We start from the raw sequence: 59,517 nt of genomic DNA on the forward strand, positions 1-59,517 counted from the left end.
CTTATATGATACTGTACATATTGTCATGGAAATTGTCCTCATTTCCCCCGAGCACACTTTAAATAACTCGAACAGCAGTGCTAATGAGCAGAAAGATATCTGCAATCCCCACCGTGCAACTTGACATACTTTATCCCACTCTGAATTCCCTTTGCTCATCTCTGAGCATTTCAAAGATCTGGTATAATAATTTGCTTTCTCTCTTTGGTCCGTTCATTTTGCTCTTAGCACTTGATAATAAAAGGTCAGCTTTGGCTGAAACCTCAGTGTTGCAGGCATGCCGTTTTTTACTGCCAAATATCTTAAGAAAAGCAAGTGTCTCCGAAAGGGTAAGTCATTATATTTTTGATGTGTTTAGTGTTGTCTGTTTTGCTTTAAATCACAGTAAAGGATTTATTTTGAATTAACAAGCAGTGGGAATGGATCTATTCATGCTGCCTGTCGTTTAGCACTGGGGGTTTTGTTAGGCTGTGTGCAGTTGTGGTTCAAGATACAGTGTATGTTATTATCTTGCATTTTACATTCAGAAAAGCCGACTAAGCGAGAGGATGTTTAACTCTTTAAACATGGAGCATGTGTTTTGCATGGGGTTGGAATCCCTGATGCAGAAGAAAACAGCAACAAAGAATATGTGTGTTTGTTTTTACAGATAAGTTTGGGTAGGCAGCTGAGTAATGGTCCACTATTTTTTGTCTCTTTTGTGCAGAAGGAACATTTTATTTTCAATCTACACTGAAATAATAAAATAAATGATACTTAGTGAAGGAACAGCACATTTTGTCTTAGCATTTCTCCTCTGTAGGGGTACCTGAGTGCATGACTCCACTGAGATTTTTCAGCTTGCTGTTATGAGATTCACTTTGTGAATTGCTGTGTGGGCTTATTCAGGAAATACTGATTTTTCTCCAGGTGCATACAAAACTCTTCATGAGAGCAATCTGTCTCTAGCATTGTAGAAATTGACAGTGTAGTAAAGTCCCAATACACACATTGATTGTAAATTATTTTCTTCTCTTTGCATGTGTCTTCATTGTGACATTTGTTGTTTAGCCAGCAGTCCAGAAGCAGGGTTTGCATAAAAACAAATGGCAGTGATTTCGTGTGTCTGGGACATGCATTAGTTCCACAGGATCTGAGGAATCTGACTTACTCACCTGGATAATTTTATATATATTACATGGCATTTATGAATGTTGGTGTTTACTTAATAAGTGCATTTCTCAAATTCCTTGTTTGCATATTAATTTTTTCTAAGGGATACATGCAAATGGGAATTGTATAGGTTTTCATCACTGGTGTACAGATGAGGAAAATGTTTTGGAAAAAAGTTAAAGAAAACAAATTTGCATTAGTTTTTTGTTTTCTTCTGGGTTGCTATTTTAAAATAGGATTGTACAAGAATGTAGCAGTTGAGATGTGATAATTTAGTTAAGCTGACCTGTAGATGGTGGTTCCAACTATTTGGTATTTTGTTGAGTGAAATGTGTACACATGTACACAAATTTACAGAATAATTCAGAAATTCCTAAGGACAGAATCATCTCAGTAAAACTTCTTTTAAAAAGTGTTATAACTGGATTATTAATTTGATTGTGACAAATTAGTTTTTGGAGTTTTGTCATACATGTGTACATATAAATGCCACTTTGCAAGGTGGCATAGGATGATTTTTGTTCATGTCCTGGGGGCACCCAGCTGTCCAGGGCTTCGTTCCCTTCTGGTATGGGCCACAGTAGCAATGTGTTTCTAGGCAGGGGCTGGGGAAAGGTGCCTGCTCTACCTGTGTGTGCATTGCAGGGAGGGGCTGGCGGTGCAGCCAGGACAGGTAAGGCTTTGAGAGAGGACTGAGGGATGCTCAGGGAGCAGCTGCCAGTTGTACTCTCAGTGAGTCACTACCAACAGGAAAACTGTCAGCCAACTGAACTGAGGGTGTTCCCTTTTGGAGCCTGTTTCTGCCAAAAGCTATGTGATCTGCAAAATCCACCAAACTGTCCAGAACATCTCCTGAATCAGGCTCGCTGGCAGGGCAGGGACTCCTGATTCCTTCTGGTGCCCTCTCTGCTCTGTGCTACCTTTTCTCTTCTTGCTTCCAGGACAGTGTGGGAAGGGCAGTGCTAAATCAGTGTGTGTCTGAGTGGGAAATGCTGAGGTAGCTGAGCTTCTCCATGAGCTGTTCAGTGTCAGTGTGTCACTGATCTTGCTTTGAAGAAGCTGGACTCCTGACAGCTTTTGAGCCACTTTCCATCCAGTTACTTAAGGCAATCCCCTTTAACTCCCTTTCAGAAAGCACTTCATTTGCAGAGGGTTTTACTGTCATCTGAGTAAGGACATCCTTCCCAGTAAGTAAATGTGGTTGTTCAAAGGCGCTAAATGATTAGAGTGCCCTAGGCATAGCATCAAAATGTGGTTGCATAAAAACTGTAGCAGCCACAGGCTCCAGTGGTTCTGACCTTGCTGTTCTCTCTGTCTCTGAACAGGGAAGGAGCAAACCATCAGGAGGAGTGAGATTAGTGTATGATCTGTGGTATTTTTGCCAAAGGTTCAGATGGTCTAGGGACAGAAGCTGGGCTATGGACAAGTTCATGGCCAAATGGGAAACAAAACTCCCAGGTAAATGCTCCTGGTTCAGCCTTGAGAGGGAACTGGCCTAGATTAATACAAGAAGTGGTCAGCAGAGATGGGAACTGGAAGCTGATTCTCCAAAGCCTGAAATTCCAGGAAGTGCAGGATTTTGTGGCTTAGCTCTTTTATACCAGTTTGTAGCTGAAGCCTGTTTCTTTCCAAGTGAGATGTATTCTCACAATGCACCATTTTATCTCCTCACTAGTATTCCAGGCCAGGCCACACTGTGTTTTGAATTAATTCTCTACTTGTTTTTGTGGAAGCTGCAAGAGTTTCCAGACATGCCTGAAAGGAAACACCCAAGGCAGAGTAATGTTCTCTCTTGCTGTATATCCCTTGCTATGCAGGCTGTTGGGCCTGTGGAGAATTCCTGTAGGTCTCATTTGGTCACACAGCCTTATCCTACTCATGCCCTCTGTTACACATGCAGCAATGACAGATTCTGGACTCTAAAATTCCTTTATTTTTCCCTATTATCACTTTAACCTCAATCAAACTCCTATCAGTTACATCCACACACACACCTTATTTAAGGCATCAAAACAATGAAACTATTTATTAACCTCTGCAGCCTGTTGTCAAAACCTTCCATTTTCTCGTGTCTTTTTCCAATATTTTTTTTTGTTTTCTTTGGCCATTTCCTGAGCACTGGCTCAATACTATTCAAAACTGAGCTATAAAATGTCATATAGTCATATTGGCCTCTGATCTGGCAAGTCATTGTCAATTTTGCACTTATGTCTTCATTTCTAGTGGGCAAAAAAGAAAGTTTCAGCTTCAGGAAAGCCTTTTCCACTTTAATTCAAAAGAATTTAATAATGAATGTTTTATTGCCAAGTGGTCCCTACTTTTCTGCAGCTGTAGATTTACAGGACTTCAAAGCTGGATGATTAAGGTGCAGTTTTAGTTTGTAGCCAGGCAAGCCAAACAACCTAAACTTCAAAGGAGGGGAGTGTGCTTTAATGTTGTGGGCTCACCCTTTGTGCTCAGCAAATGGAACTGCTGGGGAAAATGCCATGTGCATCAGACAAGTGATGTGGCTGCCACTCCTGGGAGCGAGGGGGGCAGCTGGCTGCTGCCTGGGAAGAGCAGCCCGTGCCCAGAAACCTCAGGATATTTGATGGCTGACAGTTAGGGAATTTTTGCATGATGTCGGCCTACAAGACTTTCAGCTTTGCTTTCAGTATTCTTAAAGGTTCTGTCTCTGGGGACCTCCAAGGCTGGTGGGGCTAATGGCAGGATTAGAGCCTGAGCTCTGTTACCTCTTCTGTTTCAGTTTGTCTGTGCCTGATTCTTTCCTCTGCTGGTGTGCTCACAGGGTGGATGGTTTTATACTCATTATGAAAGTTGAGAAATGCTGTCCTGGCAAAAGGAAGCATTCACTCCATACAACACTATGATTTGAGGGGAATAAGGTAGAGGATTGGAAATAAGGATGTTCTGCATCTATGGCAGTCATGTTGAAAAGGGGCCACTGTGATTTTGCCTTTTTTTTTTTTAATACCCTATGCAGTTAGCCCAATCATATATCTCCAGTTTGATATAGCAGGGTTAGCAGAGAGAAAAAAGGAGCTTAGATAGATCCATCATTAGATGGACCTGGAAATTGTGGTGGTATGTGACTTTCCTTTCAACTCTGAAGCCCAAGCAATGTGACCCTAACCCTTTGTATTTTATCAAACTCTTTATTGCACTTACCTGGTAGATGCTCCAGTTCAGCAAGTAGAACAAAAGCCTCATGATGAGGCAGAAAAAGGCCTGGATAATTCTTACTTCTTGAACTGATGTGTTATTTACTAGGACTGTTTCCTTGACCAGAAATCAGTCTTAAAAATCCCTACAAATGAATTCATTCCATAGGCTTGGGATGCAGCAAGGTGCAAGCATGCGATGGTGATACCCTGAGGTGGTATCTGAGATCAAAGCAAGGTGCTTGGGTGTAGAGGATGAGTCCACAAACAGTCTGGATCCTGACTGTACACTTGACTGTTTTGAGTTGTTGGAGCCCTCAGGAAATGGTGTGCTGGACTCCATGGGCTGGGAGATAGGAAAGGAGCTGGCAGGACACCGCAGAGTCATGTCTGTCGCTCAGTAAATGACTCGCAAAGCCATGTGGCTCTGGTGCCAATCTCCCTCATCAGAACTGAAATCTGAGTGGAACTGGGGCTTTATCCCATCAGTATCTAGGCTTCTGTGGGATCTGGGCCACTGTCTCCACAGGGCTCTGGCATTCAGCAGCCAGAGGGGCCAGTGCTGCCAGGGATGGTAGTGCTCTAGAGGCAGAGCTGGCCAGCGCTGTGCTGCTCTCAGTGACCCACGTGCACTCTGTGGCAGAGCAGTGACTCCAGCTCACCAGTTAAAGCTCTCCAGAGAGAGGAGGTGCCAGGCAACCTCTGGAGCTGCTGAGCGAAGGAGCAGCTTTCTGAGACACAGTACACTCCTAATTTCCTATGTGGCTTTCCCTTTTTGAGAGCGCTGCTTTGGTGAGAGAATGGCCTCCTTTCCTCTCCTGTCCTGTGCTGGGAGAACAAGCTTCATGCTGTTCAGCTCTTTTCCTTTCATTCTTTGCTCTCTGCTTTCTAGGGCTGGCCTTGACTTTGCAGTTCCACACAACCAACCCTCTAAACAGTATTCCTTGCTTTGTGAGAATCCATGTCTGATTAATCTGGGTGCCTGGATGTGGTGGCTGTGTTTTTCATTCTGACTCTGCTAGCTGATTGCCAGTGTCATACTGGAAATCATTGATTGTCTCTCTATCTCAGTTCTGCACTGGTATGTAGGATTTTGTCATTGTGGCATTCTAAGCATTTTTTTTGTTTTTTGTTAAATACAGACAAGGCATCTTTCTCACAGATGCACAATATAACCTGGGAAAGTAGTTTCAGTCTCTGTGGCTGTTCTCCCAGAACACTTATATTTAATTCTATGTGAAAAGCATATTCCAACAATGGAGAATATTTTTTTAGCTACTTGAATTTATTTGTTAATAGCTAAAGCATACACTGAAAACATCACTTTTGCTTTCATATACTTATGATTGGTTTGCAGTTACTGTTGTGTGACTATTCTATATTTGAAAAAGGCCATCCAAGATGTGCTGGATGTTTTTAATTGGACAGAACAGTAACAGAACTGGACTGCATGAAGTTCATCTTAGGATAAGGAGTATGGTATAAAGAGTTCTTTCTAGTGTTGGCTTCCTGAGAACCAGCCTTCCTCATATTTAGACTCATAGACAGGAGTAGAATATCTACAAACAGGAGCATTTGAGGTTTACAAGTGCTGGACTGTGCATTTAGAAATATGCCCCTTCATTATGATCATTACAAGCATGTAGTGCTTTCACAATTAGGCATCCGGATCACCTAACTGGTGATCTTAAATTAAACAAGAGAATTAAAACCTCTCTGGAAGGCTGGAGAAGCTGTGTGTGTTTGACAAGTGCTTGCAGATTTGCTTCAGAGACCATGGACTGAGTTTTCACTAGAGGTAAAAGGCAGAAACCAGGCTTTGAAGACAATAGTTTGCTGCTGTCTTGGGTTTCTGCTTTCAAAGTATGAACCATTTAAATAAAGAACCTGATACATTGGAACCTCCTGTGTCTTTAATGCTAGAACACTGAAACTGGCTGTGGTCACAAGCCATACAAGTTTATAGCCCTTTTATTTTTCCCTGTGTTTTAGATTTATATCCCCTTTTAGGGACTTTCAAACTCATCTGATTGCTCTTAATTTAAAAAATGTAGAAGGGAAGAGTAGGGAGCACTTGCTATGGTCCCCTCATTCCTTCTGTAGCCTGACTGGGGCCCTGACAAATCATGAAGCCATCAGTAATTTTTTTTCCCAGCCTTGCAGACCATTAACCCAAATGGTTCTTCGATTTCCGAACCGTGTCCTCCCAGCCCCGTGTTCCACAGCTCACTCTACATCCATAATTCATTATTTGCAAAGCTGCTGTTTTAATGCAATATTAAAGAGGCAGCAGCTCAGCAGGTGTCCCCAAGGTAAGGCCGGCTGCATGCTGCTGGCAGCAGCTGCTGCCTTCAGGCTTATCAAGATTTCTTTGTTTTGAAACGGAAGCTGGAAGGATTTTTAATACGTGTCCTGTCATTGGCTGAGCAGATCCTGCTTTCTGGCTGTTATTCTGCCTTTGACTACAAAGACAAATTCTTATAACACATTCTGCCTGCAATGGCTGCATACAGTTCTGTGCCCTGGAGAAAGGAGCAGGGGAGGAGAGAGAGGAGGCTCACAAGGCAGATATGTGTGCCCTGTTTCCTCCTTGCATTTTTCTTAGTGGACCAGCCAGGTTCAGTGAATCTGTGCAGCAGCCCAACATTTGTCAGCATTTTCAAAATGGGCTTTATGCTTCTATAAGCATAAAAATAAACAAATTTATTGCCTATAGAGGGCATTCCAAATAGTGAGAGCGATATTCTGCTGGTCTCATGCAAATTCTAGTTCTCTGTGGCCTAAATCTGTGTAATTAGTTTTAATTTATGTTGTTCATACCACTGGTAGAATCTGCTCAAATAGCAATGCTGGCATTTCCATTTAAGTAGTATATCACAACAAGCATTGAGCAAGGCTTTTTGGTTCTTTGGAATAAGAACTTCAGCTTCTGTATTTGAACATCATAAAATGCATTGATGGCTGGGTTTCCCCGGAGTATGTGGGTCTTAAAATGGCCATATGTAAACTGCATGTGCAATGTTTCTTGCTCTGGGGATAACTGGGGTGTAGTTACAGAGTTTGGCTGCCCAGTGTGGTCGTCCATGCGGCAAATATGCTCTCACATCAGGAGGAAGTTGCTTTATTATACTTGGTTGCTGTACATACCTGTGTTAGCCTTCAGGACTTTTGGGGCAGGTTCCTGTAAGTTGTAATGTCTGCTGAGCGTTTGCCTCCTTTCTGTACTCCTTTGTGGAAATTCTTTTATTTTCCCTTGTTAATAAAGGGGCCCAGCTTTTTTCACTGCCCAGCCTGGAGTCCTTTAGCCACCCAGAGTTGTGTTCTGAGTGACAAGTGTGTACTTCCCACGTTTTCCCAAGGAGGTTGTTGTGACAGTGAAGAATGCTGCATGCTACAGTCATGCTTAGAAGATTTATTGGTCTCTCAGTGCTTAGCCAGATACAGGAGGAGGCTGCTGTAAAACTGTTAGTCTGTGCAAACTGTAACAAGGCTGCAGACTTGATCAGAATATCCCTGAGCTCCTAAGTTTGTATGTGGATCAGCAGAACTTCCATCTGCATTGTCTCATCATTAGCATTGGCAAGGGTTTCCTCAAACTTGTCAACGTTTTGCCAAAGGCCTACAGTATATATGCTTTGGCATTTCAGTCCTTTTTCTGTGTTAATGTGACAAATAGCTTCGTTTTTTGTAAAAACAAAGTCTGCAACTGTTGAGTCCTTAATGATAGTCCATTAATTTGCTGCTGCCAAAACTGTGCTTGTAAAGCTTCAGTTACTTTACTAAAGAAGATAATAATGTTTGTAATTGGTTGGCTTGAATTTCTGCAGTACTCTGTATTCAGTCTACAGAGAATCAGTCTTTACAGGCCCAGCTAGAAGCTCTGGCATCTGCAGCCTAGGCTTTACCAGTGGATGGCTTCTTTTCCATTCTCCTTAGCTCAAGGCTCAGAGCATTGGCTAAGATGGGAGACTTGTAGTCTTTTAAAAATACAGTGAGGATGTCTTTGGTTTCATGGTGGATTAAGTGCAGGAGAAAGAAAAAATAGGCATATGAGGGGCAAGGTGGCGGGAGAAGGTGATTGTAGGGAGGGAGATGCATTCAGAAGGCATGACCCACTTCATTCCTGTCATGGAGCAGACCTGGCAAATGTGAGCATAACAGTTCAGAAAGGGTGCAGAAGTTGGATATGAAATTATTTTAAAAATACATAAGAATTAACTATTCTGATGTTATAGTAAGTAATTTCTTGTCAGAACATAAAATTTTTGTCAACTTTTGGTTTAGGTGTCAAAGATTTGAAGGAATTTATGAGAATTAGAAAATTACTTGTGGTTGCATGGTAATGAATAAAAATTATCCAGTCATTTTCATTCAGATTTTTCAAAGCATGAAGTATCATCATCTTGGGTCAGGAAGGAATTTCCTCCCTTATAATAGCATGTAAACATAACCACAGTTGGAATACATAATTTGATACATTCTTCAGAAGTGTTGAGCACTTGCTGCTTTGGAGAACCATGTGGAACCATATGGCCTGTTTTACACTGTGCTACTATTTTCTTAGTCTTTCATACATATATTTGTAGTTTCTTTTTTGTACCCTCAAATTAAGTTGACTTAATTTAGATGCCTCCTGCCTTGTAGGGACAGACACACAGCTCCTGCCAGGTGGCCTGAAATGCCTCCTTGTGAGTGTGTGGCTTCTGCTGGTCTGAGAAGTAATTCATTCCCTCATTTCAAATCAGAGGTCAGCAAAATAACTGTAGGCACATAGTCCAGGCAGTTCCACACCATCACCATAAAGGTCTGGGCTCATTGTAACCCTCTGGGTCTGAAATTTGCTGAGGAAAGGCAGTGAGGGTTTGTTTTATGGAATGGAAGAAAGGAGGGTAAGGGAAAGCAGCCTGCTGTTGGTATGAGGCTGTCAGTAGAATGTGCTGGGGAAAAAAAAAGTATTGCTCCCCCTTGCCATCACCAGGTCTTCTTCCATGAGGGGATGAAATTATTTCATTCTCCCTTGCCCCGCCAGCACACCTGTAGAGAGGGGTAGAAGTTTTTTGATATTGGTATTTAATTCCAATATTTTGTCATTCTAACATGGACAGATGATGAAGTGAACAGCTCCCTGAGAGCTGGTGACATGTCAGACAGATTCTGAAGGAAAGATTTGTGAGTTCTGAAGCACAACTGTGTGTGAATGGAAGAAGATGAACTGCAACTATGCCCAGGCTCCCAACACTTTCAGATTCTTTTCCATTGGGAACTCTGGCAAGGAAAGCAGTATTAGCATTGGCGGAGGCAGCCCTATACCCTAAATTTGTCTGCTCTGTCAATAGGTACTGCTGTAAGAGGCAGTAAAAGTGCCCTTGCACAGTGAGAGCTCCACCTAAGGGGCCTCTGATATGATGCAGGCTTTGAATTGAACATGCTCAATCTCCACAGCAACCTCCTATCAGGAATCATTATTTGAGTCAAGAGCCAGAAGAATTTAAAGCATTCTAACTCCTGAGGCATCTTTGGATGTGATTAGAATATTGGTACTCTGGAATTCTCACTTGGGATGAAACACGCAAATCATCACAAAGGTGGTGTCATGCAGCTCCTAGGAACTGCTGGTGTAGTAGTTGTTGCTCATGTTAATTATTGCTGATTGACTCCCCTTTGCAATCCTCCTTGCTGGCCTCCTAAACTAGCTGTGACCATATTGCAAACTTTTCATCCCTTGCTGCTAGCTGGTAGAAGCTGATAACAAAGCAGTTAAAATACAACTTGTTTATAGGGATACTGTATGGCTTTGGGGGCACATTTCACAAGCTCCTGAAACCCTGTATTTGGGGAGGCAGTGTGACCATTGTTAATGTCTGTTCCTTTCATGGAGCAAAGTAGCAGTGGGCAGAAGGGGGAGGGATTGGTGCCTGGGCTGTGCTGGTACGAGGGAGATGCTGTGTCCTTGAAAAAAATGTACTTAGTTGCATGTTATGCTGGGCTCATCTGAACTCTAAATATTGGGCTGCTGCAGTAGAAGTGGCCTTTCCTCCACTGTGAGTCACTTCAGCCCCTGAGCTGTACCTCGTGTCCACAGTGAGCAGCACATCCCAGGCAGCGCAGTGGTACTCTCTTGTCTAAAATTGCAAATAACTGGAAACAGGGAGATGTGAGAGCATGGGTGTACTTGTACCATAAATATGTTTTTAATGCCAGAAATATAACTTAAGAATGACTGTGCCTTTTTTATTGAAACTTTGAGAAGTTCAGACAAGGGCAGATAAAGAACATTAAGGAAAAATCAGCTCAATTAGACTCATTACACAGCACTGAACTCATGTAAGCAGGTTTTACAAGCAGAAGTTCAAGGTGAAGCTTGTGTGCAATTCTACTTACTTTTTCTTGAAGAGTGCTTGAAGTTATTTTTCTCTCTTCCTCTTACCTTGCATCATTTTTTTCCTGCTTGCTGTGGTTCCTGGAGTGTGACATCACTTTGCTAGCATTTGGCCTACCTGGAATATGGGCTCTGTTTATTTCCAAGCATTGCTTTATTTGAAGTGGTTGGTAGTCTTAAGCAGTTCTTCACTTTAATTAATAGATAAAAGTCTAGAGTTATAAGGTCACATGCTTTATCAAGAAAGACATCTGCAGGCAGGAGAGTCAAGCTAACCAGACACAGGTTTTATGTATAACAGGTCAAAGATTTAGTTTAATCTCATTTCTTTCATATAGTTTCAGTAATCCTACACTTGAAACTGACAACTGACACAGATCACTACCCTTAGGTTTATATGGGGTTTCTGTAGGCCATGAACCAGTACAGAGAAACTTCATTAGTGACTCAGTTCATGTTAAATCTTGTCAGATGTTTTTGCATAAGAAACCACAGCTCTGAGGTCTCATCTCTTTGTTGGTGCATTTTTAAAGCAGTTTAATGGCTTCTGAAACCACAGAAGGCATGGGAGGGGAGAAGAGATCACAGGGCTTTTGGATTGCTTAATAGATGGCAGTGGCTTTAGAATGTTTGCAGGCTTTTACTTTATTCTCTGGGATGAGGTCTAAAATATGGTATCAAAAAACCATTTACAGACTCATCAAAATCCTCTGCAGTGATTTTGACTTGGAAAATTTGATCAAATTCTTCTTGGAGCTACCAAGGAACTTGGTGAAATAAAAAGTGCTTAAGGAAATTATAAATTTAATATTTGACTGAGTAGTCAATGAGATTTTAGTGCATGCTTGTAAATCCTGCCCTACGAAAATGTGAATTGTGTCAGTTTGAGCTGAACTTCCTCATTACAATAAAGGGTATTTAAGATTTCCTTTTTCTCATTGACACAACCAAATGAATGTTGAATGCCAAAATCCCTCTAAGCTCCTTTCACAACTGTGGAAATGAAGCACCTTTCACCTACAAAGGTGTCTGTTTCTTTAGAAAAAAATGTGATTATGTTGTCCATTGGAACTGTGACACAGTGAATGTATTTTGATTCAAAGCTTGTTTCTTTCATTTGCACTCCACATGATACTAAATCCTTGTGCCTTGTTTTTTCTTAGTTTTGTAAGCCTTTTCCAATACCATCATGCATCAGCTCCAAATCAGCTTCCAACTCATATATTCCATATATAAATAGATGGGTGGGTGGGGATAGATGGACAGATACAAAAAAAAATATCATAGCAAACACACATCACTGTTTACTGTACTGTTTAATTCCTCACAAATCATACCCCTCCTGGGAAACCCCCAGTTTTCCTTGGTTTTTATCTTACTCCTTGTCTACTTCAAATTTTACTTGCTGTTTTTTCTGTTCTCAGGCAGCCTAAATGGACCATTTCCAGATGAGTTTCATATTCACAGAAAATTTCTCCTTTTATTAAATAATAATTCAGAAAAAAAAAAAGCAGAGAAGTTTAAACTGATGCTGGTGGCAGGTTAGCCCAGGATTCAGCTGTAATAGACAGGCTCTATCTCCAGCACTCAGCCTCATGGAAACCTTTGGCTGGGGTAGAAAGTGCTCAGGGTAGAGGTTCAACATTAGCTGGAATCAAAGGTAAGAAGACTGAAGAAATGAAATTAGGTTTCAAGTGTCTAATCAAAGCATTCTTAATGAACTTTTGCTTGCTCATTGATATTTCTTTAGTCTCTTGATCCAAAGATCAAGATTGGTTTTCTTTGGGTTTTTTTCCCTGCTGTGCAAAGAAAGACTCCCTCTAACAGAGCTGCCATCATTCTTGACAGAATTCATCTCCTGATTTTTCACCTTCTTTCATTATCAGGGTGATCTTTGAGCCCCGAATTCTGATACTCACCTTAAAGTCAATCACAAAGACCAGGTCAGGGAAGATGAATCATGGCAGTTGTTCTTTTTGGCAGTGAGTGCTGGTTTTTGACCATTTGTCAAGACCTTTGTTGCTGCTTGTCTGCAGCCAGAGGCTTCCTGTCACTACATGCTGCAGCTCTGAGGGCAGACACGGCAGCTGGGCCGTGTTCCCACCAGGCACCCTCCCCATCCCACCCGGAGCTGCTGCTCAGCCCCCCCTGGAACCGCTGCTGACAGCGCTGCTGTCTGCACCAAAGCCCTGCAACCAGCCAACACACACTGCAACCAGCCAACACACACTGCAACCAGCCAACAAACACTGCAACCAGCCAACAAACACTGCAACCAGCCAACACACACTGCAACCAGCCAACAAACACTGCAACCAGCCAACACACACTGCAACCAGCCAACACACACTGCAACCAGCCAACACACACTGCAACCAGCCAACAAACACTGCAACCAGCCAACACACACTGCAACCAGCCAACACACACTGCAACCAGCCACCAAACACTGCAACCAGCCAACACACACTGCAACCAGCCAACAAACACTGCAACCAACCAACAAACACTGCAACCAGCCAACACACACTGCAACCAGCCACCAAACACTGCAACCAGCCAACAAACACTGCAACCAGCCAACAAACACTGCAACCAGCCAACAAACACTGCAACCAGCCAACACACACTGCCAACACCCAACACACACTGCCAACCCCCAACAAACTCTGCAACCACCCAACAAACACTGCCACCAGCCACCAAACACTGCCACCAGCCACCAAACACTGCCACCAGCCACCAAACACTGCAACCAGCCAACACACACTGCAACCAGCCACCAAACACTGCAACCAGCCACCAAACACTGCAACCAGCCAACACACACTGCCAACACCCAATTAACACTGCCAACCCCCAACAAACTCTGCAACCAGCCACCAAACACTGCAACCAGCCACCAAACACTGCAGCCAGCCACCAAACACTGCAACCAGCCAACACACACTGCCAACACCCAACAAACACTGCCAACCCCCAACAAACTCTGCAACCACCCAACAAACTCTGCAACCCCCCACCAAACACTGCCAACACCCACCAAACACTGCCAACACCCACCAAACACTGCAACCACCCAACAAACACTGCCACCACCCAACAAACTCTGCAACCACCCACCAAACACTGCCAACACCCTCCAAACACTGCCAACACCCACCAAACACTGCAACCAGCCACCAAATACTGCAACCAGCCAACAAACACTGCAAACACCCAACAAACACTGCAAACACAAACGGGGCAGTGTGTACACCTACACAAGCTACTGCAGTGGGTAACTTCTCATGTAAGCACAATACACAAGCACATCAGTAAGAGGAATGATGTAAGAAATGGATGAAAGGCAAACCAGAGGGAGGAGGTGGAAGTAAGAGAAGTTGCCGAAGCAAAGAAAGAAGATGCCAACTTCAGAACTCAACAACAGCTGTGCTTGAGAATATGAAAGTTCCTCCTTTTACATGCAATGGGGCAGTCTCATCCCCCATGCAGAAGTCCAGTCCTGTTCCCTCTGAATTTCTTTTCCATACGGACAAAGGGAATCTAAGGCTTGGCTTCACAAGTGATCTTAAGAAGGTTAAGCTTGAGTGAATGAGGTTCAAGGCAAACAAAAAAATTCAAGCTTTTCCTCATTGGAAAGGGGTGTATGAAGGCAGAGATGCAGCCTGTCTGTTGCAGTTCTTTGAACAGGAATATAGGGCAGGACAAGTGTAAGAAAATGGTACCTTTTGTTCTACATGTTCCAGTGAATGCTTACGTGTCTAAGGATGGTCAAAAAAAGAATTTTCAGTAAATAGGGCCTTGAAGAGTAGATGGTGACCCCTGCTGCTGCTGCAGCACCCCATCTCACCTTTAGCAAGATTTAGTCTCAGTGTTTTTGGACTTGACCTTCCCTTTTGTGGGGCATGGGGGGAAAGCTGAAAGGAGGATCATATCTAAGGATTGGGAGGCAGACATTACTCTGAGGTGGCTGCTGCCATTGTCAGGTCATGGCTCCCAGGCCACATGAAATGAAGGAAACATGAGTGGAGGCAGAGGACAGCAGTTCTGCTAGCTTGAGTTAGTCTGGTCCTGGAGAGGAGAGAGCATTTGTGCACTGCAGCTGGGGCCTGGAGCTAAACTGCTCCCTCAGGGAAAGGTACCTACCAGGGTGGGTAAAGCACTTTGGCAAAGGTACCTTGGGGCAGGGGCAGCAAAGCATTCAAGTCAGCTGGGACCTGCAGCCCTTTTGACGGGGAGCACAACCAAACAGGTCTCTTAATCCTTCTAGGCTCTTACATGCGCTGTGTATGCTGACAGGGCTGCCATCACCTTTCCCACTCTTCAGGCTGTTTGTTTTCTGTACACTGGATGAGAGGAAAAACAAGCTGCCAACTTGCTTTGTGGATAAGGATGGAATCCAGTGCATCCTGTCCAGCATTCACAGCGAGGCTGCAGCAGGCAGCTGAATACAGGGTCCCCTGGTCATAGGCTAATGCTAAAGCAGTGGACTCTTCATCCCCAGAGTTAAGCCCCCTGTTCCTGCCACATCTTTTGACACACTTGCACTCTGTTTGTGTTTGCAGACAGTTTTATTTTGTCTTTAGTCTGGAGATTAAAGTAGCTTTGAGCAAAAGGACTGGAATGTCTGCCCATGGCAATCCTGAGCTACTCAGGGTTTGTCTCTGAGGCCCAGTCCTGTTCATATGGGAGCTTGATTAAAGATGAGTGAGAAAGGGATGGAGCTCCCTTAGTGGCAGAGAAGAGCTGAATTCAGTAGCTGAATATGAACTTCATCCTGCTGTGAGAGGCAAAACTAAAATTCTGTCTCCAAGGGTTTCTGGGCAGGAAGCTTTGAAATTGTTTTCTAAGACAATCCCTAAAGTCTAGTGTGTTTGAATTGATGGAGTGTTGTGTTTCCAATTCAAACCTGAAATCCATGATAGGATCCTGCTTTGTGTCTGAGCCCATAAAAGAAATAATCTGTAAATTTCAGGTAAAATTCTAGACTTCAAAGAAGTTTCTTGTGACATTGTTTCCTTGGGTTCTTTGTTTGTGGAGGTTGTTGGGTAGTTTTTTTTTTGTTGTTGTTGTTGTTTTTAAGAAGTTCTAGGTGTTCAAATTGACTGTTTCTCATTCTTGTGACTACCAATGCTGAAAAGCTGTTGGATGTCACAACAATCTAGAGAGATATGTGTCTGAACTCTGCCTTTAAAAACCCCTAATTTTTCTGCTTGATGCCTCAAGGATGTGGTGGAAGTAACCTGCCAAGTGTACAAAGAAATATGAGTAAAATGTTGCTAAAAAGAAAAATGTTTACAGGTGGGTCTCCATGCTCTGCCACTGGATAGTCACATTATGCTAACATAAGCAATTCCGAAGTGCTTATTTCTTTTTTCTAAACTGGCCTTCATGTGTGGAGTTGCTTTCATTTGCTTGTACTTACATGTCTAGCACTACTGACTCTCCCACAGGCAGATTGTGGGGTCATGGCCTTGCTCCTATTTCAAGTTACAGTGGGGAAAGCCAAACATGGAGGAACTATATGTAGTCTTTGGCAGAATCTCAGGTCTGGTGTGTACAGAAATCTGTTTTTCCCATCCAGTTTTTGCTATTTGCAGACACAAATAGAAGTATAAATGTTTTTATATTTTTCCCCTAAATGCTTGCATGAAAACTGTCTCTGAAGGTTTGGAAAGCAGCTGGCTGGTCCAAAGTAGCATCTTAGGGGAAGGGGAGTTGTAGTCAGCTGGTACAGTAATTCCTTGGGAAGATGCTGATGCCAGTTTTGCAGAAGTCCAGTAAATCATCATCCTCTGCCTATTGTGCTTCTTATAGCAATCTTTGTACGGGTTAGTGCAGCTAATTCCACTGAAATTACAGTTTTTGATCAATTCTAAGACAAGCTTCTGGTCTCTTATTGCCCTTCATGGCTTGGGTGGGCAAGATCTCAGCTGATCCCTTTAAACTTAAGAACAAGATGTATTTTAGTCTTGACCAAACTCAGTCGTTTGCTGGTGGTGGGTGGGACCCATACAGTAAATGTCTTTTTGAGGCTGTTTTTTTCCTTTGAGGAATGATGGCCTAACTTGAGTTCAGGCCACCTATGTGCCAAATGCCACATCCTGAAACCCATTTCTGATGTGTATTGAGGGCTGTGGAAAGCCCCTTTCAATTGTATCTCCTATGAAACATTTGATTATGGGAAAGGGTGTGTCAGCAGGTCAGCTGGGCAAGGTGCAAGAATTCGACTTCACAACCTCTGCATTCACCATGAGGCTGAGTATGCTGGTAAAAAAAATTTAGCAGTGACAGGAATTCCACAGGCTGCGGTTCCCTGCACAGGCAGTTTTGTATGCAGAGGATGAAGCATGTCATCCCTGCAGAGGACGATGGGGGGACATTGATCTGTTCAGATGCCTGCACCTAGCCTTGAGCTACAGAGCTGTGCTCTCATATACCTTAAGGAATATGAATAATTCAGTAAATCAAAAAACAGGAGACTGTCCAAGAGGATTTGGGCACATGTGGGGAAAAAGCATCATGGCTTTTGTTTCTTAAGCTGCACAGCTAGTCCCTGGTGGCTGCTGTTTCTCCTCTTTACTGAAAGACTGCCTCAGTTTCCCAGTTAAGTGAATTGCTTCTCGGAGAACCACAAAATACTTCCCAAAGCATCTCATTTTACCACTTCTGCTTTGCAAATCAATAAATGTTCCACGAGTGTGTCAAGGCAAGAAAACAATTAATAGCAAGAAAAAGTACTTCCTTGGCTTGCAGGCAGCTCCCAGCTTGCTTCTTTCCCCAGATTAGCGAGGATTTAAGAAGCACATGTTCTGTGTATGCTAAATCAGCTCTGCAGAAACCACAGCATACCGTCATTCTGCCCTTATCTCTGAATTCCAGGGGCAGGCAATCTCAGCTGCTCAGCACAGGCTGGCAGCCTCAGCCTGCCAGGAGGTGCTGAGAGCCATGAAAGCGTGGAAATGGCAGTGACACAGGGCTCAGATGTTATCTGCACAGCACAGCCAAAGGCAGTTTCCATGGTGATGGGGAAGCTCCAGGCTGCTGGGGATGCAGCTGCTGAGTTGGACAGGACCAGCAGCCTTTTCATACAGAGGCTCGTCTAATAAGGCTTTTATGTGTTTATGTGGCACTCGCTAGGTTGTATCCAGCTCTGGAACATAAAATGAAGGGTGAGGGGAAGATTTAAATTGTTGGAGTGAGTGCTGACCTAAAAATGAAACTGGAAAAGCAAGGTCAAAATGTTTCGAGTATTGAAGTATCCACAAGGGACAGGTTTTTGTGACAGCTTGAGTGAATTTGATATTCTGGTCAGTGCTTTTCTGCACACCAACATTAATAGCTCCTAAAATTCTTACATCAAGTGGAAGAGTCAGAATCATATCCCCAGCTCTTAACTTTCTTCTAAATTGGATCCAAAGTCAGAATGGGTCTCTTTCTCTGTATTGAGACTATAAATATCCCAGAGACTTGGGGAAAGTGGATGATCTTGTGACTTCTACATTTGAAGCATTTTAAAATATTTTACACTCCACTTGGTCCCTCTTTTGGATAAAAATCTCTCAATACCTCAGCACAGGTATGTGCAATTAATTTCTTAATTTTCCTATAGAGTCTTACGGCCTGTGCTTTTACTTTTCTTATTGCTGACACAGTAGATACAACATCTCCAGGTTTCCCACACTGGAAATGCATAATTTGCACTTCTGCTTTGATCTTTTGTCAACCTGTGCTCTGTGGGTGCCACAGCACATCTGCAGGAATTGTCTGTAAACTTGCTCAATTAAAGTAGTAATTTAATTATTTTGACTGAGATTTTTGGCAGTGTTAAACTTTGGTTGCTCTCTTTTAAACAAGATGCTAAAAGAGATTTGTGTTCTGTCTTTCAGGTGGCGCAGGGGACCGGGAAAAGATGCCTGCCAATCATGAGGCTTTCCTGCTCATGGCTAATTCCCAGAATGAAATGGAAGATTGGGTGAAAGCCATCCGACGGGTTATATGGGCTCCATTTGGTGGAGGTATTGCAAATAGCTCACATGCACATAAATTAAAACATTTGCCTCAAGGTAAAGCATATTCTTGTGATACTAGGATATGTGTTACACTGTAAAATCATTGAGATGTCTAGATAAGCTCCTGACTGTCTGAAGTGTTTTGAAGCAAGGGATGGGGTTGATTTTTTAATTTTTTTTTTGTAGGGGATGGACAGGAGTGAAAGGGGAGTGCACATCCACAGTGTATAACTATCTCAGAAAGGGGTGGTAGTAACAAACATACTACTGTCAGTATTCAATTCTTTACAGCAAAATATTCAGCGGACCTTATGGGAATGAAGAATTCTGTCCTGTTATCTCAATTTTCTTCCATAAGGCAGATGCCCATCTTGACCATCCATACAGCCAGAAACAGCAAAACTTTAATTAAATTAATATAGGGCCCAGCTGGGAAGGCAAAGCTTCCACTGGCTTCACTGGGATGTAGCCTGAGGAAGAAGAAGGTCAGGCTGAGTGAACACCTGTAGGGTAATACAGCTGTTGACAATCCCTGTAGTTAAAATGAACAAAACATCCAGATTTTCATTGTTGATATTCTACCACAATCTTCGAATTCTCAAGTCAGTAGACTAGGTAGGAGTTGTTTTCCTGGTTTTGCATAGAACAAGGACTCACAGATGTCTTTTTCTGGGTTTGGTGTTGGTGACAGCTGCTGCTGGCCTGGTACTGGACACTGCTTTGAAGTGGCTTGGGTACTGCTGATAGAGTGCATGCAGAGTGATATCATGTGCAGACAGTCCTGTCAGCCTCTTGTGAGAGGTACAGATAAAAAAGTGACAGATAAGGGTTAGGTAATACAATTACTCCTGCTGAAATGAAGTTACTACTTTTCCTGGATCTAGGGGGGAAAAAGTGACCTTGATGTACTAAGACCTAGTGTTTGTTAATAACTTTTGTCCTGGGTTTGGGGTTTTTTTGGTGTTTTTTTTTTTTTTTTTCAAGTGACTCTTGAAATTTGGGTTCTCTGGTAGCAGCACTTGGTTTGTCTGGAGGAGATACGATCTCTACTGATACTGATGCAGTTCTTTCCAAGGTCCTCTTTTCACTTAGCAGAGAAGATGTAGGTGCAAAAGTTAGCTTGTGTCTGATCTGAAGTTAGGTGTGATGCTGTTGTGCTGTGGGCAGAAAAAGCCCTCTTTGCTAGTAGAAAACTGTGCTACCAGAGTTTCTCCTCAAACATGAGGATGTGCTTCTTCTGCTTCCCTTCTGAATTCCAGTCCACACTGAAGGGTCTTTTAGACTGAGGTCAGTGCAGATCCTCCATCAGAAGTCTCAGACTCTCAGAGCTGGTATTTCTGGAGCTGTTTGTAGTTGATGTAATGGTGTGTATTTTATAACTTTGCAATGTGCATTCAAGAGATACTCTGAGGAAAAAGGAGAAATTCAGTAATGACAAAGGGTGCACTCTCTAGTAATAGCCATCTTTAGGGCATGATATTGTCAGCACTGCTGGTATCAGTGCAAATTTGACTTTGTGTTTTGCTTGCGTTTTGTCCGTCTCTTGAAGTAGTTTCAAAACAAATATCTTCAAGTATTAAAATAATAAATAATTAAAAATCATAATATTTTATGAAGCATGAAAATGGCATAAAGGTAGTGATGGATTTCCTGGTTTTTTTTTTTTTGTTTGTTTCCTTATGGGACTAGTATTGTCCTGATTAATTGGCTAATTTTCTTTACATTTGAATTTCTCTGCAAAGCAGTCAAATAATATTTTGGTCTTTTCTTTAAATGAAGCACATACTCTCACATTGATTCCAGGAACTGGAGCCTTATGAGGCATCAAAAAATATTAAATAATGAGAATGTGAAAGCCAGGCAGCACAGGGGAGATTAGTGCAGGGGGAAATACAGGAGCTTCTGTTTGTTGCTATTTTCACATCCTGCAGACTAGATGTGGTTCAGTGATCAAAGTCAGTAAAGGCTGCTCTGGCTGTTGGTGAGAGCCAGCTTAAGCACTGTAGAAGGGAAACACTGGAGTTTGCAGAGTTGGAAAGAATTGCAGTTGTGTATCAATGTTTTTTCTCTATCTGTGGATAAAAACTGGCCAAGGACATGGGTACATGCTGGGCAGTCAGTCTGGCCTGAGCTCTCTGCCCTAACACTCAAATACTTAGCCTGAAGCTAGCTTGACCGTGCCTGCTTTGCAGTCCAAGCCGCAAGAGCAGATCCTTTCGTTGTGGCCACTTCTCTGAGCTGGCCAAGCACCAGCTCCTGTCAGGAGGGGTCTCCTGCCCCCCAGCAGCTGTGTCCCACCACGCTGCCTTCTGCTGGCACTGGTGCTGTGAGTTGTGCCATAGGAAACGACCTGGGGAAGATGAGTTTGTAGGTAGACTGATTCCTTGGCCTTTCCAACAATGAAGCTGCAGCGCCAGTAATTCCACTGGGGATACACGATGGCGTGGAGAGGGGCAGGCTGCTTCATTCTGCCTGCAACCCACACATAAATTGGCTTAAAGAAACCACTGAGGAGCTGCATCCTCAGTTTCTTTGCATTTCAGAAAGAATGCGTGGGAATGCCAGTGACTGGGAAACAGTAAAGATATTCAAACTGTTGTTCCCAATGTTTTTTAGCCAATTTGGGGAAATGATCAAACTTACACCTTCTCCATCATAATCAGAGCAGGACAGTTTCTCTGAGTGAAATTCCAGCTTAACTCAAATTTGGGAGGAGAATAAACATAGCTGTCTCTGTTTTAATGGAATAATTTGAACTCTGCTTTGCCATCACCACTATTTGAAAGCTAAGTCTTATCTATCAACACTTTTTAATATATTAAGCTAAAGGGAGGAGTTAAAAAGCAGGCTTTATTATTAATATGTAAATATCCAGCCCTGGAGAAGGTTGATATGGTGTAAAAATGAATTATGCCAAGATAAAAGGAGTGGCTTAACCACACTTTAATCTTTGCTGATGTATTGAAGAAACATAAATAAAAAAGGGTTGAGGGTACCTTCTTATGTTGATGAGTGCTTATGAACTGTGCTTAAAGGTGAACAGCAAAGGTTTCTTAAAATAAAACAGAAAACTGCCCAAAGCAGCTGAGGTTCACAAATTACTGATTGAAGACACAGTCAGATTTAAAAGCTGTATGGAATGCGTTCTTTGAAATACTCTTCAAATGTGGCCTTAAAATAAAATTGTCGAGTTCCTAAGTCTTTTGAAGAAGAGCTGTCTTGTTTATAGGGAAAATAATTTCTAACAAGTTTCCTTGAGTTTTAGGCTCCTGAATTCCTGGGTCTAGTACATCTCATTTAGAGCAGAAGATTGTGTAAACTGAGATTTGAGAGTACTCCATACATTTTGATTGTCGTTAAGAAAGAAGTTTGTCACAGTGACTTGATAAAAGTGAGTTTTGGAGCACATTCTGACAGAGGATGATTCAAACTGGTTTTTATGATCCTTCATACCTCTGTGATTAATTTTGCTCCATGTTTGTACCACTAAAAGCTTATCTGGAGAGTCCTTCTGTGTCCTCCAGTCATGCTGTTCAGTGAGTGCTCATTAATGTGAAGGGCAGGCACAGTGCCACAGTGCTAAATCAAAGGGTTTGTGGCCATAGCCTTGGGTGAGAATGACCCTGCACTTGCTCTCTCAAGCTGGATTGGAAGTTTTTGATGTGTCTGGGGGAGAGAGAGGAGGTCTTGGTCTGTACAAGTGTGGTGGGACTGTACTTCCAGTCTGAGGAGGTACAGCCACTGCAGAGAAGTTCCTTTCCATGTGCCTTCCTCATTTCTGTCTTACATCAGCTGTAAAGCAGAGTTTGTCTAGGACTGAATTTCTGGCCATGAGAGACAAAACCTAAACTTTTTGGTGCCTGAGTTGAATGCCAGGTGGCATAATTCTCTCACAGCTCAGCACAGCATGGGGACAGAATCATTCTGTGTTAATCTTGATTTATGTTTGTGTTTGTTTTGTTTTGTTTACATATTCTGTCTTGCCATGAGCAGTTCCTTGCTTCTCTGCCAGAAATGCATGTCTCAGCCCCTTTCTTTCTCCATTACTTTATCCTAATTTCTCCTCCTCTTCATCCCAAGCTTTCATCAGTTACTTGTGATGGAGGGGAGGTGAAGCAGTTGGAAGGGATGTGTTTCCCCTTAGGCAAATATGAAGAGCTTTACCCTGTGACAAAGTAATTGTGTTGCCAGAGCTTCATGAATAATTTTTTTTTATTCAGGAGGAATAGTCCCTGTAAAACTGGTGGGGTCTGAAGAGATGTCCATTGAGGAAGCTGTTCTACTGTCACTAATTCCAGACACCTTTCCCATATAGATAAACCATGATGTGTGCATTCTTATTCTTCTGCCAGCAAAGTCTAGGGTTTTTGGGAATCAGGACCCTGTGAAATTGTCTTGTATTAGGGGAGAGCTGAAAGATGTGGGACAAGGTGTCTGAGGTGTAATTTAATTCCTGGCTCCATGTCCTAATGCGTGATGGAAGATTAACTCTGCATGGGGCTAATTAGGAATCCTGCTTTTGATGAGTAAATATCTTTGAGATAACATCTGCATGAGAGCAAACATGACTGTTTTGAAGGGCCAGATATTGATATTACATGCAAATCCACCAGGATGCCAAACTATTTAGGAGCTAGGGTACAACATTAAGTTTTTGGAGTCTTGAGTTTTAATTTTTTCCACCTGTAAGATGGGAATTTTACAGTAAGAGCCATGTCAGTGAATTTAAAATGCTAAAATACCACTGAAGAGGTAATGAAGAGGAGGAGGGATTTGGCTTCTGTTATTTGCCCAGTCTGAAGACAAAGATGTGATTTCTACTCCCTTGTTTGCTGGGTCCCACAGGGTGACAGCCTCAAGAAGGATTCCTGGCTGGGTCAGGAGGAGCCGCTTCAGGAGGTGTCAGGGTGGGCTTCCCCTGGCCAGGCTGCCCCAGGTGTGTGGGGAGTGGCACTGGGTGTTTGTTGTGCCTGATACCTGCTGTTATCTCTGCCCTGAGACAGCTGGCGCCTGATGCAGCTTATCAGTGTTTGCTCCTGCTGCTGTCTGATGCTGGGAGATGGGCCCAGCCAGGGCAAGAGGAAGAGAAGGATGATGGGGGTTATGGGGTCAGTACCTGCCCAGGACCAGGGGATGCCCGAGTCAGCTCAGATGTGAGGAGCTGCTGGGTTAGCCTTGCCCCCAGGCAAAAGTGTCACAAATGGTACACAAATGGTAGATGTGGAAACTAAGATAGAGTAACTAAAGTAAGCTGGCAGTGGATCCTGCTGCCAGAACTGTTTACAACAGAGAATGTTTTAAGATCTGTTTCTGAGGCCTGATTAAGTTCTTTTTTTTTTTTTTTTTTCTGATGTATCTCTGTCAGATATATCTGGGGCTTCTATTACTGCTTTATGACCAACATATTTTTACCATCCTGTTACAGCCTTGAGGTAGGGAAACACAATTGTCCTAATTTTTTGTTAAGGAGGGATCTGAAATATTGAGCAATCAGATGATTTGCCTGAGGTGACAGTGACTGTCTGTAAAAGAACCACTCTGATGGCATTGTTCTGCAAGGCTCATAGAAATATTCCACCCATGGACCTTGACTATAGGGATATGTTTGGAAAAATGCCATGGGGTATGATGCTGAAGAGAAGAGGGAACCAGGAGATCTGGTGGATTTTCAAGGGTTACTTCCTTCAATCTCAAGAATCCTCTTGCCTGGGCAGGAAACTGAGCAAAGGTGGCAGAGGTCTGCATGGTTGAACAAGATGCTTGTGACAAAGCTCATTAGCTAAAAAGGAAGCATAGAAGTAGAAGCAGGGACAGGTGACCTAAGAGGAGGAGTAGAGAGAAATTGCTGAGCTTGTAGGAGTGGACTTGGGAAGGCTAAAGCAATCTGGAGTTGGATCTGGCAAGGGATGTGAAGGGCAGTGCTGGGGCCAGGACTGTTTAACAGCCTTGTCAATGACCTGGATAGTGGGGCAGAGTACACCCTCAGCAAGCTTGCAGATGATCTTGGGAGGACTGATTGGTGCATCAGATGATTGTGACAACATTTAGAGGGGTCCTGATAGGCTGAAGGAAGGAATGAACAGGAACCTGATGAAGTTCAACAGAGAGTAATGCAAAGTCCTGCACCTACAGATGATGAACGTAGGCAGCAGCACATATGGGGAGCTGACTGACTGGAAAGCAGCTTTGCAGAGAAGAACTGGGATGCTCTTGAACAAGTTGAATGCGAGCCAGCAATGCACCCTTGTGGCCAGCAAATTCCTGGGCTGCTTTAGGAGGAGCCTTGCCAGCAGGTTCAGCAATGTGAGCCTTCACCTCAGCACTAGTAATTGAACATCTTCTGTTCTTTGTCCAGTTCTGGTCTGCCTGAGACCAGAAGGCCATGGGATCACTGGAGTGAGTCAAGTGAGAGGTCACTAAAATGATTAAAGGATTGTGCAAGAACATGCTTAGAGAAGCTGAAGAGGTTTGGATTGTTTAACCTGAAGAAGAGAAGGGTCAGAGTGGTTCTTATCAAGGATGATGTATAGTGTGTAAGTATTTCATGGAAGAGTCTAAAACTAGAATCAAAACTAAAGCATGTCAAGGTTTTCCTTACTGACTTTTAAAGATCTTACCTTTAGAAGTCAGATCCTGCTCCCCTGCTCCTTGCATGTGTTTCACCTCTAAAGCTGCTGGTCCAACACTCTCAGTGATGGTCAGTGCTGGTGCCCAGGCTGGGCTGGGCTCTGAGTGGAGACTGTGCTTGGTCATCCCAGAGCAGGAATGGGTGTTCTTGGAGTGCTGTATCAGAGCTCATTGAAGGTTAGAGATTGCCTGAGGTATTTCTGATGAAGTTTGACTTGGATAAACATCCATGTGTTTGGTGTGCATCCTGTCTGCATCTCAATGAATGGCTGTGCTTAGGTTATCAACCCTGGGATATGGGGAGGCTTGGGATATGGAAAAGCTTCAGGACATAAGAAAGCCATGTCTGGCTTTCTGAATGGATCAAAGTACCTAATGTGCTAAACGTTGGCTATGAATGGGGATCTCAGTCCCTGCCAGGTTCCAGGATGGCCAGAAATCCAGGTGAGTAATTTTATTCCATACTAGAGGTTTCAGACTCCATGATCCTTTCATTTGAACCCACAGCTGGGATCCATCTCTACTGATAAGACACTGGTAGCAACAATTACACTATGTCATAACTCTTTTTTACTTACCAACACCCAGAAGTTTTGTAAAGCTTTTCTGTGCAGTGGGGGCATCACCAAGAGCACCGCTTGGAAAAGGTGACCTGCTGATCGAGTGCTTTCTACAGACATAGCTTCAGACAGTCATTTAGAAGCTGTCCTTTAAACATAGAGAGACATATGTAAGAGTCAATAAGTAAAAAATTCTGTAAAATATGATTTTAGGATGTGGGGAGAAAGAAGTTGTCTAGGGCACATTGGTCCAGATCACTGCTTGATAAAAAGCGTTTGTTGCTGCTCTTGCTTTTTTGTTCTCTAAATGCCTTTGCCTTTCTTTAGAGAGAAATAGAGCAATAAACACAGGGGTTGGCTCTGGGTTCAGAATGCTGTGGTTAAGTGATATTTAGGTCTGTTTATAATCTTTTCTCTGTGAGCACAGTTACAATCTCAGTTTGGAGCACAAACTGGTCAGTCCATCACTGGGTAATTTATAGTGCTGCTTAGTCAGTTCCTTTGCTGGCATATTTTAGAGAGATGGGAAGGCACATCACACAGGTTAACAAGAATCTACTGTGGTAGAAAGGTGAGCATAGCTATTTGCAAATCTTTAACCCAGAGTGAGCTGTTTTATCAGTCAGTAAACAGAAGCCTGTTTACCCTCAAAAGATTTAATTTCCCCTGTAAGGGTTGAGACCCCAGCACAGAGCTGGTGAGGGGTGTGGGGACATAATTTTGGTTTGGGAAGGATCTGACCAAAGTGCTTGGAGAGGGAGGAAATGGGAAAATTTCTGTACAGAAGATATTAGTGCTGAAGTTTTTCCTGCTGGGTTCAGCTCTATGACTGATCACCTGTTACCAGTTCACTGCCAGTTTTCAGCAGATAAAAGATGTTCAAGTGCCCAGGTTTACCTGGGTTAAAAAATTAGTCTGTACAAGGTTCAACCTTCTTGTAAAATAGGGAACTTCGGCTATGGCTCTAACTTTGATACTAGGCCCTTTGTGTTCAAATAAAGCAATTTCCTAGATTTGAGATCCCTCAGATCTGCTTGAGTGTACCTGTATATTAGCTAATCCTCTAATTCAGCATCTAAAAATACACACACCCCATGGGCACTTGCTGGAGCTGTGCAAGCCAAGTTTGCTCACAGTCAGAGATGAGGAGAAATCCTCTGAGTTCATGCAGGTTCACCACTCCTGTCTGTTGCAACCAGACCCAAGATTGAATTTCACCTGAGTTAGACGCCAAGCCTGAAACATACCTGGATTTTCAGGGGTTGTGGGAGCTGTAGTGAGCTTTCCAGCCAATCTCAAGGCTTGTAGTGATGTGTAAAGGCAGGGTGCTATCTTCTGTTCTGGTACCTGCAAGAGAATAACTGCAACAGTGCCAGCTCAGGAGAGCAGGGCTGGGGCTCTCTCCCTGCAATGACACTGGGAAAGAAAACCTCCAGCTCCCCTGCAGCAGGTTTGTGGGAGATGTAATGTCTGAACAATTTTATAAACCTAAGCTGTTTCTTAGAAAATGAGAGCTGCTAAACTTTTCTGCAGTTAAAGAACTTCATACCAGTGTGGGAAGAGGGAGTTCAGTCTCCATTACCCATTCTCTCCTTGGCATATGTGTATAGGGAGATCTCCAGGTGGAAGTTTTCATGATCTATGCAATGTGGCAAATTCTTTGGATTATATTGCTACAATTGCAGTATCAAGTATACTTCTGGATCCTGCAGCCCCTGCAGTCCAGTGATTATGTGTGAACCTTGGATTTCATTTTTGACAAATGTGGTTAACAGAGAAAGCAGGATCAAAGGGTGACGTGCAAATTCAAAACACAGAAGAAAAATTGTGTGTATACATATATATATATATAGTGATTTTTATTCCAGTCTCATCATATTCTGTAGTCTGTCATGAATTTTAACCCCGTGTTTTTAAAAGGTTTGAGAGCTTCATGTAAGAAGACAGGTGCTACTTGTGGAGTGTGTAGCACAGTGTTGCTGTCAGAGGACACCTATAGCTGCAGAGTTTCCTTGTGCAGGGAGCAACACTGAAGCAGCTGCCATTTTCTGCTTCACTTCTGATGCTTATGAGAGCAAGCATGTGCTCCAGAATTTTCTCTCACCAGAGAGCTGTGTTTGCTGTTTGGAGAAGAGTTTGCATCAGCTTCATCATCTCATAGCATTGTAAATTCTGCTCAAGTCTGATCATGCTTTAGTCATTGTGTCCTTGGCCACAGAGAAGCTGTGAATTTCACAGATTAATTATACTTTGGGTATAACAATATCCATGTTAAACATCATGACTTTCTATTTCATTGGATGCCTCCTTGTTCCTGTGTTCTGAGAGATGGAAAACAGAAATGGAGAAGTGAATGGAAGAACAAAATCTGTATTTGCTATCTCCTGTGCTTCCATCCCAAACACTGAATCCTAGGCTCCATAATGTTATTAGCAGATGTGGCACAATTTGAGGTGTTATTCCAGGAAATAGTGCCAGAGATTCTGGTGGCATCTCAGCTGCTTAAAATCAGATTTGTTGTGCTCACCAGTTAGCATTGTGGGCAGGCTCTCCCTAACCTGCAGCCTGTTGTGTTCACCACAAGGGAAGAGAAGACAATAAAAGGGTGAAGAATACTGAGGAGCTCATTTGTGCCTTGGGTTTAAGGATTTCCATCACTTTCTAAATATTCTTTAGTGTGCTTTAAATACTGCCTGGTGTATTGACTGGCCTTCAGGTGTCTAGCTGTGCAGAACCATGTTACTCAGAGTATACCTTAAATAGCTAGGGAATACCTTACTATCTTGCCAGTCATAGAATATTTGAGTTTGAAGGAACTCACTAGGATCATCAAAGTCCCAGCTTCTGGCCCTGCACATGAGCTCTAAGAATCACACCATCTTCAAGAACTGAAGCTTTTGATCCTGGTACTGACTTCATTTATGGTGAGAAGCACTCTATTCTTCAGGAGTGGGCAAGGGGTGGGCCACTAAGTTCAGGTGAGTGTGCTGTGTACAGTGACCACAGACCTTTTAACAGCTGAAGCAGATAAGCAGGTTCAGAGAGGATTTTTTGTTGTTGTTGTTGTTGTTGTTTGTTTGTTTTCTTTTCCTGAAAAGAGAGAAGTTTTCTCTAACTTATCCAATAGTGATAAAATTGCCCAGAAGCCTGGTGCAAGGGTTTTGCGTGGTGACTGCTGCAGATCTGCAGTCACATGAGTGCATTTTGTGAATGGAGTGGTGGCCTGACCTCTGTGAAACTGCACAGGGCATTGCATGGTAAGCGTTTTTGTTAATGACAGGCTTCTTACCCTGAGAGCGAGAGCTGGGCGGGGTGAGTGTTTTCCTGCAAGTGAAGTGCCTGGGTATTGGTTCACATGCAGGGAATTGTAGTCTCTTCCTCTACCAGTAATTCAGCTGAGTTATTAATTCAGGCAACTTCTCTGTAAAGAGCTAAAGCAGAGGCAGTAAGCACCAAAAATCCTGCCCAGGTCAAGGAGTGTAGCTTTTCCTAAATTTTGTTAGACTTTCCAGCATGTCCCAGAGCTGTGGAGGTACTCTCAGAGCATGCTGAGGCTACTGTGGGGAAACGTTCCCTTCCAAAACTAGGTTTCTGCTTCTGTTGCTTTGAGAGCAGATGGGAGGCCAGACCAGGTACCCGTTTGCCTGCAGCACAGTAATATTGCCTGTATCAGGAAGGATCCAAAGTGTGGCACGCAGACAGCAACTGTTGCTCAGCTTTTCCAGCTATCTGGAATAGATCTGACAAGCAATTAGAGCATGAATATATTACAGGGCCGATGGGGGATGCCTTTGTTAAAACTTGTGACCCATACTTAGCTGCTGTTTACATTGGCGGCTGCTGCGAGGGTGGGCAAGACCCTACCTGCCTGTCTTTCTGCTCTCCCCTTCCCCGCGCGCAGCGCTGCAGCCCATTGGATGTTTCAAATGCTTTCTGCACAAGTCATAATTAATGCCGAGCTGTGGAGCTAAGACCAGATGTGCTGCCGAGATTATCTCCCAGGGCAGATCGGCTGCTCTGTGCTCTGTAGCGCTGTGTGAATGGAAAGCTGCCAGTGCTGGGACTCAGAATGTGTCTGATGCCTGAAGTCAGGACTTTCTTTCTCTGCCGCTCCTGCTGTCTGACACTGCCTGGTTTCTGCTTGAAGCTCAGCGCCTGTCATGTAGCGAAGTGCTGCACAAGAACCAGAGGTATGAGATGATTTTCCAGAGTTTAGATTTGTTATGGTTTTCTTTTGCTAGAGGAAAAGCAGATATTTAAGTGTAGCCTTAGACAGAGGCTAAGAATCTAAAATAGGAGCTGACTTTTCAAAGAGGGAAGGAGTGGGAAGGACGCAGACTATGGCCAAAAATACTACTGGATACCAAGCTAGCATGTGAAGATAGTTCTGGGGAGAGGTGTTTCTATTTCATATCTACAGAATATTTAAATGGATGTGTGTAGATGAGAGCAATCAGCTTCTAGTATATGGACACTGCTCTTTCTGGGAATAGGGTCAGAAGACACCAGGTTGTACCACAGACTCATTTGTGTGACTCTGGGCAAGTTATGTTGTCAATTTTTCTTGATTCCTAGTGGTCTTTTGCCTCCTTTCTTTCCCCCCTTTTCTTGCATTTAATTGTTTAGTTGTTCAGGACTATCTCTTTTAGTACACATGGCTCCAACCATGAAACTCCTTTTTCTGTTGCTGCTGCAGTAATTCACGTAGTCTGTGCTTGGGTGGGCTAGGGGAGGGGAAGCAAGTTAAAGATTTGTGTGTGTTTTGTGCTGTGGAAACACACACATTTCTGAATGTCTGCCCATGATTTTTTCTCAGTGCTTTCATGTGTGAGAGGGACAGATAAATGGGAACTTAAGAATGAAAGTGGGAAGGTAAAAGCAGGCACTTACCTGTGCAGGTGAGCACGTACACAGTCTTTATATCCATAAACTGCCTGTCTGTGAGGCACCACATGCGTGCGCGGGTGTATGTGCTGTTGTGGAGCAGCATCCAGGTGTAAGCCTGATTATCTTCCCACACATCTTTTAACGTGTGGAATAAGCTGCACGTACAGCTGACGTAGGTGTGCCTGGACTTTTCACACTTTAGGTAGATGCGGAGTCCTCAGTCCTCCATATGAAGAAAATCTACTCAAAAACTGACTTTATCTCTGTCTTTATTTTGATTGAACTCAGAGCCTATGATGAGGAAAAATGTAGCAGAGAGCATATATTTTCCTGCCCACTGCATGTCTGGACAGCATAGCTGAATGTATAGGCTTTGTATGCCTGGAGCTGGTGGGTGAGCTGTTCAGGCCAGGACAGAGAGCCTGTCTGTGTCTTAGTCAGTACATCATTCCTGGCTTGCTTTTTCCACAAAGAGTCACCTAAATATTTAAAGAACAGAGGCAGCTTGTTGGAGTAGAGGGAAAGAAATTCTGTAGCTCTGCTAGCTCATTTTTTTAGTATCTCTTGAATCTTTCTGAGATTAAGGATGTGGTTCCAGGCATGCTGGAGTTTTTTTCTGCTTTGAAATCAAACAAAAGGGCCTAGCTATAGATAAGGGTATGACAAGGAAAGTTAACCCTTAGGTTGCTAGTAAACTTTTGGCTTTATTTCCAGCTTAACACTGTCTGGAGTGTGACTAGATGGCACTGGCTTCCCTTCTTTAGAATGAAGAAAAAGACTTTAATGTCTTCCAGCGGGATCATCAAATGGAGTGAAGCGCTGCCAAGTTCAGTCTGAGCTGCTGGGCCCAGTGATTAAAAACAGGCCTGTGCCTTGAGGAGCAGGCAGATGAGGCTGTGTGTGACTGGCTCCACATTGCTTCTCCTTGCAAGGCTGGGCAGTCCCTGTCCAAACTGGAGATGCTGTCATATACTGGGAGTTTCAGGCACATTTAACTGCACATCACTTCTACAAGCTCTGAGACCTGACAGAAATGAGATGAATGATACAGAGCCACAGAGCCCCAGTTCCTCAGTTTGCCCTGTGTGGCACTGGGAGACTGAAGTAGGCACATCTGCTAAGTCTGTTCCCAGTGTGACTGAGAGGGTCCACGTGATAATTCTCCCAAACTTCATCAAGCAGATGCCCAGATAGCCAGCCTGAAACTGTCAGCATCTCAGAGTTCCCTTTGACAGAAGCCTTCCAGCCCACTCCATAAATAGCTTTTAGATTGCTCTTTCTATGTATCTTAACACTATTTTTCTTTTCTAAGCCATAGACAAGTTCTGCAGCCACTGCAAAGACGAGCAATTTCTCCAAGGCCAACTTTTCAGTCCAGCTAACTGCAACTCTTGTGCTTTTCCTCTCTTAACACCAACCATAATGCTCTTACTGCCAAAAGACTCAGCCTGGGTGCAGTCCTCCTTCTGAGCAGCATCTCTGGTTGCCCTTGCTTATGACTCAGCAAAAAAATAAAAAAAAGTAGGATAGAGAGAAAGAAAAAGCATGGAGCTGCAGTGTAACTGAAAAATGTAACAAAGGAAAAGTTGCAGTTAGCAAAAGACTTGTCTTGGGTGAAATATTTTGTCTGAGCAATGTTTGGTGATCCTTTCTAATGCTTGCCTGGAAAATTAGGGTTCAATTTCAAGGGAGAATGAAAGTCATAGATCTGCAGCTGCAGTTGGGTTGGAGTGGGGCTGCCAAAACTGGGTGTGCGGCAGCTGAGGGAGAGCTGGGCTGCGAGAAATCTTTCACCCTGGCAATGACGTGAGTCCTCTTCCCATCAAAATCACCTATACAGACTGTGTGATCCCACTAGCACAGCCCTTCAGCAGACACTGTCACACAAGAAGAAACCCATGCTTTTGCCAGCTCCTTTCACTCATCCTGTGATAGGTAGGTCATCTTCTTCCTCAGTCATGTTTGTTTCATGCCTGGTTTTTCTTGTTACTTATTTGTAATGGTCTGAATGGAGGTGAAGAATACTGCAGTATAAGAATATTTCAACGCCTTTATTGCCTCCAAAGACTGCTGTTTTCATCAAGGAGAAAAGTGTAACTGACCTTAGTGTGTGAGGAGGAAAGATGGGATCCCCAGTATCTGGCTGTGCTGGAGACACCCACAGTGATGGTGAGACTTGTGAAGGGTCCATCTGCTGCTCCGAGTCTCAAAGGAGATCACCCTTCTATCTCTTAGCATCACATTCCTTTACCTCTGTGTTGGTGGTCCATATTTGACTGTAGTCCTCTTCTCTCCAGAAGTGACTCACTGTAGATTGCACCTACAGAAAGCTATTGCTGTTGTGATCCAAGTTGGCTGTGAAGGCAAGGACTGATGCTGCCTGAAATGCATTGGAGATGCTGCTGATCACAGACCAGTCAAGGCTGGGGAAAAGTAGATTCTCTTCAATTGAGATTATGCATGCACTTGTTCTGCCTGTGCTTGCTTATGTGTGTGTCTGACACTGCCTTTGTCCTTGATCTGAGTTAGGTGAAGAACCTCAGAACATGAGCTTAGAGGAGAACACTGTGCATGTGCTTTATGCCTGGGGAATGCAGAGCATTTACCTCCTTCCCAGAGTTTTCTCTAGACAGACCCATTAGGAAACAGATTCAGCAAGCAGGGATTTAAGAAAAGAGGGCTGCTGTTGCCCCGACACGTGCCACGTCCTGACCTCCCTGAATTTATGTGTCTTGCATCTGGAAAAGTGGCTACATATGTCATTTTAAGGAAATAGATATGCCCCATCATGACAGCAGGGATTACCTGATGGGATTACAAAGCAATCCATGCAAAACCAGAAAGAGATTCTCTTTCCTAGAAGCTGACTTCAGAGGCACCCAACTCAGTGAAAACTCAAAGAGATTATAAATAAGAACTAGTAAAACCTTTACTCTGCAATAAACCCAACACATACAGTGATAAAGATAAGTCACTCCCATGCTCCAGGGCATGCTCTCCTGCCAGGATGAGGGAATTTCCTTTGAGACTTTTCATGGCCCTCCAGCTTTGATACTGTAATGCAGTTGTGTAGGTTGTGGTGTAAGGAAAGTTTCTGTCTTCTGATGTGTAACAAACAGGCAAGGAAAAGAAATTGGGCTTCAGGATTCTTCTTGCAGCTTTCGTTCAGTGAGTTGAACCTGATAATGAGGGTTTGTTTCACTGAGGATTCAGCAGGCTTGGACTGAATATAGAAAGAGGTATGGTTTGACATGGTGTCTCCTGTAAAGAACAGTGATGGATGGTTAGGGAATATCCTGCCAGGAGTTACTCTCATGAATTTAGCACTAAAAAAAAGAAGACATGGTCATTAGTGGGGGAAGGTAAGTGGACCCTTCAGAAATGACCAAAATCCCTGGCCTGGTATGACCACATATGTGCAAGTATTAAACACAGCTTCAGGCTATTGGGTGTGAAACAGTGTGACTCCAGTACTGCATGCTGCTTTTTTTTATTTTCAGACCTGCAGGTTTAACTGAGTGTTGAATGAATGACCTAAAGATCCTTGATATCTACGGAAAACTTCTTGTATGTTTGAGAAATCCCTGAGTAGAATGTCCTACCTGCTCTGGTCTGGTTTCATCCGAAATTCTGAGAATAGATTCTGAAATTCTGGAAGTAGATTCTGGGATTCCCTCACTTACTGAACTTTTATTGCCAAAACATTATTAACTTGGATACTCTCTTCCCTTACTCCACCAAACATAGTAGGGTGCTAGAATTAGTGTTTCAGAACTCAACTCAGCAGCAGTCCTTTTAGATGGAGCAGTCTCCTAGTAATAGGGATTGAACTAAGATCTCTGGCTTACACAACCCCTTCTGTCTTGCTGAAAAACCCGATGCCAGACAAGTGGCATTCAGCAGCTGGTATTGGCCAGGAACTCCATACTCCCCAGAGAAACAGACAGTGCTTCATACTTAATGATAAATGTCTACAGTAGATCTGACTAAAGAATTAACCTAGGCCAGTCTGGTTTTACAGAATATGGTGCTTCTGATACTTTCAAGATGCAGGAAGTACAGCACACAATTTTTAGTAGGAAGGACAATGGATTATACATTATTTTAATATGGGTTTTTTTTCATTTTAAATTTTCATTCAGCAAGTGTAATGCAAGGAAAAGAAATAGAAAGAGTCTGCCAGGATGGTGGAAGATTCTCCCAATATCCAGTTTTGATGCTGACAGCTGTACTCTGCTCTGTTAGCAATCCCTAGTGGGATTGCTGTCTGTTGGGCTGGCCAGCTGCAAACTAGTGGAGGGCAACTGTGTGACAGCCTAAGCAGTGGGTGCATGCAGCAAGGACATGTGCCCCATAAAGTCAATGTAGCCTTTGTTTTGGTCTTCTTGGGATGGGAGCTGCAGTGAAAGTATAATTACTTAGTCTAAATCCAGCACAGCTGTGGATAACCATAAACATAACCTTAAACTCACCTTCCTTGTGTATGAGATATAAACCAGCTTAGGGCAGAGAGCAGTTTGAAGCACTGTCAAGCAGAAAAAAAATAATTCGTCATATACTTCTTGTTTTTTAAAATAGCTTTATCCTTCAGAGTCTGTTAGAAACCTTCCCAAGGCTGCCCCCTCCATGTGAGCGCTTCCCCGCCGCGTGCCCCAAGCAGGAGCTGAGGCAGGGTGAGGCTGACCCTGACTCTGGTGTCTGTGTCTCTCTCTGTGGTGCAGGGATCTTCGGGCAGCGCCTGGAGGACACGGTGCAGTACGAGCGGCGCTATGGGCAGCGCCTGGCCCCGCTGCTGGTGGAGCAGTGCGTGGATTTCATCCGCGAGCGAGGCCTCACCGAGGAGGGGCTCTTCCGCATGCCCGGGCAGGCCAACCTCGTCAAAGATCTGCAGGACTCTTTTGACTGTGGAGAGAAACCCCTTTTTGACAGGTGAGTTGGCATTGTCAAATTCAGGCTGGTGTATGTGTGACATGTAAAATCTGCCAGGAATATCCATGCAGTAGCAATCCTGGCTTGCTTGTTCTCATGTTCTTTCCACACCGTTATTCTCTCTGTTGAAAGCGCTGGTGGAGCTTTCTCCCACATGGTGGTGGATGTGGAGGCCTTTATTCAGCTCACTGGTGGAGCAGAGCTCATTGGTCTGTGTGGGGCTTCTCCAGTGTTTCAGCTTTAGCACATGTTGAATGAAAAGCATTGCTAGATTTGGGTGCAGCACACTGAGAGGCTGGTGGGATCCCATCAGAGAAATGGGTGTGACAGAGCTGAACTAGGTGATGTACTGCTTTCAGATGTTGAATTCTTCCAGCAGACCTGCCTGGAGCAATATCTTGACTCTTCCTTGTCACCAGGTATCAAAATAGTCACCATCATCTGACATGTTTTACCTGGCCTTTATGCCAGCAGCTGTTTTGTAGATGCTCAGCTTAATATTGGTTCCCATGGGAGGAGTGCCAGCCCTGTCTCAGAGTGCTCATCCGAGGGCAGCAAGGGAAGGGCAGCTCTCAGCTGTGCAGTCTCTGCATTGGCCCTCGGGCAGTCAGATGATCAGAAAGATAAATGCCATCAACGCCTTCAGCCAACAGCTGTCCTTACCCTGTAACTAACATTCCATCCACTCTGTCATGAGTACATCCTGCCTGGAGTGAAGGTCAGCATTGTGCAAAGCTCAATAGCCCTTTGTGAAATGGGGCTTGACCCTAACAGAGACCTTGAACTTCAGGGATATTTGGATCCAAGGGTGTTGTGTAGATCTGGTCTGATCTCTATCACAGGTCCATAAATGAGATAAGATCTGGGATCTTGTCTTGCAGGCCTGGCACCATTTCTTGCTGGTCCTCACTAGCCCAGGCTTTCCAGGTGATGCCAGTGGCATCTGGTGTATTACCAGCGCACTAACCTTGGGGGATTGCTTCCCCTAGACCTGCAGCCAGTCTCAACCTTGCCAATCCCTTCCCTTCCTGCCTACCACTGCAGGAAGAGCCAGCACTGTCTCCTGCGTGGGCAGAAACAGTGTTTGGTCTCATCTTGGGAAGTATATCTGCAGAGTTTATTTGGAACATTCTTCTAATTCTTCCCTTCCCTCAGCTTCCCAGACCACCCATCCTCCTTTCTTTGATTCCTAACCACAAACAGCATTTGCTCCCTAAATGGAAGTGTCAAACATTTAGAAATATTTCCATGAAAAAATAAGTTTGAAATCATCAAATTTTCTCAGTTAATTTTTTCTTAAACAAAACCTTTGTGTTTTTAACTGAATGTCTGGGTGTTCTAGTTCAGAATTAGAATTATCTTAATTCAGTCCTTACACTGTGGAACAGGAGTATCTACAGAAGGAATTAATTAGGAGTGAAAGTTTCAATTTCAAGTTTTATTTAGCCTTATCTAAATTCTTTGTTATGTAGATAAACCAAGCCTCCACACAGCATTTTTAAAGCAAAATACAATTGTACAATAGTTTGGATTGGAATGGATCCTAAAGTTCACCTCCTTCAAGCCCCTTGCCATGGGCAGGGATACCTTCCACTAGATCAGGTTGCTCAGAGCCCATTCAACCTGGCTTTGAACACTTCCAGGGATGGGGCATCCACAGCAACCTCTTGCAGTGCCTTACCCCAGCTCAGGTGCAGAAAGCACCTTTATTTCCACAGGCATTTGCACTGGCTAAACAGATCAGTGCTAAGTCTCCCCTTTGAGAGAGGCACCAAGGATCTCCAGGAAGGGATGGCTGCCTTGTGTGTGTCGGTGTGGAATGCAGCACGTTCACTGAAGGGTTCAGTGCACAATCAAAGGAAGCAAGCCTGGAGTACCCGAATAGTGGAAAATTGAGGGTGTCCCAGTTGTTGCCTTTTGCTCTTTCCACCATTCCCCACACAGTCTGTCTCACACACCTGTGTCACAGAGAGCAGGAAAGGAGAGGGAGTTCCACTCTGGCTAAATGAAATCCTTCTCCTCCTAGCAACCAAAATTTTCTGTATGTGTAACTACAGCTTATCTCTGTATGGCCTGGGATACCTTGGCAGCAGAAGTGTGAAATCCTTATGCTTCTTTCCAAATCAGGTGCAGTGAAAGCAATATCCTTTCTTATTTCCCAGCTGCAGTCAGTGCTTTTAGACATCTTTTGTAACTACAGTGATATCCCAGGTTTATAGCCTGCCTTCCCCATGATGGATCAAACCTCTGTGATGGCTGACAATTCAAATATTTATTTTTAAAAGGCTTTCTTTTCCGATGTTCTCATGAAAGGCCAGGTGTTGCTGTTTTGGAAGTACCTATAGCAGTCTGCTCCTGGTGCACTTTCATGTTGACTGAAAGTCTGGCTGTATTTCATATGGCACCATGGATGAACCAGTTACTGCAGCCAGTGGCCCTGAAGCTCTGTTCTGGGCTCTGCTTCTCAGGGATAGTCAGATTCACCATCCATGCCTGAAACTCCACACTAAAGGAAAAACAAATAATAAGGGTATTGATCTCATTTGTAAAACACTATAATCAGCTGAAGAAAACCACTGTGTGAAACTCTGATACTCTTAAATATGATGGAGCTGTTTAATAGGAATAACATAAGCAGGATGAGGAGTATGGGGTATCTGCTGACAGTTTCCTGTTGTAGTTTTTCCAGTTTTCTTTTAGCTGTGTCTTCAAAAAAAAAAAAAAAAAAAAAACAAAAAAAAAAACCCAACATATTAAATAGAAGAGATTTAGCAGCTGGGTAGCTGGAAAGGGTTCATCATGGGATCTGACACCTCAACCCCAATTTCAAAGAAAAGGAGAAAGAAGAGGGAAAAGGAGTTCCTGGACTAGGAGAGAAAATAAAAGCTGATATCCTATCATAACAGATGGGCTAGGATGTTCCAGATACCACATGCCAGGCAGCCATACCAAAAGGCAATAGAGGACCAGGAGGAAATACAGCTTCCTCCATTTCTACTGAATGATTGAGCAGGGCACGTGGGAGCCCAGCCCATGAGCTGTACATGTGTGCTGGCTGGGGAGAGCATCAGGGAGGACCAGTGAGAGACTCAGAGGTTATGTTTCACAGAGCAGGGATGCATCTGTTGTCAGTGCTGTGTGATCACTGTGCACTTGCCTGCACTATTCCTCACATTCCTGGTCCGCACTGGCAGAGGAACCACAGTGTCACCCTGCCTTAAGCAGTATTATGGACAGGCATATCCCTTCCACTGCCTGTGTTACCTGAGGTGCATTTCTGTCTTGACAGAATGGAGATTTCCCTTGTTCCCAGGCAGAACTTCCTGCCTACTACCAATGACTAGGAAGAGCTTCCTTCCATGTGCCTGCTTTGTCCCTAAGAGGGCCCTTGATACACCCCCAAAAAAGGCATCAAGCTTTGGGGTAGTGTGGGTTTCTAAATTTCCTTCCCTGTTCTCTGTTGCAGCAACACAGATGTTCACACTGTGGCGTCCCTCCTGAAGCTTTACCTTCGAGAGCTGCCAGAGCCTGTCATCCCCTTTGCCAAATACGAAGATTTTCTTTCTTGTGGACAGCTACTCTCAAAAGATGAGGGAGAGGTCAGTGATCCTTCTAATCTGCCTCCTCAGAGGATGTTTCCAAGAATCAATGTAGTACAGGTTTTTTTCCTCATCTCTTCAAACTTGATTTAAATTAATGAAGTCCCTGGGAACCTTTCCCTGAATTTTCCTGGAGCTGTGAATGGGGTGCTGTTATCACAGGCTGCTACTTTAAAAAAAAGTCAGTCTTGTAGCCTGGTGCTTCTTTCTTCAGAGCAAAGCTCTTGTGTAGCATAATTGGCAAGAGATGCAAGGTAGGAGGAAATCTGGATTCCTTTCCCAGCTTTGCTGTTCACTCACTAATAAGCTGTATGGAGTCACTCCCTTTGTGTTTTCCATTTTATATATCAGAACACTATACTCTTCTTCCCAAAGATTTTGGTGGATGAGACATTGATCAGTGAAATGGTCTTTGTATTTCATAGAGGAAAGTCATTATGAGAAGGCAGGCTATGATATTATCCCAGAACTAGGGGGAAATAATGCTATGAATACTTTGCCAGAACCTTCTTACAATGCTCTTCTCTTTGGTTTCCAGGCAAGGGAAAGGGCTGACAAAAGCTACCAAGTCCGTGGCAGTCATGGAGTAGGATCATTTGCAATGTGTTTGATTGATCTTTTTCATCCATATTGTGGTGCTCCCTTAGCCCTTTGCAGATTGCAAAGGCACATTAGATGTGGTCTGATGTGGGTGCCACCTTCTAGGTCACAAACCTAAAGAGGCTGTTACTTGTGTCTTGTCTTTGCTAAAGAAGCCAAGGCCTGAGGGCTTGTAAGTTGTGGTCCCCAGTTCTGTCCCTTTTCTGTGTGTGGTCTTGTCTTTGTCTCTGGCAGAATTTGTAGAAACTGTTCCTCACAGTGAGTCTGGGGTTCACTTTCAGTTCAAGTGGCAGAAGGCTCTGTGGAGATTGCCCTTTATGATGCCCACAGGAAGATGCTTGTTTGCACGTATCAAATGGATCATATATATAATATGTTTTTATAAGTTTTTATGGTTAAAAGGCAAATAAAAAAAATAATGTAACCTCTAGTCAACTGTGAGAAAGCAAATTTCCATGCATGACACAGCATGTTACCACATGTGGATATGTACCTACATTCTGGACACAGCCGCATCAGGGTGCCAGTGCACTAATGTTGTATTTTAGTGGGTAGATGTGTGTGTCTACTCCCACCAAAACTTGCTCATTTTCTGCCTTGTCCTTAGTGAACTCAGGCATCTCTGCAGGGTGCTGTGCTACACACCCCACAGCTGTTATTTCACAAGAAACTGCAGCATTTCAAGGGCAGTGGAGCTGGTTTGATTTTGGTTGTAAGATGTGCAGACTGGGAAGTTTTGGATCCATTAAGCACTATTGCACAAGAGTAGAGACACTGCCAAATTGGGCAAACATAATTGTACATCACTGCTCAGCTTATTAGCTATGTTGTTTGCCCGATTTTGTCTGCACAGGCTGCAGCAGTTTGGGAAGCAGCATCTCTGTGAGCAAGGTCAGACTCATATGACTTGTAGGGCAGAATTCTCTTTAGATTAGAAAGGCAATGGGGAGCACTAGGTAGCCAAAATGAGCACTTAGAAAACAGCACTGCTCATAGCTCAGAGTTGTTTTGTTAAGGTGCTGTTGTAAACAAAAGCAATTTTGGTACTGTCAGGGAAACCTGGAACCCCAACGTGGGCTGTTTACCTTTTCAGAAAGGAAGGTGGAGTGCACACAGCAGGGGTGGAGAGGCTGTACGTGCGCAGTAGCACGTGGAGCAGAATGCAGCACTAAGTCATGCCCAGCCTATGGGTCCTGACTTTCCTCCCACGTGGAAAATCCCCCTGCTCACAAAAGTGGTTTCAGTGAAACTATAATTTTTAACATGTAATGGTAAGCAGGGAATTTAAAAAGCAAACATTTTGTTTTGTAAAGATATTTTGAAACAATGTGTAGTTGTACTGGTTTAATTTGAAGTACTGTTTTCTTTTAAATTTTCACTTGAAAGTTTTGAATGAGACTTTTGGACTCTTAGCATAATTTTTTTTTTTTTGCATGGCCACCCCTCACCTCACACCCAAAAAATCAGAATTGCCTACAGCAAAGTAGCCTTTCAGATGAATTTGTGGGACCTCATGCTGCTATACTGGGCCTATGGATAGATATTATTGTGGTGTTTATTAGCCTAGCTCCAGTACTGCCCTAAGTTTTTATTCAAATTGCTTTTCATCTTCATTCTGCACCCAGCTGATCCCTGGTGTTTGAGTGCAAACAAGGCTGTAACACAGACCTTGGGTGGTGCTGAGGTCTCCAGGTGTTTCAGCAGGACTGCAGCATTAGAAAAGATTTGATTCTGATCCCACCTGACTGGGAGGAGGGTTTGAAAATTTAGAGCAAGAGGGATCTTCAAAAGCCTCAAAACTGATTTGAGTCTGAGCTACCTTTACACGATGATATTTTAGCCTTCCCTGCTACCTGTACATTAGAGAGGCACACAGCAGTTCAGTGGATTGAACACAGGTATTCAAGTTTGTTTTTTTTTTTTTTCAAGAAGCATCTTAATTTTTTATGAACATTTAAAGTGTTGCTAGTTTTCCAGCCAAGCTAGAAGCTCTGATTTGGTGCTGATCTGTTACACACATTGCAAAATCCTTGGGTTTGGGATCATTCATTGGAAAGCAGCATTTTCAAGGAGGTAAGAGTTATTTCTGCAAAATCCCATGATAAATAACAGTACAGTGCTTCTGTTGCTTGCTGGGCTGCAGGCATTGGCAACGACCAGTGCTGTTTGTCACTACAGGGGTTACAAGTTTGTGTTTTCCCCTGTGCTGTCACTGTGGTGTTCCTAGGCTAAGCCTCTGCCTTATGTGGGCCAGGCCTTGGAAAGGACAAATCTGGCAGAGCTGATAAATGCTGCAGTAGGAGAGAGAACTTTTTTTACCTGTCAGGTGTTTGTACTTCTATGAATATAAAGATACTCTCTGTGTAATCCCATGCCTGAGATTCCTTGTGACAAAGCATGGATTGTAAATTCTTAGAACTGTTTTTTCTTTCAGGTAGCATCTTTTACCTTTAGGTCATGTTTCCTGCTGTTCACATCTGCCTAAGTGTCTGTTCCAAAGCTTTCTCTTACATCCAGTAGAGCCAATGGCATTTTAATTCAGAGCACTTGAAATACAGTGCCAAATGTCATCCTGATTTCCCTATTTGAAATAAATTGGGTTACAGAGTAAAATTCAAGAGAAATTAGGTCTGTTAGCTCACCTAGTTCTGGTTCAAACTTGTCACTTGGAAGTTGATTGACCTGAACAACTGACCTGAACTTTCACACCAGTAGCAGCTGTCTCTGGCTGAAAAATTTTTAGAAGTTGAAAAAAGAGGATTGAGATTTTCAGAAGGGACTGGCCTTTTAATGGTATCTCCATTGCTGTCACCATTAAACAAGCATAAGTACCTGTATATTTAAGGTAATAAGGAGGCACTACACTATGGATCCTTGTGACTTGTCTGGACCAGAGAAATCAGGAATACATTGCAAGAGTTTGGCCAACAGAATTCCCTTCCTAACAGTTCTTAAAAAGGGGAGTTTGAAATGAATGTTCAGCTGTACTTTTTTGGAACCATTTCCTTCTGGAATTTCTCCATCATAAGTTCACAGCTATCACTCTTCCTTAAATGTGCTTTGGTATCTGTTTTTCCACAAAAGGTTTCATTGAGTCCAAAAATAAGCAAATCTCCAGGGCAACAGCAGCATTGAGGAACAAGCAAATGATACTTGGGATTGTGGCAGGACAATAACCTCCTGAGTCAGAGGTTTTCATTAGATGATTTAAGTAGCTTCAGGGCTTTAAGTCATTCCTTCAGCTGATGTGTCATCTTACATTTTAATGTAAAGACAGAAATATGTCCCCGGTCAGAATGACTGCAAATGGAAGTATGTAATTAAAAAGGAGGCAGCTGAATTGGACTCATTTAGCTTTTTCAAGAAAAAACTTTGCTCTGCTCAACTGAGCATTACTTCAATGTATTTACTGCACTCAGTGCCTCTGAGTTTCAGATAGGCAAAGGCACATCTGCTGATACCAATGCCAGTGGACAGGCTTTAAAGGCTGCAGGCCTCACTAAATGAAGACTTCTATCTCAACCATTAAAGTTTACAGGAGGATTTCCACTAAGAACTGAATTGAGTTCTGGACATTGGGATTTTGGTAAGGCACAACACACTGGGTGACACCTCTTCTAAAGGAAAGCCTTTGTGTTATCCTCTGTTGTTCAGCATTTGGCTGTGGAAAGAAGACTTTGTAGTCCTAAAGGAAGGTCAGTCTACTTTGCAGCATTTACATTAATAGCTCTGCTTCTTGTTTTTCCTGTCCCTCAGGGTACCCAGGAACTGGTTAAACAGGTGAAGAATTTGCCCCAAGCCAACTACAACCTCCTCAAATACATATGCAAGTAAGTTAAATTAATTAACACTTGGAAAAGTCTCTTAAGTTTTGTGAGGCTGTCTTGTATGCAAATAATATACTCTGAAAGTATGAATATTCAAAAACCACCACTTAAGTGTAAGTCACAACTCCTTTAAAAATGTGGAGGTGAATGCAGCCTGCCTGAAGGAAGCTCTTGGTTTATCCAAGAGGATCAGCCAAGCAAATTGCTGCCACCTGCAGCCTTGGCAGCAGGCATGAATGATACTGATATATTATATTGTTTATTTCAGAAGCACCTACAGATCACTAAAGGTAGACACTTATTCCAGATACTGTACACTTGGAAGACTATGACACAAGCTGAGTAGCAGATGCAGTCAATAGCCAGGCTGGCATTTGCTCTGGCTTGGAAGTGGGGTTGGTAGTGGCTTCCTCTTGGATTGCCAAAGACCCTACAGCCTTGTCTCCTTTCATGTCTGCTGATTTTCCCAGGTTTTGGGTTGCCTCTTTATCTGGGGATTGGAAGATGACTTTTGAAGGCTGCTTCCAACTCCAACCATTTTATGGTTCTGTTATCTATATTTTGTTAGATTCAACCCAAGCCACTAAGTTCTTTCCACAGGCTGCTAGTTCTCAGACAAGGATATGACTTATTACTTCTGTTATAAGTGTAAGTGAAAATTTGCCAAAGTCAATCCATGTAAATTGAGAATTTCTATAAAATGCAAAAATCTGTCCTTTCAGACCCAGCAGTAGGCTGGGTCACTGCTAGGTGGGCATTTCTGGCAGAAAACATCCTGTCTTCTCTGGTTCATACACTGGGAGGGATCTGGGGTTTCACTGAATATCTAAGCTACAGTAGTTCCTCAAATCATTTCAGGGGTCAGGGTTGTATGAAAACAGGACAAAACTCAATGCTTTTAGTCTGAGAAGTGACTTATGAATTCCGTCTTCCTTTGATTTTTCTGGGGGGTTTTTCAAGGTTCCTTGATGAAGTTCAGGCTCATTCCAGCATTAACAAGATGAGTGTCCAGAACCTGGCTACAGTATTTGGACCAAACATTCTGCGGCCCAAAATGGAGGATCCAGTGACCATGATGGAAGGTAGGTGCTGTTCTGGGGGATGGCACAGCAGCTGTATTTTGGAGCTGTAAGTGAAAGCCATACATTCCTTGGTAGCTGTATCAGTTGCCTGCAGAGTCAGAACAAGTCAAGCCATCCCTTTCATCAGGGCCTGTGAGGGATGTTCCAGCTGGCATCTTATCCCACTCACCACTGGACTGGGAGTGTCTCTCCTCTCCACCATGAGGAGATGCCTCTACGCCCCTGAAACTCTTTCTGAGCCTATTGCTAAAATGAAAGCTCAGCTGTTTTTTCAGGAGGATTGTGCTTAAGTACCAAACTGCAGTCATTTAGTATTGGTGCATTTCAGTGGTTATACTGCTCCCTGTAGAGAACATCCGAGCCATGAGGAGAGGACTGTAGTTCTGGCTGTGGCACAGTGGCCACAACTAAAAGTGTCTTAGAAGTGTTGTCTTCTAAGGAGACTGTATGGATCAAAACTTCACATAATCAAAAATAAAAGAGTTAGTTTTGGATGTAAAAAAATCTGAAGCTTTAAAATTATTTGCTTCCAAACAAATCAAGCAAGTTGACATTAGGGCTGGGATACAGCTCTTCTCCCAGGTTCCACTGAAACACAACTACTATTGTGTTTAGCAAGGTTTTTGCATAAAGTTTTGTAGGATTTTGGCAAGCCTGCCAAAAGAATTGATTAATTAATTAGGCACAGATGGGGATGCTGTGCCCAGGATGCCTGAACTTGGCTCTGGTTCTGCTCCCTAGCTGTAGAGCACAGCTGACATGCTATTCTGTGTGATGCCAATCCTTCACTGAAGGTCAGTGTTGTCATGCCTTAGCAGCAGCAGTGCCTTGAGCTCTTCACAGGTCATGTGCAGATGTGTCTCCCACGATGGCAGCTCACTGTAAGGCAGCAGGACACCCTCAGAGCATGACCTGATGTATTATAGTAGTTTAGGGACTCAAAGCCTACCTCAGAGCTGTGGGCCATATTATTAAGGGTGCATTTGATAGTTTCCCTGGCTATATTATTAAGGGTACATTTGATAGTTTCCCTGGCTATATTATTAAGGGTACATTTGATAGTTTCCCTGGCTATATTATTAAGGGTACATTTGATAGTTTCCCCTGTCTGTGCAGAAGGTGCAATATCGGGGAGGAGCAGGGAGTGCGGGAGCAGTGCTCGTTGTTCACTGGTGGAGCTGGGGACAGCTCTGAGCAGCCTGTGTGCGATGCTGGCACTTCCCCTAGTGGCCACGGGGCCAGCGTGGCTCTCGCAGCCTGGCAGCAGCGTGCTCCCTGCCCAGCTGGCACGGGGAACGGCTTTGGGCTCGCATCAGCCCAGGCATTTCGTTCTGCAGCTCATCCCATGGCAGGGGTGCCCGAACTGTGTGGAGGTGCACATGTGCAGGTGCTGGGGTCCCTCCTCATCATCGTGTAAAAACACTACAGTGATCTGACCCAGAATTATGTATTGCCACAGGTCTGAACTGTAAAAATATTGGGATATGTAGGCTGGATTTTTAGACTTAATAATGATAGCAGGATTGGCAATGTTTTTATTTGAGTTGAGAATTTAGTTGAGGTTGGTTAGATAAAAGTAACAGAGAAGTGGAAAGACTTTTTTTTAGCTTCAGAGTAGCCTGAGTTGCCTAAACAAACTGATAATGAGATCTTAACAAAAAGCACTCTAATTGTGTCTCTCTTCAAATTTAACCCATGCATTTCAAATAGAAATTCCTGAAGTTTGACAGCTAAATAGTTAGGAATGCCCTTATCTTCAAAATATTAATTCTCTTCCTGCATTCACAGACATGAAATAGAAGTGGTAGGTTAGCTAAGTACATCTTGCTATAGATCAAAAACTCATCAATAAAATCAAGCTCTTGCCTTGAACCCTGAGTATGTTATTCTCTTTCAGACAATATTAAAAATAGAATTGCTTACTCACCCTTCTAAAGGTTTTCCTCTTTTGTAGGAAATGATTTATATTAGATTTGGTAAGTGGTGTTCTCTATTATGTTCATAATGGTCTGCTCCACTCCTGGAAGACAGTGGCAGCACGTTTCTCTGGGTTTAAACAACAGAGAGCACTTTCAGCACTTGCTGTACACCCTCTGCAAGTGCATATATAATGCAGATGTTATAGTTCCTGCAAGTTTCTCTAGACACTGAGTACAGCAGAACGCCTGAGCTGAAATTTGTAGTTTTTCAATAAGAATAGTTCTGGGCCTGTTCAGACCAAGAAACTGGGTCCAGCCTAGTCATGCCAACAGGCTGGGGTGAGTCGCAGAGGTCTTTCATGTCTCCTCACCTGCTTGCCTTTGTTTTCCATCCACAGGCACCTCTCTGGTTCAGCACCTGATGACAGTGCTGATCAGTGAGCAGGGGCGGATCTTTGCTGTTCCTCAGGCGGATGTGCCAGGGAGCCAGCTGGAGATCAAACCAATGCGCCAGCGCAGCACTGTCGAGTGGATCTCCGAGGAGGACGGGGAGGACAGCAGGTCACAGAACAGCGCTGCCAGCCCCACTGATTTGCCTTCTGGCAATGCTGTGGCTCTGGAGGCCACTCCAGGACCTGCAGTGAAAATCACTCCTCCAGAGCAGAGTGGCAAATCGACCCAGCCTGCCACGAGCCCCAGTAAAAGAGTGCAGACGCTGCCTCCATGGAAATACTCCTTCCGCCAGCAGGGAGCACGGTCTGTGAGCCCAAAGCTGGGCAGCTCTTCCTTAGACATCCCCAACCTCTCCTCCAGTGGGAACTGGTTGATGAACGGCCTGTACTCCCTCCGAGGCCATCGCCGGACAGCCTCTGGGGAGCGAGTGAAAGACTCGTGTTCCTCCCAGAGACTCTCCACTTATGACAATGTCCCCTCATCCAGCCTGTCCCTCAGCACCCACAGCATGGCCAGCACCACCTGGTCCACATCATCCTGTGAGATCTCCGTGATGGACTCGGTGAGCAGCTGCCCAGCCTGCCGGGCCAGTGACTCTTCTGCTTTGAGCTCCCTAAAAACCGAGTGGGTAACTCAGGGCTCGCTGTCCCAGAGCGAGGGCAAGACTGCAGATCTGGAGAACAGCATGGACAGGTTTGAAGCCTGCAGCAGCAGCAGCAGTGAACAGAGTGACCCGGCTGCAGCTTCCCGAGACTCTGTCCAATGCTCCAGGGCCTTACAGAGCTTGGTGGTGGAGCTAAAGACAGAGTTGAGCAAACAGAGGACTGAGTATGAGACTAGTATCAAAAGGTAATGTCTTCTGCAGGGGCACAAGGAAGTCATCTGTCAACATTCTCCCGTCTGAACATGGGTGTGGGCTGCCAAGGGTACCAGGTTCTCAGCCCTGAAGTTTGGGGTTGGGTGACAGCAGATTTGCTTCTGCTTTTTCCTTGCTACTCTGAATCCAACATTTCTTTCTCTGATTTGAGAGAGCATCAAAAAGAAAACAAAGGGGACACAGGGAAATCCAATGCTTCATATTCTGTTGTGTTCACTGTAAATGAGAGCTGCACAGGTAATGCCAAAGTCCGCTCTTAGTGTCAGAGAAATAGCAAAGCAAACATCTTGTAGGGAGGAATTGGGACACAGGATGGTCAGGCCTCAACAAGGATAATCTGTGCAGGTGCTGATACTTGCACCAGACCAGTCTGAAACTGAGGGCTTCCTATTCTTTTCCCAGCTCCAGCATTCTTGAGGAAACTGCTCTTGATTATTTTCCACAGGTTTTTTTGGAGTGGTGGTATTTGGGACTGCATCTCAGCTGTAATGTTTTGAGCAGCCCTTTTGTGTTGAACTTCTACAAACCTCACTTTTGGTATCTGATGGAGAAGAGTGGTCCTTGGCTGATGGGGCAGCCTAGCTTGGAAGAGCAGCAGAAATTGTGTCATTTGCCAGCTGATGCTGTACTTTCCATTTGAACTCAGAAAAATTCATTTCAGCTTTCAGGAGAGTTGTGTGTACGGCTGGGGCTAGGAAGTAGGAAGTATTAATAACAAAGGAGTCATTAATTTGTGTGATATGTTAGGTTTTATGAGTGTATGTGATAATAGAAAGACTTTTAGGAAAGCATTCAGGGGAAATATGCACATGAAATATTGGTGCTTAAAGGGATTAGATATATTTTAATATACAGCCATGTGCAAAATTGCACACCATATTGTAATACATGCTGCTCTGCAGCACCAGTACTCTGCACTGAAGAAGGGCTGTAGTCCCATTTCTTACCAAGAGTTGAGTTCTCAGGGTTTGGGGTTTTTTGTTTTTGTGTTGTGTTACTGTTATACTCCTTCAATTATTAAAACTCAGATTGGAACCTGAGGTATGAAAATGCTGCCAGTCTCCCAGACATGGTACCAAAAGCACGTAAGACTGTTGGGATTGTGTAGCACAGCTTTAGGCTGCGGTTTTTGGCACTTTTTTCTTGTTAAGGTAGTTTCTCAAAAATGTATCTGAACCGTGATCTCTTCCCATGGGCCAGTTGTTAAGGTAGGTATTCCTCCTGCTATCTTCCTGCTTTATTTTATGATTTCCTCTGGTGGTGGCTTGCCAGCCCCTTCTGTGTTTCTGGCTCTTGCACTGTGCTGCCTTGGTGTGTGGAGCTGGAAGGAGAATCAGGCTGTGCAGCAGTTCCAGTTCCCACCTAACATCCCCAAGTGGGAGAAAAGCCCCACCTTGTATTAAAAGTGTAAGAAAGAGCTCATGAAACACCAGCAGCTGCTAGCATGGGATGTTGGGAAAGGCCTGTGAATGAGGGTGGAAGTTCATGACTTACATGGTTTGCTTTTTTTGATGCCCTACTGATACAGAATGGGAGGAGGTGAGGGTTATGTGCCTTACATTTAATTGTGCAGAGCTGCCCTGGCAAGCCTTGTTGCAGGGATACAGGTTAATAAACAGAAATACCAGGCTGCAGAACCTGGAAATGTGTAGCTGCACATTCTTGCCTGCTGCCTGGGGGAAGAGATGGTTTCCCACCTTTTATCAGTAAAACTGTTCCAATGATGCCTTAAGCTGCTGCAGGAGCATCTAGGAAGACCTGTTCTCCATTTCAGCTGTTGAGCTGCTTCAGCTCCAACACCTGCCTTTCCCTGCAGCTGGACAGGACAGAGAGCACTGTGGCTCCAGGGGAGGACTCTAAATTGGCCAGGTCTGACAGGGCGAAGTAGCTGAGAGGAAAATGCCTAATGAACTAAAGAGTTTCATAAAACCAGGCAAGGTGCAATCACTCCTTTTTGTAATAAACAGGATGACTCCAGCTGTTTGGGCCTACAGCCTGAAGGACTGTGCTGTCAAGTCTAAGAATTTCAAGCCAAGTTTTTCAGTTCTGAAAAATTTTGCAATGTTTTTACTACATCTGTAGCAATTTATAGGTGCAAAAGTATGTTCCTTTTCAACTTGCATGGAAGTCTGCTACTATGGAAAGACAGGAGCTAACTAGCAAAGAAGGGAGGCTGCTTAGCACAAAAGATTTAGGCTGCCTCACCAGCTTTATTTTATTGAAGATAATTTAGTCCCCTGAAATTGTAAATGTGCCTGTGTGGTTTGCAGAACTGTGTGTATCTAGCAGGACATGTTTTAATGAAAGAATATGAGCTTTTCTCTTGGCACGTACATAAGTGAAGGGAAAGCAGAGTGAGTACCTGCCTGGGGCAGAGGTAAGGAACACTTGCTGATGGAAAAGCTGTTATTTCTCATCAACTGCCCATTTTCTCTCTCTTAGTCAGAGGGAGGCAAGTTTTATTGCCTTCCTGTAACCACTCTGTTCCCGAGCATTTCTCCCTCAAGGCTAATATAATTACCAGACATTCTCTGTTGAGTTTCAGTAATTCATGTTTACCACCTGGCACTCTTAAGAAAGTGTAAGCATTGGGAGAGGACTGTTATGAATGTAGCAATGCTGTAAGTGCTGTGACTCTGAATAATTCAGTCCTGAGTCAGCAGTTCAGGCTGCTGTAGTTGACCCCTAAACTCGGTGGTAGAAAATGTAATTGTCAACTCAGAGCTGTTACATGTGTGTGGGGCAGCATCCCAGCTTCAGAAGTGTCATATAACAGCTGACTCTGTCTGGACATAAAGGTCTGCCTTCATCCACAGGGACTGCTTTTTGTTGGACTTGGTGCAGGTCAGTGCACCTGTGACTTTGATTTGTTGTGAAAACTGTGACAATCAAACTACCATCTTTAGCTGTATGTAAGGGAGCAGAAAGGAAAAGTTTAAGGTGATGCATTGCCCCTTGTCAGTGATAAACTTCACAGAGAATACCATCAAATGGTTGGTGAGGAAGGACTGTGACCTCATTCCTATCCGATCCCTAAGGATGTTTCTCTATATGGGATATCCATATAAGGAAACACAGTATCCCTATATGGATAAAGATTATTTTGGGATTATATATACTTGAACTCTGCCTAAGTGAGGAGTTAAGGAGTTAATCAATCAATCTCCTCAGGCAGGCAGTCTGGTGCTGGAAAGTAGGCATTGTTTTCTAACATTTGAGCATTTTCCTCAAGATGCAAATAAAGGAAGCTCTGCCCTAAATTGAACAGTAATGAAATAGCATTTATTCTCTCCTTTAAAACTTCCTCTTAGAATATGTTAAATTTAAGTTGTTCCTCTTAGTTTTTTATAGTCATCAGCATTATTTATCCAGCCACTTTAAAAAGCCTTTTTTTTTCTTCTCGGTTGGTTTTAAGAATTGAAGAAACAAGTGCAGATCTGAGGAACCAAGTGGTTAGATTAGAAGAAGAACTGGACCAAGAACGAAAGAAGTACACGATGCTGGAGATAAAGCTGAGGAATTCCGAACGCGCTCGTGAAGATGCTGAGAAGAGAAATTACCTCCTGCAGAAGGAAATGGAAGAATTTTTTTCAACATTAGGATGTTTAACTGTTGGGAGTCAAAGTGCTAAAGTCCCCAAGTAGAACAAATATAGAAAATCCTATTCCTGACAAAATGAGTGAAAATGCATATTTTGTTCTGGTATACTCATGTATCATGAGTAATTCTATCGTGATTGTGCTCTCAGTGACACTTGCCCTGTTGTCTCTATATGTGCTATAATATTTGGGCCAGCTGGGAAAGACTGCTGACCATAAAGCTTGAAAATTTAGTGTCAGATTGCCAAGAAATAGTGGGTCCCCTCTGTATCCACAGAACAATAAGATACTCTTCTCCAGAGTGTCCTGCTGCCATCTTAGGACTCAGCTGCACCATCCTTTTGTTGGCTCAAGGAGAGTGGAAGGTCCTGCAGAGTGGGTGGATGGCCAGAACCAACAGACAAGCTGAGCCTGGAGCTGAGGGATCCCCACACATGTGCTTGGGAAGGTGGCAGTTCCAGCCTGTCACCACAGCCAGGACATTTGCCAGATGGATTTAATGAGGTGGCTTTCACCCTACTCCCTCCATAAAGTTTGTTCAAATTTCTCATTCCTAGAGTGATATTATTTTATGAAGATATTGCGAAAACAAGGTCTGCAAACATGCTGAAGATGCCAAAATCTTGACAATTCACTAAAACTGTCCCTTACCCACCTAATGTTTTTAGTGTTTCACAAAAATGCAGCTTTAAATTAAACTGTGATTAATAATGAGATTGGCTACACAAACTCTTTGGAACTTTAAATATGCACATTTTGCCTTAGGTATCTGAAGGTTTTCTGAGCCAAAAATAGAGCAGTATTAGCTGCAAGAAAAAAAAATCTTCTGAGATGATATATGTATTAAGGCAGAAGATGGAAGATCCTTATCATCAAAACACATCCAAACTTTAATAGTAAAACTTATGGTAAGAGAAATCAGTGCAATTGGGGTGGGGGTTGTCAGGGTGGTAAAGGGGGGAGGGTGGGGATCTATCCTTAAACTTTCCTGCATAATGTACACTTTCCTCCCTTGTAACATTTCTCCTTACAGCAGCTGATATTTTTGTTGTTAGTTCTTACAGGGATATGAGGGGACAGGAAGAATACTGCACACAACCCATCATCCCAACTTCCTTACTTCTGCTAAGGAAAAATCATTAGAATGAAGCTGTGAGTTCTGGTAATTTGCTGCTGGGCTGACTTCCCTTCCACGTGATTTCAAGAAGTTCTGCATAGCATTTGTAACACCCTGTGTCATGCAGAGCCTGCACACAGAAAATTGTTTCACCAGATTCAGCTTGAATTTCACCTGCAAGCCCAGCATCATTCACTTTGTCTTGGCACTCCATCTTTGACATCCTGAGGTAGCTTGGGAGTCTCTAAGGAGAAAGAATTTTAACAAAAAGTGCCACAACAACATGAACTGGCTAAAGGGAAAGTATGGACTGTAACAAAGAAGATTGCTTAAAGTATTTTGGAAAAGTGCCCTGAATCTCATTTCTTACTAGAGAAGACTTTGATTCACTGTCTGGAAATAACCTTAGAATGGGTTTTTACATACCAGGACATCGTCAATACCGAAAGATACACTTTCTCCTCAGCATTTCACAGATATCCAGGTATTTCAGTATTTTGAACATCTAGGTATTAACTTGTTTCTATTGCACTGTAAAACCTCTCCTTCTTACAGAAATGTAAAAAATTGTAAACCATTTAAAGTGAGCAAAAAGCAGAATTTAAACCTAATCTTTCCTGGATAAGAAATGTCAAGCAAGGGGATACAGTAAATCATGTGGATTGGTGCACTCAGTTATTTCAAAACCTTTTTCCTACTTCCCAGGCTCTCCAGCTGCCCTGCATTCCTTACTGCCCCAGCATGAGGCAGGTACCTGCACCTTCAGCAGCAGCTGCCTGCCACCTGCAGGCATCAGCATCATCCCCAATTTTTTTTCCCACCTCTGCCTTGAATTCATTACCAATGGTCTCAAGTTATCATTTAAGGAATAAGATGGCCATTTAAAACAGCAGCATAATCAGATGCATAATGTGAGAGAGAAGCAGTAACAGTGACTGAGCTGGAAAAGCAAGCAGTGTGGCAGGGGGCTGGAGGTACAAGGTCAGTCATCACAAAAATAAACCTTAATATTGGAGGGTGGTCTAATGGTTGTAAGTAGAACACCAGAAAGCAGCATTCAATCCCATTCAGTACTAGTAGCAAGCAGGGTATTTTATTGTCCTTTTTATTTCTACCCAAATCATAGAAGGCTTTCACTGACAGCCCACACCTCCTTTACGCTAGTTATATTGCATTATCACCTGTATGTATCCAGTGCAGACTGCTCCCTTTAGTTCACACTCCAAACTCAAGAGAGTTAACCAGCAGTCCTGGCCCCTGCTCATCTGGTGTGTCTGGTGTTTAGTCTCCCAGTCAGCAGGGCTCAGTTCTTAAGTATTTATCCTTAGGTAACTGCTAAAAAACCCACCTATCCCAAACTTGCAGATCCAGGATAGGATCATGAAATCTGTAACACTGCACAATGTGGTATCCAAAATAAAATTAAGTCTTTTTAATATACAAAGAAACTCTATGCACTCAAAATGAGGAGTGAAACAAACCAGTTCCAGACTGGCTGTTGTGCTCCATCAACATCTATGGCTCCTGTTCATGAGGAATAAATTTCAGCTGCTTCTGAAGATGAGCCACTGCAGTAAATAAACATGGCAAGAAGCTGCAAACAACCCAGTTCACACTAAAACGCACTACAGTGGGATGTTAACCTCAAGTGCAGCAACAGGACCAAAATGCTAAATTCCTGATATGGGCAATTATGCAAGAAATGAGATCCACTTGTACACAGCTTTGAAGAACACTATGCCTTTATGTGAGGAAGATGATAAACCTTTTCCTACCTTTCCTGTTTCCATACTCTTCTCCACCAATGCATTTCTCCACAGCAAGCACTGGAGACTACTCATTTTGCAGACATTTCACTTGTTGCAGTCCTTGATTTAAATGTCAGCTTTCTTAGCAAGTGTTTGTCTGGTTATTGTTAATAAACATGACAGAAGGTTCTTGGAATAGATAAATTTTACCACAGCTTCACCTGTGCCATCCTCCCAGCCTGGAATATCCCTTCCAGTATTATGCAGGCAAAAAACAAAGTAGTAAAAACTTTTCAGTGAAAAAAACTCCAACATATGCTTTAAAAAAAAGCAAAACAGCAACACTTCAGAATAACAAAGAAAACTTCGGTAGTAGTGGCATTTCTAACACAAAAAAGAACATGAATTAATAGCTTAATGACTCATCTACATTCACATGAGAGTTCCACTGAAGGCAGCAGCATTCAGGAGTGTTTCAGTCCTGAGGCACCAGACAAATCCTGGGCAGAACAATGACTCTCTGGCCTTGCTCTGTAATAACATTATCATGGGAAACTGGCTGCACTTTATGCTGATTTATGCAAATAAAGAAGAACATTTCTGAGTTCCCTACCACACTCCTAGAAGAACATCCCACAAATTGGTGTCCCAGATAAACAAAGCTGCCTGCACTGTGGTCACAGTCCCTCTCCCTTGAAATTGGGCACAAAGGCACCACCAGCACAGCTCAAGGGCAGCTGCAGTTGTTAAGGAAGCACTGAAACCCTGCTGGAAGTGACTTTTGTTGGGACTTAACTGTGGGAGAAGTGCCAGTGCAGTGGGTGCTCCAGGCATCCAAGTCAGCTCTCCAAAAGTCAGATCCTTCAGGCTTCTGCAAGATGTGGTGTTGAGAGATTCTCCCTTACACCAGGCAGCCCAAGGCTTACCTCTTACAGCAGCACAGCTCTCAGCTGTATTTCCAGGAATTAAGGTGGCTGCAGCTGGCAGCAAGGGAGCAAGAATGGATTCCCACTGGTCACAAAGACCATCAATGCTGTTAACAGTCGGTGGCACATCCAAAGTCCATGGGAATGAAGAAATGGGAAAAACATGTCACTTTGCCCACAAGTGAGCTCACACACAAGCCAGGCTAGTACCATTAAAAAACAGATGAATGCTCAGGAAGGACTCTCACTAATAAGATTACAAGTGCAGCCCTAGTATGCAATCCATATAAAATCCATTGCAGGCTGGCAATGAAGAAACATTAAATGCATGGTGGTCAAACTTTTTTTTCTTTTTTATTTAAAATATCATTATAACCAACTGACATACTAGATAACAATGTATACATTCCAGTGGTGCACATGTAATGACCTATGGCATGAATGAGTTAAAAAAACCCCACAATGTTCTCAGTAATGCCCACCAACAGCTTATTTGGAGGGAATAAAGGAAAAGCAGAAAAAGGTATCAAATGTGGGGAAGAAAAAAACTTAGTTTTCCCCAGTATTTTTAATGGTGTATCTTCCCCTTCATATTTCTTGGGACATAATAAAATTAAGAATATACTTCAAGAAGGGCAGAAGGAATGATCACAATAATTGGGGTGGGATTTTTTTTTCTCAACTTTAGTAATAAAAGTTAAAGAACTCTCAAAAATAGACTAGATATTGGGCCTACAAAAGTAATTCATCTGTATGCAAAGCTTACCAAGAATTATTCCTTTTGTAAAATGTAAAGGATGAGCTGACATTACTAGTAAGCTATTTTTACCCTACAAAACCAGACTACAGTAATAAAATCACCAATTTACAGCTAACACAATAATCTAGATGTACATTACTGTACACAGGCTATATATACATTACACATGAACATCCTACGTGAAATAGATAAGAAACATACTGATATTGTCTCAACATTGGCCAATAGGTTTGTTTGTCTAAAGGAGGTGTATTTTCTATTCACATTCAGTGTAGTTCCAATAGCAAGGGTTAGCTTTGCTTACTTAAGAAACGTAGAAAGTGTGAGGTAGATCAAGAAAACCTAGCTTAAATTTTGAACTGCAGAAATAGAAACACAATGTGATCTGTAACACAGACATACAAAGAGAAGGGAGTGAGAGACCATTTAAAATACTATTATCCAGTGCCCTTAACTAAGAATATATTAAATTAATTGAAAATTTGGGTAGGCAGTACAGTCTTATCACATGCTTCAATGAAAACCTCTTTCTAATTCTGCTGAAAAATACAGACAGGCTCTCCTTCAACTGCTCCAAACCACTTACAGGAAAATGAAATGTAACAGTATGGACAAGCTGCTGTCAAAAGCAAATAACAATATAGCTACAAACTGTAATTCACTCCCTTTAGCAACTTGAAAAAGTAAGACAAAATATAAGCTGAACCTTCTTCACTTTTGCCCATGATCTTTATCAAGAAACATTTACTGTCATACTCTTCAGATTATTGGCTGCGTAGGACCATCCTCCTGCAGGAGGTTTTTGATGTTTTCCTTCATGCACTGCTGAGCTGAATGCTCCATCCATCCATCCATCCATCCCCTACAGAGCCCTGGGCAGCAGGGCCCTACTGGCACGCTGGTGCTGGGAACACAGGACACTCCCACCACACCACTGGTGCCGATGCTATGTCCGCCTGGAATTCCTGCCCAGAAAGATGCTGCTGCATCTCACATAGTAAACATTCTTCAAAGCTAAAAGCCCAAGCTTGGCCAGGGCAAAGTGCCACATCTGCTCAGCTGAGCACTGACCCAGGGATGAGCATGTTCCACCAGGGAGTTGTGCTTGGGCAGCACAGCTGCTCACACACACCAACACATCAGCTCTGACCCACTGACTTGCACCAACAAAGGGCTTCCCAGCACAGCATCCCAGTACTCTCTAAGGGTACTAATTCCCCCCACCCATCTCTATTTCAAGCCCTTGAACAACCTACTTCTACAGGAGGAGAGAGCTGCTTTACCCTTGCTGCATGGCACAGCTTTGCCCAGAAAAGGCAGACATCAATCTCGCTATTACTGCCCAACTTTGAACCTCACCTGAGGTAAGGGAGCAGACAGCTCATGGTAATTCAATCCATATCAACTCCCAGTGGATTGGAATGGCCTTAGAAAGCTGCATGCACTTCAGTGAAGCCTGTTGTCTTGAGAAGACTCCAAATCAAAGTCTAAAATAAAACTTACCAATATTTTAAAATTATACAGTGTATTGTATAGCATATAATCTAACAATAGACAAAGACAGCTGAATTCCAGTTACCCATTTGTTTGCTATCTGTGGCAGTGTACATCTATCTGAAAAAAAAATTATATTTCAACAAATAAAAAGGGAAGTTAAGACTAGGATGCTGTTGTGATAATTTGATTACTGAATATGATTTTGTCTTTGAAATTTGCCATCACTTTAATTTGCCTAAAATGCAAGCAACTGAAAAAAAGAAAAAGCAACACTCCTGTGATGATGGTGCCAAAAGTGAACTGTTGCCACAGGCAAAGCTCTGACCCTACTGAAGCAATACCTTTAAGGACAGCTTGCACACACATTGCAACAGGCTGCAGTGGGCAGTTCCACACATTCACTAACTTTGCCCTGAAAGAAGAAAAGATCAGTTCTCCTTAGCACTTATCAGCTCAGTTCAGTTACTATATATTTCAGAAACTGGAAAGCAATAGCAAAAAATATTTTTAAGTTTCAAAATATTTCAATCATCACTGCAATCCAGTGGGGTCTAAAATAAATTTAAATAGGAACTAGATTTACCAATTTATTTTTAACAGCACTGAGAGGCATCAGAAGCTATTGTCAGTCTTAACTTCATTACACTGTGCAGACCGCACTATCACTTGACCCTATAAAACAATGGAGTACTTTTGTTTGACCAAAAATTTTGGCTTAATTCACAGCTTAAACTTTGATAAAAAAAATTACAAAATAGACTGTTCCATTGGTCTCTGTTCAACATATTCTACATTCCAGTGCTAGATGAATCCAAACTTGTCCTGCCTGTTCTGAGGTAATATACAATTTGGCAGGATCTTGCAAAAATAATTGCCTTAACAAATGTGGCTTAGGAAGGCAGTATTAAAATATTAGATATAAACGAGGAAAGCAAAATTACATGCAGACAGCACTTACCAGCAGTCTAGCCAGGCCAGGAAAACAACTGTGCAGTTTATCAATTTAGTTATCTTTGAGACATTACCATTCCTAGCAACCCTGCATGTTTTTCAAAAAGACATGCTGGACATTGACATTACTATCACTTCTATTTTTCTAATACTTACTGCAAAAACAAATTTTCCTCTTTCAGTTCAAACTTCAAAAAGATGCTTATTTAACCGAACAAGCAGAAGGAACCACACTGAAGACCACTAGTCACTCTTGGATGACCTCTGCAGGCAGTTACATTATTTGCTTATGCTCAGTGCCTGGCAAGACTTCTGTATTTTTTATGCCCATTTTTGTGAGCTTTACCAATTTGAATTCCTCTTCACATTCTAATTCACTACACAAAATATGCATCTACACAAGGCAATCAATTATACAGCCAAGCTTCACTAAAATCTGCATTTTCCAAAGAAATGAATTCTGAATGATTGTTTAACTCATACATAAACTTAAGTCAGTTATACATAAATCATTCTGTAAATATAAAATGTAAACAGTTAAAATACTTCTGTGAGGAGCAGCACCATCTTACATGACTATTTATTAACTGTTCTATATATCTCAATATATCTTTTGTTTAAAAAGTGTATTGAAACTTGGAGCTTTGTTAATGAAAACTACTGAATATTTATGACTTAAAATGAACCACTGCTAAGATTTCTGCTACACTGATCTCATGGTGAAATGAAAGAGATAAATATTAATTTATACAGCACTACTTCTCCCCCCTTTGGATGGCATATATTGCTCAATTAATGCATTAGCTACAGAAATCCTGAGGTTCTCCTACCACTTCATGGTTTTTAGCAATC

General features: G+C 43.1%; 1 protein-coding gene across 1 annotated transcript; it reads left to right on the plus strand.

Moving 5' to 3' along the window:
• Window positions 1-277: 277 nt before the first annotated feature.
• Window positions 278-52,380, plus strand: ARHGAP22 (Rho GTPase activating protein 22). Its single transcript, XM_059477653.1, has 8 exons — window positions 278-329; window positions 18,585-18,761; window positions 35,503-35,710; window positions 39,177-39,309; window positions 43,666-43,739; window positions 44,697-44,818; window positions 47,136-48,039; window positions 51,483-52,380. The coding sequence occupies exons 1-8, from the start codon at window positions 278-280 to the stop codon at window positions 51,709-51,711; spliced, it is 1,899 nt and encodes a 632-aa protein (XP_059333636.1). The 3' UTR covers window positions 51,712-52,380.
• The last annotated feature ends 7,137 nt before the right edge of the window (window positions 52,381-59,517 follow it).

Source organism: Ammospiza nelsoni, chromosome 8 (genome assembly GCF_027579445.1).
Source record: "Ammospiza nelsoni isolate bAmmNel1 chromosome 8, bAmmNel1.pri, whole genome shotgun sequence".
NCBI classification, from domain to species: domain Eukaryota; kingdom Metazoa; phylum Chordata; class Aves; order Passeriformes; family Passerellidae; genus Ammospiza; species Ammospiza nelsoni.

Excerpts from the sequence above, each read along its gene's own strand:
- ARHGAP22 (XM_059477653.1), top strand. The coding sequence starts at position 278 with ATGCCGTTTTTTACTGCCAAATATCTTAAGAAAAGCAAGTGTCTCCGA. Across the intron at positions 43,740-44,696 it reads CTCCTCAAATACATATGCAA|GTTCCTTGATGAAGTTCAGG; the intron begins GTAAGTTAAATT and ends GGGTTTTTCAAG. Across the intron at positions 44,819-47,135 it reads TCCAGTGACCATGATGGAAG|GCACCTCTCTGGTTCAGCAC; the intron begins GTAGGTGCTGTT and ends TTCCATCCACAG.